The sequence below is a fragment of the Salmo salar genome, chromosome ssa18 (genome assembly GCF_905237065.1).
Source record: "Salmo salar chromosome ssa18, Ssal_v3.1, whole genome shotgun sequence".
Classification (NCBI taxonomy): Eukaryota; Metazoa; Chordata; class Actinopteri; order Salmoniformes; family Salmonidae; genus Salmo; species Salmo salar.
Genome location: NC_059459.1, coordinates 73,408,982 through 73,459,654, shown reverse-complemented (window position 1 = coordinate 73,459,654; position 50,673 = coordinate 73,408,982). Strand labels below are relative to the sequence as shown.

Below are 50,673 nucleotides of genomic sequence, written 5' to 3'. Positions count from 1 at the left end.
CTTGGGACCAGAAATCCCCTCACAAATAGTAAACAAACAAACATTTGACCAACTGGGGACATTTTGTTAGTTCCGACGAGGTCAAAGGCTATTTCTAGGGGGTTTAGGGTTAAGGTTAGAATTAGTGTTAGAATTACATTCAGAGTAAGGGTCAGAAGCTAGGGTTAGTTTTAGGGTTAGGAGCTAGGGTTAGGTTTAGGTTTAGGGTTTTGGATTAAGGATAGGGTTAGGGTAAGTGTAGGGGTTAGGGAAAATAGGATTTTGAATGGGACAGAATTGTGTGTCCCCTCAAGGTTAGCTGTACAAGACTGCGTGTGTGTGTGTGTGTGTGTGTGTGTGTGTGTGTGTGTGTGTGTGTGTGTGTGTGTGTGTGTGTTGTAACTTTAACTTAATCTCAGAAATAATTGCTCCAAAATGTTTATGTTACCGTTTCAGATAAGGGTTTGAGGGATGTTTATGTTGGAAGTCACCACGATATTTCAACCTCATAAATTGCATGTAGACTTCAGTAATTCATTTCTTGGAGACCAATCAAACCACTTCTGACCTACTGGTGAATCCAAGATGGCAGACTTGTTGAAATTCATCATTTCCTCCTTGGGAAGGACATGGACAGGACCTATGAATTAGAAGTGCTTGGCAGTGCAAACAGTCTAGACACATGTCTCTATTGTGGATGACCATTTGCACCTGAATGTGTGTGTTTGGTCAGATTATTTTTTGCCATATTTCTTTAAGTTTGACCATCTTCAGCCTACAGATGTAGGATCTTAATTTGATCACTATTTTGTTGCTGAGAATTTTCCTGCAGCGCAGTTAATGCAGATGAGCTTGATGATTTACATAAATTCAAAGAAAAAGCTTACTAACACAAGGTCATGTTAACAGTAGTATTCCACTTCTCATGTAGCATCAACAATGTAGAAAATAGCAAAAAAATTAAGAAAAACCCTGGAATGAGTAGGTGTGTCCAGACTGTTGAATGGTACTGTATGTAGCTGTGGTTGTCTTGTCTGGGCCAGCTGTGTTTTCTCCTTTATGTCTCCCTGCTTTATTTCTATGTCTGTACCATCACTCATTCTCTCCTTCCCTCCCTCTGGCCGTTCTCCCTCTCTTGTATGTCTGTGCCGTCAATCTCTTTTTTCAGTTTTCTCCTTCCCTCGCTGTCTTCTGTTTTATAGCTGTCACTCTTTCTGTCTCCCTCTCTTCTTTCTGTCACTCTTTCTCTCCTTTCTTCTTCATCTCCTTCTTTTCCTCCCTCTATATCTGTACCATCTCTCTTTCCCACTTTCCTTCGATGTCTCACCCTTTCTCTAGGTTCACTTGCAGCGTCTCTATGCGTTACATTCCAGACATTCATTCTAGAACCCCAGGAGAATCTAGGAGGCCAAATTCTAGCGCTTTGTTTTCAGGAGACACAAGTTCATCCCAATGAATTATGAACCAAACATCATAACTCAATCCAAACTGCCAGGTCATTTAAAGTGTCCCTGTGTCTATTACTGTACTGTCAGCAATATATACAGATGCAATAATGGTGTTACCTTAAAGCATGCTGAGCATACATCAGCCAAGACACCAATGTCTTATTTTATAGCTAAATGAATGGTTTAGAGCTAAATGGATGGTTTATAGCTAAATGGATGGTTTATAACTAAATGGATAGTTTATAGTTAAATGGATGGTTTATAGCTAAATGGATGGTTTATAGCTAAATGGATGGTTTATAGCTAAATGGATGGTTTATAACCAAATGGATGGTTTATAACTAAATGGATGGTTTATAACTAAATGGATGGTTTATAACTAAATGGATGGTTTATAGCTAAATGGATGGTTTATAACTAAATGGATGGTTTATAGCTAAATGGATGGTTTATAACCAAATGGATGGTTTATAACTAAATGGATGGTTTATAACTAAATGGATGGTTTATAGCTAAATGGATGGTTTATAGCTAAATGGATGGTTTATAACCAAATGGATGGTTTATAACTAAATGGATGGTTTATAACTAAATGGATGGTTTATAGCTAAATGGATGGTTTATAACTAAATGGATGGTTTATAACTAAATGGATGGTTTATAGCTAAATGGATGGTTTATAACTAAATGGATGGTTTATAGCTAAATGGATGGTTTATACCTAAGTGGATGGTTTATATCTAAATGGATGGTTTATAGCTAAGTGGATAGTTTATAGTTAAATGGATGGTTTATAGCTAAATGGATGGTTTATAACTAAATGGATGGTTTATACCTAAGTGGATGGTTTATATCTAAATGGATGGTTTATAGCTAAGTGGATGGTTTATAGCTAAATGGATGGTTTATAGCTAAGTGGATGGTTTATAACTAAATGGATGGTTTATAGCTAAGTGGATGGTTTATAGCTAAATGGATGGTTTATAGCTAAATGGATGGTTTATAGCTAAATGGATGGTTTATAACTAAATGGATGGTTTATAGCTAAATGGATGGTTTATACCTAAATGGATGGTTTATAGCTAAGTGGATGGTTTATAGCTAAGTGGATGGTTTATAACTAAATGGATGGTTTATAGCTAAATGGATGGTTTATAGCTAAATGGATGGTTTATAACTAAATGGATGGTTTTTAACTAAAAGGATGGTTTATAGCTAAATGGATGGTTTATAACTAAATGGATGGTTTATAGCTAAATGGATGGTTTATAGCTAAATGGATGGTTTATAGCTAAGTGGATGGTTTATAACTAAATGGATGGTTTATAACTAAATGGATGGTTTATAGCTAAATGGATGGTTTATAGCTAAATGGATGGTTTATAGCTAAGTGGATGGTTTATAGCTAAATGGATGGTTTATAGCTAAATGGATGGTTTATAACTGAATGGATGGTTTATAGCTAAGTGGATGGTTTATAACTAAATGGATGGTTTATAGCTAAATGGATGGTTTATAGCTAAATGGATGGTTTATAACTAAATGGATGGTTCATAGCTAAATGGATGGTTTATAGCTAAATGGATGGTCTGTTTTACAGGGTTTAAAGCTCATAGCTGCTGAGGATAAAGGCGAATTGCAGTCAGAATGGGAGCAAAGGTGAATATCTATATTGGTTTGAGATTGCACCGGTGGTTTGTGTTTAGGATACTCCTTTAAAACACATGTGGTCTGAAACAGAGAAGGAATGGAGGCACCAGCTGTATCTAGAGAGAGAGAGAGAGAGAGAGTGAGACTGGAAAAGAGGAAGAATATTGTAACCTCTTCAGTTGCGGTTACTCAAAGCTTAGGATCCACATTCAACTGTGGACCTATTTCAGAGAACCAGACCATACCCGTAACATGCATTATTTCTGATGTCCAAATGATCCATATGTATGCCATAAGAGATCTTATTGAACTTTGATGAACCATTAGTATGCATTAAATGACATAAAACTTCATATTGCATTGGCAAAAACCAAAATCTCACGTTCGCTTTGTTATGGTTGGTTTGAGGCTACATAGACCTAAACACACGTGCACACACACACACACACACACACACACACACACACACACACACACACACACACACACCAATTGAACAGGAGATGCAACACTTCTACTGTGGGAAGGAGCTTTGGCCTCACATCTCTCCTCTCCAAAATACATTCTCTCCGATCCCATTTGGATAATGTCCATTGACTTGACTGATTTTCAAAAGCCAAACAAAATCAGTCCCATATTAGCAAGCTTTTCATTTTAACGTGACATTTCAAATGAAGTTTTCTGCCAACTTTTCCATCAGCATCATAAAAGATGACAGTATGAGAGTTCAGAGGATTATCATTTGTTGGGCAGATTATGAAATGAGAAGTGAAGTGATTTTGTTTATTAGACATGTGTGGTTTAGCGAGCCAAAGTCAACATTATGGTTCTTATCCGATTATAAAATGTTTCTGTCATAGTGTACATCCCCTAATGACACCCTATTCCATACATAGTGCACCATATGGGCCCTGGTCAAAAGTAGTAAACTATGTAGGGTATAGGGTGCCATTAGGGACACAAATATAGCATTTCATTTTACCTTTATTTAACTAGGAAAGTCAGTTAAGAACAAATTCTTATTTTCAATGACGGCCTATGAACAGTGGGTTAACTGACTTGTTCAGGGGTAGAACAACAGATTTTTACCTTGTCAGCTCGGGGATTTGATCTTGCAACCTTTCTTGCAACCATTACTAGTCCAACGCTCTAACCACTAGGCTACCTATCTAATGTAGTATTTATTATAGTATTTAATATAGCATTTAATATAGCATTTCATGTAGTATTTAATTTAGCATTTAATATAGCATTTAATATAGTATTTAAACAGGATGGGGCGAAACAAAATGGAGGAGAGAAACAGCTGTCAACCTTCACTTGACTCAGATTATATTCAAGTTATAGTTTAAGTAGCCTATTATCGTTGATGCTAAAACACCATCCTGCCTATCTGGCCATTGCCAATAAGTCTAACTAAGTTTTAACTAAGTTCAAATTCATTAAAGGGTACGAGACTCAAACTTTCTAAGTCGATGTTGCAAAAACCACGATCTAACCATCAGAGTAATATGAAAACCAGCTTTCCTTCGACACTGTCTTGGAATCTAATATCTTGGGTTTAGGAATGCTTCTGTAATGCTTTATTATATATCCATGACCGGGTGATACACTAAATCACATGGCTCCAACAGCCATGTTGGATTGATCAGTTACCCACACAGACTGAGGTTTGAGGTTTGGGCTGGGAAACTGGAGCCCGGTGGCCTCGCTGTCTGCCAAGAGCTACAGGAACTGGCCTGAAAGGCTAGTATTACTATGGCCTATATCTTATGTCGTTGTCATAACCACTGAGTAAATCTTCCAATGAACTAACTCAGCAAAACTTAAAGGGTGTGTTCATGAGGCTGAAACATTAGAGTGTTGGAAAGAGACATATAATTTATAGTGACAGACGTTAGATAATGAATATTATCTGTTCTACATTATGTATTTCTATCTGAACGTTTTTGTAGTGTTCCAACGTCAGAACTAGAATGATTTCTATAGCGATTCTATTTCTATGGTTCCAACCTTCTGAAGAAATCACAGGTTCCTCCTCTTTGATTGAGTCTTTCAAACTAAAGCAGGATGGAGAATAGATTGAGTTTATTTTTAATACCTTTTACCTAGAAATCATTTTCTGGAATCACAAAGCTGAAAACCAAACTTGTTCCTTGGCTGTAAGATTGCTTTCTCCTTGGAGGGGGATCTGTTCCTAGTTGTGCTAGGTTTTCATGTGTGTAATGTGGTCTGTGTGTAGCTTGTGTAGAGGAGTCAGGCGCAGGACAGCAGATATGAGTAAATAAACGTAATTTACTCAAAAATAGACAAATAAAATACAAAAAGGCGAGCCCACATAGCGGACTGTCTTACATACAAACAATTACTCACAAACAAACATGGGGGAACAGAGGGTTAAATAATGAACAAGTAATTGGGGAATTGAAACCAGCTGTGTAAGACAAAGACAAAACAAATGGAAAATGAAAAGTGGATCGGCGATGGCTAGAAGGCCGGCGACGTCGACTGCCGAATGCCGCCTGAACAAGGAGAGGGACCGACTTCGGCGGAAGTCGTGACAGTGTGTTAGGATGCAACATCCTATTGTTATGATGATAATATTTATTAAGGGTTTCAACAGAGTTGTGCCTGAGCAAGATGGATAAACCATTACCTAAGTATCTTATAGTCAATATTGACAGATGAAAACTAAACCCAGGTCAAAATCATTTCATTGTTTTATGAGATTCAAGAGCGATTTCACACTGAGAAGGGCCATCATGAGCACCCACTTGGATATATCCATCACGAGCACCTAATATATATCCATCACGAGCACCTTATAGGATATATCCATCACGAGCACCTAATAGAATATATCCATCACGAGCACCTAATAGGATATATCCATCACGAGCACCTAATAGGATATATCCATCACGAGCACCTAATAGGATATATCCATCACAAGCACTGTTACGTGTTACGTTTTTCTTGTTCCCCATTTTCCCCTGTTAGTGTGTTTGTCTTGGGCATTACAGGTGTACCGAGTTGCGGCTAACGATGGTGGGCGTGGCTGTAGCTGATTACAGAGAGGATATCTGTTTGCCGTGTGAGAAGAGAAGAAGAGAGAGGGGGAGAGAGAGAGGACACTTGTTTTTTTTGTTTGACTATTTGTGTTAATTTCTTTGTTTGTGTTTCAGCCTGTCCTCCTGAGGCGCTCCACCCTACCTAGGTCCTGGAGAAGGGAAAAGGTAGATCTGCCCATGGGTGTACATTCTCACGTAGATAACCCATTGTTTTATACACTAGGTTAGCCGGGCGGGTGTCACCCTTGTATTTTTCTTGGAACCAGGTAGGACAGTGGGTTAGGGTTTAGAATGTGTTAGGAAGGATTAGGTGTGTAGAAGAGGAGGGACCTTTTGTTTATTTTCATTACTTGGACCCCGATCCCAAACATTTCCCTTCTCTTACCTTCCCTTGTGGTTGTTTTGTTTCTTATTGATTATTTATGGGTGTTTTATATTATTTATTGAACTAATTCACTAAACATCCCCTGAGGGTTAAAATTTAGTTGTGGTCTGATTTATTTATCGCTCATTGCACCCCACATTTCTTCCCCTTTCATCCGTGTTACCTGGTGTGTTTAGGCCCAGGCATTTACGTCTCCTCCTCAGACGAGCTACACCCGAGGGGAGAACGTAATAAGCACCTAATAGGATATATCCATCACGAGCACCTAATAGGATATATCCATCACGAGCACCTAATAGGATATATCCATCACGAGCACCCAACTTGGATATAAGTTGCAATTGAAACTTGTTTAAATGTTATTTCTCTCATAGCAATATGCCAAGTTTATATACTAAGCTCACTTCAGTAGTAGTTGCATCAAGGATATTAACCAACAATTCACAGATTCTCTGGCAGACCAGAATATGGGTCAACTCTTCCATGGCAGTAAATCACATCTAAAACTCTTCCAGACTCTCCTTATCATCTCTCTCCTGTACAGTTTCCTTTCCAGACATCCTCCTTTAGGACATTAGACATACATGTATGACCGACCTGTGGCAAGACAAGTAAAACTGTAAGAATTTCTTTAGTGACCCCTAACTTAACATACATACAGTGCCTTCAGAAAGTATTCATACCCCTTGACTTATTCAAAATAAAATGTGTTACAGCCTGAATTCAAAATGGATTACGTTTAAAAAAGAATCTGAGCCATCTATACACAATACCCCATAATGAGATAAGTGAAAAAACATTTTTTTAGAAATGTTTTCAAATTGATTGAAAACGAGATACAGAAATATCTAAATTACATAAGTTTTCACAAAGGTGCTTCTTAAATACTTTGTAGAAGCATATTTGGCAGCGATTACAACAGTGAGTCTTTCTGGGTAAATCTCTAAGAGTTTCCCACCCCTGGATTGTGCAACATTTGCCCATTATTCTTTAAAAAATTCTTCAAGCTCTGTCAAATTGGTTGGTGATCATTGCTAGGTTGTCGTAACAAAAGGGGTTGAATACTTATTGACTCAAGACATTTGAGTGTGTGTGTGTGTGTGTGTGCGCAAGAGTGTTTGAGTGTGTGTGAGTAGCAGGCAGCCACAATACCCTGCTTGTACTAAACAAGGCCTGCAGCAGTAAACATTCCTGGCTTCCTCATCAGCCATCTCCAAGTGCAGCAGAACGTTGTCAAGGGAATCACACACACACGCACTCCTCATTGGGTCAATGCAATAACATCCAATGACCTAGATTCCATTAAAGATGTTCATTTATTTTTATAAAACATTTATTTGTAAAAAAAAAACAATCGCTCCCATTCACATAGCCTGTTGGTAAGGAATCTGGATATGTAAACATTCAATCTTAAGTTATGATGATTAATATATAACTCACTGCCTGTAAAGTAAGTTTATTTACTCATACAATAAGCACAAGTTGGTATTGTAAACTACTTATGAACAACTCATAACACCTTTATAAAGGGGACATTACTGTAAAGTGTTACCAACATGTCGGTTATAGTAGAAGACAGCAACAGATTCAATCAGACATCTGCTTACATTTTGGAGGCTGAAAAATTATGTATTTCTTTCAACTGACCATTTCTGACCAAAATGTGATCTTTCCTTCAACCTATAACTGACCAAATAACATTCACAGTTGCTTATGGAATAGTTCCAAACCGACAGCATTGGACACAGCTACTCGTATATACAGAAATTATTTATATTCTAACAGATTTAAAAGGCCATAAAAGCAATGTAACAATTGAAAAATCTATTATGCTAAAACTTGTCTTACCAATGATCGCTTGCATTCGGAGTAAGTGACTCTCAAAAAACAGCTCGTATGCTTTGACAAGGACATTTAGATGATACAAAACACATATATAACAATAAAAATCAAGTGTTTCATTTCACTGGGACTTTCAGTCCTAAATGCATTTGGACTCCAGAGTTCTGTGGAGATTTCCCAAACAAGGTTCAGTCAGTCTATCGTTTCCCCATCAAGGTTTCAACAAACAAACACAGTTTTTCTGTTTGTTGATCGTCTTCTCCTTAGATTTGAATGGTTAAAAAGTCACCCTTTAGGCATAGATCTAGGATCTTATTTTACCCTCCCAAATCCTATCATGAACCATTAGGGGGAGAAACAAACAACTGACCCTAGATCAATGTTTAGGGGCAACTATCAGTGTCTAGGTCTCTCAACCAGAGTGTTTGTTTGGTGGTCCATATACTTTTAATCAGTCTCCCGGATTCCACACCATGGTTGCCATGGTTACTGCGCGATGACGTCGTCGGGCTCGGCGTTGAACAGCAAGGGGCTTGTTCATGAGTGACACTAACGTTACAGAACGTTCCGATTTTTTATTTTATTTTTCATCTTGAATACACTCGTGGCCATTGTCGTCATGACTACTGCATAATGACATCAGGCTGGATGTTGAAGAGCAGGTCATCGTTGCCCCTCCTGACCTCCAGCAGCAGAGTCGTCTCCTCTGTGAGCGCCCCCTGTAGGTCAGCAGTGGTCAGCAGCGGACGGCCGTTCAGCTTCACGATGATGTCGCCGTCTCTGATTCCACCTCTGTGTGGAGAAAAGGGATTTCAAAATATATATATATTTTGACATGGTCTGTGGGTATTGCAAAGCATTTTGTTTTTAAATATAAATAACGATGCTCATTTATCGTGGCTTATTCATGAACGTTATTATAAAATGTAACTAAATCTTTTAACCCAATCAATGGTCATGTTATAGCAGTGTAGACCACCTACTTCTGTGCAGGAGAGTGAGGAACCACTTCATGAACGTAGATCCCACTAGTGACCTCTGGGAAGTCTGGGTTCTGCTGCTTCAGCTCCTCAACCAGGCTAGTCAGGACAGACAGGCAGACACACAGTAAAGTTAATTTTGGAAAAAGTAAAAATGTTTGTATTTATTGTAAGCTATAGAGATGTAATATATAGTTTAACACACATTTTAGTATTATGATTACGTGTTACAAAGACTTACGCTGAGGTGATGGTAAGCATCCTTATTCCAATAAACCGTTTCTTCAGTGATCTCACTTCTGTAAAAAAAAAAAAAATGAAAAAAATTATTTATACTCATCTGTTCTATTCTTCTTCCTTTTTCTGTTAAAATGTGATCACGCTGTCATGGTTCTACCTGTCACCAGAGGGCGGCAGAGACCGTCCTAGAGACATTAACGACACTCAGGTGGGTCCAATTTATTCATTATGATGTCCCTGTTAAAAGAGGTGTGTTTTCTGTTGTCCTTTGCAGAAACTTGAATTGTTTACTGTGTGTGGTTGTTTCCTGAGTGAGTTTGAGACGTAGTGTTTGTTGTTTTATTCAAGTGTACTGTGATCCTGCGGCTACCGTTTCTCAGTGAAGTATTATGTTTATCCTTAACCACTGATTCCTCGTATTGTCTCTTCTCTGCACCTGGGTCCAACCTTGCCACGTTACACATGCATAATGCTAATGTCTGTCTGTCTTTCCTGCTGTATGTATGGTGACGGGCCTTTCTCTACTTGTCCAATGATTTGTTAAGGAAGGGGAGGGGTGGGCCTACCTTTGCTCTGCTTGTCCATTGATTCGTTGAGGAAGCGTGTGATCCTATCAGAGGGGATGGCGAAGGAAATCCCAGCAGCCACCTTGAGAGTGTTGATGCCGATCACCTCTCCATCCTGGTGGCAGTCAGACAGATAATGTAACATTGTGTTATGAATAGAAACTGGATTGCTACGGTTACCGATCACCTCACCATCGTGGTGGCATCCTATACAGGGTTATTAGGCGTCAGCACTGGGCTGGCTTCATTTAATTACATAGAATATCAGAATGGGCATTGGAATCCTGGCAACGTGACTCACAAGATCAGTGAACGTTTTGTTACTAGCGTATTATATTTCTATGGCAACGGCTTCTTCACAAGATTATCACAGGGAAAATTGTGACTAATGTTATGTATGCTGATGTAACGCTTACCAAGTTAACGAGAGGTCCACCTGAATTTCCATACTGAGAAAAGATGGAAACAATGATTATTCAAACAACCAATGGGATGTGTCTCTGTGTGTATGATCATGGATGTCCTCTTTAAAATGTCACAGACAGCTAGACAGCCTATGAGTTGGTTATAAGTGGAGTGTGCTATACTTGCCCTTTAAATAAAGTTTAGATCAAGTTTAATTCAATGTCTCACGTTAATGATGGCGTCCGTCTGTACATAGCCCATGTCAGAGTCTCTGATGCCCAGCTCTTTGCCGTCCCTCTGGGCCGTGCTCACGATCCCCGTGGTAACCGTGTTCTGGAGCGCAAAGGGGCTGCCGATTGCAACCACAAACTCACCGGGTCGAAGGTCGGCCGAGTGGCCGAGCAACAGCACCGAGAGCTTTTTCTAAAGGGAGTAAAGAGAGAAGGTGGGAGAGGATGGGGCGATAGAGAGAGAGGGTGGGAGAGGGAGGGAGGGAGAGGAGGAGACAAAGGGGGAAGATGGAAAAGGAAAGGAGGAGAGAGACGGAGAGAAGAGTTAAGTAAAAACATATGCTCACGAGACGGATGGTGTAGCAGAGCGAAAGAGAGAGGGACTTGTGTAGGAATTCTTTAAAGGGAAACTTCAACATTTTTCAACTTCATATTCATCATGTCCAGCACCACCCCAACATCAACATATGTAAAAAAGATATGATACAGTGCCTTCAGGAAGTATTCACACCACACCCCTTGACTTTTTCCACATTTTGCTGTATAACAGACTGAATTTAAAATTGATTAAATTGAGATTGTGTCACCCGCCTACACACAATACCCCCTTATGTCAAAGTGGAATTATATTTTTAGAGATTTGTACAAATTAATTAAATTAATTGTTAATTGTTATGGCAAGCCTAAATAAGTTCAGGAGTAAGAATTTGCTTAACAAATCCCATAATAAGTTGCATGGACTTACACAATTGTTGAATGACTACCTCATCTCTGTACCTCACACATATAATTATCTGTAAGGTCCCTCAGTCGAGCAGTGAATTTTCAAATACAGATTCAACCACAAAGACCAGGGAGGTTTTCCAATGTCTCGCAAAGAAGGGCACCTATTGGTAGATAGTTAAAAAATAAAAAAGCAGACATTGAATATCCCGTTGAGAATGGTGAAGTTATTAACTACACTTTGGATGGTAAATCAATACACCCGATCTCTTGCCGGAGAGGAAGGAAACCGCTCAGGGATTTCACCATGAAGCCAATGGTGACAGGAGAAAACTGAGGATGGATCAACAACATTGTAGTTACTCCACTATTCTAACCTAAATGACAGAGTGAAAAGAAGGAAGCCTGAACAGAATAGAAATATTCCAAAACATGCATTCTGTTTGCAACAAGTCACTAAAGTAATACTGTAAAACGTGGCAAAGCAATTCACTTTTTGTCCTGAATACAAAGTGTTGTATTGGATTTGCCCCGAACATATTACTGAGAACCACTCTGCATATTTTCAAGCATAGTGGTGGCTACATCATGCAGCCACCACTATCATCTACATTAAGCAACTCCAGTGTAGATTTGGCCTTGTGTTTTAGGTTATTGTCCTGCTAAAAGGTGAATTCATCTCTCAGTGTCTGGTGGAAAGCAGACTGAACCAGGTTTTCTTTAGGACTTTGCCTGTGCTTAGCTCCAATAGATTCTTTTATCCTGAAAAACATGAACCTGAATATATAACCACCATAGTATTTGGACTGGTCCATTGTAAAAAGTCCAAAAGTCTTTAGGATACAGTGTTAGTCTTCCTCTAACCACAAATATTGGAGTCTTACCACAGACATATTGTTCACAAAGAATTATCAGGTAGAACAGACAACCAGCAGTAGACCGGACCTCCATGGGGTGAGATTTTTATATAAATCGAGCATTCAACAATACAGTGGTATAACTAATATATATTCCACTTCTCTCACCAGTGAGTTGACTTTTATGGTGGCGATGTCGGACTTCTTATCGATGTCCTTGATGGTCGCCTCGTAGATGTCACCACTGTGCATCTGGACCTTGAGCTGCTGATGACCTGACATAGGCGTGGTGCTGGAAACGACGTGGGCATTGGTCACTATCAGGCCCGTTTCTGACATCACAAAGCCTGAGCCGCTAGACAGGGGGACGTTCCGGCCGAACAGAGGGTGTCTGGGGGGTCAAGAGGTACACATAGAGCTAGAAATATAGACTTTCTAATGACAAGACGAGAGTTTACTGTGTCATGTGAAGTGCTATAGCCTATGATGAGAGATGACATATGATCTACACTGTTGTGATGAGGTTACTCCTAAGTTATATGTGATCATTTTGGTTCAACCATCATGCGCCCTCTTCAACATGAGTAAGACACATACTGACAACACCCACTGTAGTTGGATTTGAATATTGAAACAACGTTGCAAATGTTGGAGACTTTTTATAAATCTCCACTGTTGAAAACTAAATGTTATTCTAAAAAGAAATGTAAGAATGTCTAGATGCTTTTTATAGTGGAGATCCAAGTTTATAAATAGCCTGGCTGGGCTGATGAGACAGTGGATTGCCCAGTCAGATGGAACAGAGTAAATAGGCATTTTAACGTCATAGATTTAGCCGGTGGTAACTTGTGGAATAGACACCGGCTGGAAGGCGCTTTTAACCAATCAGCATGCTGGATTAGACACACCCGTTGTATAATGCAGTACAAACACACGTGTCTGCCTACACAAACACACTCGGCGTACCTGAGGAAGAGTTCGATGTGGACCACAGCCGGAGCGATCTTCTCCACCACGTCAGCTATGAAGTTAAACTTATACCTGGGACTGGTGGGGTGTGAAGTACCTATACTAGCGGGAAGAATTACTCATGTTAATAATAGAATCCAGTCACTCCTCCACACCATCACCACTCAAACGTCATATTTTCTAGCTGTTATCTGTTAGCTGCAACCTAATGTGCAGAAAACAGTAGGCTTCAAAGTGGTAACAGTAAGGGCCCAGAGTGGTCCCTAGTTAGGTCATGTGATCAGGAAAACGTCCTGGACAACAACATCAACAGTATCAAAACATATGAGGTCAACAAGTGCAGGTTCCTCTAAAACTTCCTTTGTGATGCCCTACACTACTTTATTCTTCCCTCCACCCATTCCTAAATGAAACCTCAGTACTTTGGTCTAAAAACAGCTGGGAGGTTTTGCCAGGCTGCACTCTTTCAGGGCCACGAAAGAGCCTTGGTGGCGTGTGTGGGGTGCGTGCAGCAGTTAACAAACGTTAATTACAGCGACTTATTTCCAGTACATGGCAGCCACGCCACCGGCTGGCGTTTTTGTTCTCCTCAGCTGACTGCGGTTTCCTGTGTGTGTGTCGGTGTGTGTGTCGGTGTGTGACCGCCTTGGCTTGTACATGTATACACAATCAGGCTACACAGCTGAGTTTAGAGTACAAACAGTCAGCAAACATACACTCTGTCCTGAAACTAGCCTGTGGCATAATAGTGACCTCAATATCAACTCCCAGATTTTATTCATATCATGCAGTTATACTAGGGCCAGGAGTTTTCCTGACTGGGGGATCGTCATCATGAAAAACACTATCACTAACCAGGGACCAGAGTGCCTAGTCAGGTCACATGGTCAGGGAAAAACATCTGACTCTAGATTTTAGAACTATTCTCATTCTAACCATTTGCAAATCCAATTTTTGGCTATGGTCATCATCGTAATCACTGGTAAACCGTTGGCTAAGGGAGTCTAGAATTAAACATCCAAGCAAAGTGGAATCTTAGAAGAAAATATTTCAGCACTAGGCTACAAATTGGTCCTCTACGGTTGGCTAACCAAGCATTAGAAAAACCAAACCAGTGGATGGCACAATCTTGGCAGTAACTGTGGAAAAACCAACTCTGCTATTAGTCTAGCCTGATTTCCCAGATTTCTTTGTGCTGTCTTGTCAATAACCATATGAGTTGGCAAGACAGTAAAACAAATCTGGGACCAGGCTGCTATTATCCTGTGTGGTGGCCAATAATGATACTGTATCTCATGATTTTCTGTGGGATAGAAGAATATATTGTAATTTCAGTGTTTATGTGCACACATGGATGTGTGCATACTGTAGATGCAATGCCAAGGTAAGGGTTTGAGAAGTCTGGAAAATGTGGGTTTGGAATGAAGAACAGTTTGAAGATACTAAACATGTACTTAGACTAAAGGCCAGCCCATCCTAATGATAATGGGGAGATCATTTAGCTTTAGGCCACTGTGGTAGCTGGTCCATCTGAAATAACTCAAGGATGACTTGAGGGCAAACACACACACGGTGTAAGTTGAATGGTGATGCTGATATAATATTAGACTGAGTGGGATATGCTGTAGACTGAGAAATGAGAGGCAATGGAGATCTGAGAATAGAAACTAAAATGTAAACAGTGATAACATTCTATTCCTAACTCAACAGGTAATGATCAGTTTAGTTAGGGAAACCTTGAGTAATTGGCCAATTCGTCAGGAGATTAAGAAAAAACGCCACCATCCATAATAATCTGCCTGTGTGAGGTCTCTACAAAGCCTTGATTCTAATTGGCTCATGGACCAATGAGCAGATTAGAATACAAATCTCATCATCAGTCATCCATATCCCTCTTATTAAACTCCATATAATTATGGGTTCAAATACTATTTGACATCTTTCCAATATCTTAAACGTTTGCTCTGCTCTCCCTGGAGTGCCCGATGGGCAAGGTTTGCAGTTTTGGGAATATTCTATTGGTTCCATTGCGCCAGGCAAGATCAATCAAGCCCAGCTTACATAGTTGAAATTATTTCAAATAGTCGTTGAACCCATGTATGGAGATTAGAACAATTCAATGGCAGTCAGTCACATGCTTTTAAGCCCCTGACACAGAATAATGACCTCTGATCAAAGTCGAGACAAATCGGATATGCCATAACTTTGTGTCTGCATGGGACTTCCTGCTTCCTGTAATGTCTCTGAAGGTACACAACCCAACTGTTTCCCTCATTAGTGAGAATGTACTGTATTATTCGGGTCAGGTCAACCAGAGACATCATACACTTAGTTGTTTTGAAAAGGGAATTGATGGCCAAATTCAATATAGTTTGATTAATTCTGTGTAAAAGACATGCAGGATATCTCTACCATATTACAATGGAGCCCCCTCAGTTTGCATGGGCTCTGTTGTCTATATTACACAGTACAACTTTGTTGATGTAGCCTGCATGTAAAGCGTGTTACACACCATCCAGAAGGAACTGTTTAGGTCGGAGATGGTATGAGGTCATGTTTTGATTCTAGAATGTCCCTCAGGAATGATTTGTAATGTGCTACATTCTTTTTTATAAAAAGAAATCCATTCAGAATGGAATGGGAACCAAGGTAACTGCCACCCCTGGGCAGGAAAATGCCTATAAATGGACACAGGAAATGCAAATAAAAGCTAGACAGGAAAACAAACAAACTCTGACAAGTGAAGTCATTCATTCAGTGGCTGGTCATTAGTTTTAATCATGTGAGACTAATCTATAGGAAGTCTGTCTGGGTGTAATGATGGAGATTCCCCTAGGCACAGATCAGTTCCCCCCCCCCCAATCCTAACCTAAACCATTAGGAAGGAAAACCACAAAACTGGCCTCAGATCAGTGTCTAGGGGAAACATTTGTCCTTTTGCAATGAGGGACATAAAGGACTTGTAAGGGTTGACTTTAGGGGTTAACTTTAACGATCCAGTCACCCAGACAGTCTGCTGGCTGCCTGTTCTGACAAAGGAGGGGCTCTTCCACTAGCCTACTTACAGTAAACTGCTCCTATATGGTGCACTACTTTTGAGCAGAGCCCTATGGGCCCTAACCAAATCTCAGCATTGAGTATGTAAAAAAAAAGTGCACTATATGGAAGAGGATGTCATTTGGGATGAACCCTGTAACTGCACTATGCAAACATCACCCATACCAATCCATCATCCACACTGCATAAAGTGCATCAAAGTAACTGTGAGTGCAAATCAAATCTGATTTGTCGCATGCGCGGGAATACAACAGTGATAGACTTTACCGTGAATTGCTTATTTACAAGCCCTTAACCAACATTGCAGTTCAAGAAATAGAGTTAAGAAAATATTTACTAAATAAATTAAACGGTAAAAAATTAAGTAACAGGCTATATACAGGCTATATAGAGGGGGTACCGGTACCGAGTCAATGTGCGGGGGTACAGGTTAGTCGAGGTAATTTGTACATGTAGTTAGGGGTAAAGTGACCATGTATAGATAATAAACAGCGAGTTTCTGCTAATATTGAATTGTATGTTTTGTATGTTGTTGTTGATTTTGTTTATTTTTAGACACAAATGACTTACCTTTGTTTTGGTTGATTTTGCATGGTCCCTTCTGGACCGAGTTGATGGCTGGCAGCCCCTGTTGCAGAGCCTTCCTACTCTGCGCCTTAAGCTGACACACGTTCCCATAGGTATTGCCATCACTGCCGCAGACTTTATGCCCCAATTTGCACTGGCAGAACCCCTTGGCGAGACGCTTGCCGGCCGGGTGCTTGCAGTCGAGTCCATCACCGCAGGGTAGGTCGTCTTTGCGCCCGCATGGGTCGCCTTCGCCCTGTGCGCATACCAGGCAGCAGTTGCATCGGTCTGGAACGTACCCCATCGGGCAGCTGGGGCTGGGGCAAGTGCTCACGTCGCAGCGCTCCGTGCACTTTGGTTTGGGCTCAGTACGGACGAAGTCCTCGACGCAGAAGAGAACGGTGGCAAACAGAAGGACCTGCATTGTTGGCGATCTGGTGGAGAAAATTAAACCAATAAAATAAAAATGATGTAAAGTATTTACATTAAGGTCATGTTCGTCACAAAACGGTTACTGGTCATTTGGGAAGATTGAACGACGCGCAACGTCTTTATGCATCACTTTCACGGGGCTGTTGAGACAAATTTACGCTTGCAGGACAGACATTGGTGTCTTCTTACGACTGAAAAGTTCTCCACTCATATGCATGTCCTGATTCAGATTAAATGGGTAACTTTATCCCAAAGATGCGCGTAATTGTGCGCCTAATCGATGCACTGTTTACAGCTGTAAGTTATTTGTAATGATCCCGGTGACGCCGAGTCTCCATTGAAATGAGTGTCAGTGCAGCAGTGCAGTGGCTTTTCTTTTCTCAGGTTTTTGGAAGATCCCATATCATTCGTTCGCATCTGGTCTGGCTCTGCCCCTCCGAAGCGCATAGCTGAGCAAAAGAGGTCTTTGATTTGAAAAAAACGCGCCCCCATGAGGCGGAGAGTAACTGACCCCATTGACACACACCTCATAACCATTAAGTTTTCATCAGATCGAGCATGAAAGTTGTCATCATACCTTGTGATGAATAACTTGAAAATGAACTTTGTCTGTACCTTGCCACTGTAGGCCAAAGCATAATTAATCACAATGCTCACTGGGCAATATTATGAATGTTGTTCTGAAGGCAGCTCTGCAGAGTGGTCGCTAGCTGGCACAGACACAAAATCAGAAACTCGGATAAAACCAAAAAGCACATTTTTGTTTTCATACATTTTCTTTTTTTACACTATAGCCAATTGTTACTTTGCAGCTGGCCCATCTAGCGGAAACCGCTCAGTTCTGCCTCCAGTGCAAGATTCATGACAATAAACGTGTCAAAATATTGACGTAAATAATTGGGTCTCTGTCAGTAAACATGGGTGTGGATGCACTCAGTAACTGAGTTGTCGCGTGGCAATTTGGTTTTTCCTTTTCAAAATATTAAGTCATCCATTCGTCTGGATGTGAGCAAGTGCACTCTGCGTCCTAAATGGCACCCTATTCCCTACACAATGCACTAGTGCACTATAAACGGAATCGGGTGCACTAATAGGTTGGCATTTGGGACGTAAAACATGTTTTTATAAGGACAATTTATTAAGATGACCAGCCGGTAGCAGCATAATGGTGGTTGTTTTTCGCACACACTCTCTCTCTCCAAGAGGAATGAGCATCAGGCTAGAGCCTAATACATGTTTGTTTAGGTGGAGAAGAGAGGAAATGGCACACTATTCCCTATATAGTGCACTAGGTTTGACCAGGGCCTGTAGGGAATAGCGTTCCATTTGGGACAGAACCAGATGTATTTCACCAGCCGCAGCTATGTTTATTTGAAAACTCAACGTCAATCACTCCTGGTACTTTTCGGAAACACTGGACCCCTTGTCCCAGTCACCAACTGAGCTGACCGTTAATGGGGGAAGCAGTACTTTATATGTGTTATTCTTGGGATTAAAAGATGGAATTGTTGCTGAAGTTGCGATATTACCACTTACTACAGAAAAGTAAGACTCAGCATTGCTCTTTCTCCGTAACTTTGTCAATAGTCAATGCTTTCCAGGCATGCTTTAAGTACAGAACTCCAGCGTAGCATGTTATTCATTTGGAAAGTGTTTGGTGCATACAGTGAGCTGCAAAAGTATTGGGACAGTGACACTTTCTGTTGTTGTTTTGGCTCTGTACTCCAGCACATTGGATTACATCAGGTTTGTGACTCTACAAACTTGTTGGATGCATTTGCTGTTTGTTTTGGTTGTGTTTCAGATTATAAAAATGAATGGTAAATAATGTATTGTGTCATTTTGGAGTCACTTTTATTGTATTGGGGGGGAGGAGGGGGGTGTATGATATTTATGCCTTTTAAATAAAACATATGATATTCTTATTTACAATAAAAGTGACTCCAAATTGACACAATACATTATTTACCATTCATTTCTATTGGGCACAAAATAATCTGAAACACAACCAAAACAAACAGCAAATGCATCAAACAAGTTAAAGTCACAGGCTTGATATAATCATTGGTTGCTAGGAATATGGGATCAAATACTACAGTTTTGACTACTTTATTAATGCACATAAACAGAGCATTCGGAAAGTATTCAGACCCCTTTACTTTTTCCTCATTTTGTTACATTACAGCCTTATTCTAAAATGGATTCAATTGTGGTTTTTCCTCATCAATCTACACACAACACCCCATAATGTCATCACAACACCCCATAATGACATCACAACACCCCATAATGACAAAGCAAAAACAAGTTTAGAAGTGAAGTATTCAGACCCTTTACTCAGTACTTTGTTGAAGCACTATTGGCAGCAATTACAGCCTTGAGTCTTTTTGGGTATGACACTACAAGCTTGACACACCTGTATTTGGAGAGTTTCTCCCATTCTTCTCTGCAGATCCTCTCAAGCTCTGTCAAGTTGGATGGGGAGCGTTGCTGCATAGCTATTTTCAGGTATCTCCAGAGATGTTTGATCGGGTTCAAGTCCGAGCTCTGGCTGGGCCACTCAAATACATTCAGAGACTTGTCCCGAAGCCACTCCTGCGTTGTCTTGGCTGTGTGCTTAGGGTTGTTGTCCTGTTGGAAGGTGAACCTTCACCCCAGTCTGAGTTCCTGAGCTCACTGGAGCAGGTTTTCATCTCTCTGTACTTCATTCTGTTCATCTTTCTCTCAAGCCTGACTAGTCTTCCAGTCCCCGCTGCTGAAAAACATCCCCACAGCATGATTCTTCCACCACCATGCTTCACTGTAGGGATGGTGCCAGGTTTCCTCCAGACATGACACTTGCCATTCAGGCCAAATAGTTCAATCTTGGTTTCATCAGACTAGAGAATCTTGTTTCTCATGGTCTGAGAGACTTTAGGTGCCTTTTGGCAAACTCCAAGCGGGCTGTCGTGCCATTTACTGAGGAGTGCCTTCCGTCTGGCCACTGTACCATAAAGGCCTGATTGGTGGAGTACTGCAGAGATGGTTGTCCTTCTGGAAGGTTCTCCCATCTCCACAGAGGAACTCAGATTGACTCAGAAGAAGTTTGGAACCACCAAGACTTCCTAGAGCTGGCCGCCCGGCTAAACTGAGCAATCGAGGGAGAAGGGCCTTGGTCAGGGAGGTGACCAAGAATCTGATGGTCACCACCAAGTCAGAACAGTATGTGAAATTAAGAAGGGGAAATAGACCAAATTATTAGGGTGAGGCACATGGGCTACTAACAGCTTACTACACACAACATACAATATAATAATGTATATTATAACCATCATATTGAAGTAAACTTGGAGTCATGAGATGATATGGTGTGTGGTCCTCCCACTATGACTCAGGAAACTGTGCAGTTTATTAGGCTACAGATGAAATAAGTTATGAACTTAACAGAGTGGGGAAAGTGGACGGTGATGAGCTTGATGCTCTTTTCCAATAAATATCAAGGGTCTTATTCCGGTGACTTGATGATCGGCGCTTGACTGCCGTTTGACAAATAAAAATATTCTCGCCCTTATCCATAACAATCTCATGATGTAGACTACCTGCACAGTCTACCTGCACAGACTACCTGCACAGCCTACCTGCACAGCCTACCTGAAAAGCCTACCTGCACGGGCTACCTGCACAGCCTACCAGCACAGCCTACCAGCACAGCCTACCAGCACAGCCTACCTGCACAGCATCTGCCACCTGTAGGCTAGAGTGCACGTGCCCAGACCAGAGGAGGCACATTTTCTATTCAACTCAACAGTTTCTGTGACAAAACTATCAGTAGAGTAATAAAAAGAAACATGCCAAGAAACACATTTGACTCTTTAGATTTTTATTCGTTACATGAAAACGAAAAAGTACATTTTGTGTGCACTACGTCATCACGCATTGATTTTTTATCTACAACACGTCCGTTGGGTGGAAACACCACTGATGGGAAAATGCGCATATTTTCTTTATGCGGATTGTTGAACATTCGTATGAAAATCTGTCACCGATTGGATGGAAAACTAGCTAATAATACAAAAAAAGGCATTGACGGCTCATCAGAGTGCTGACTTAGGATCAGTTTTGCCTTTTGGATCAGAATAAATACAACTGTATGGACAGATCCTAGATCAGCACTCCTACTATGAGACGCTTTGTGGATATGGGCCCAGGCGTGCAGTCCAAGTGGTCTTCACGCTCACAGAGCAATTCACTCCAGACTCCACTATAAACTGCAACAGCTGGACCTTCTCCATTATGTTCTCTGACTTTTTATTAGAGATATCTTTCATGATTCATTACTTTCACCATGACTTAACTAATTTCAGGTCATCAACTGAAGACAATTATAGATATTCAGTCATTGCTGTATGATTCTATTCTCTGATATTGTTCAGTAAGGCACAGAACACTGATTGGCAAATCACATTAACACATCACAGCAGTTCAAAATGTCAGAATTACATATTTAAACCGAACGAAGGCCTACAACGCCCAATTGGCACAATGTCCTCCAACACCCATAACCTCTCTAGCCTGAGTGCAAGTCTGTTTGTGCTATCATAGCAACTCCTTGTCACTCATTGTCATGTTTTGCTTGACAATGAGCATTGGAGTTGGTAAGAGCACAAACAGATCTGGGTCCAGGCTATAACCTCTCCCCTCTTCTCACTAACTTCAAACCAAGATGGCCGTTTGGCGGTTACTTATTTCTTGGTTCCTGGATGTTCACCCTGTTCATCTTGTACTGTGACATACTGCTGAAGATCTGGTCTGGCGAGAGGTTGATGCGTCGTACATTGAGGTCGGAGGCGAACGCTCGTGCTTTCTGGTAGAAGAAGAGGGACAGTTCCCGATCGACCAGGAAGTTGTGGTAGATGGTAGCCAATCGGGTGCAGAGCTGGAGCTGGGACTTCTTGTTGCCGATGTCCATGGCTGCAGCAAGTCCTAGGTGGTAGTACCCTGCGGCGTCGTACGGGTCCTAAGGGTCAAAGGTGATAAGTTAGGGGTTAGAGGTAAGGTTGGTTCGGGTCAGTGGATGAATCGTTGAAGCCGTTTTGGTTTGGTCCATGTAAATCAAGCGTTATATAGCCATAATGAAATGGACATTTCCTGTATGTTTTCGAGGGTTGGCATCAACTCCTTCTTGACACGGAATTTCTCCAAAGGAGTGCAATTCAAAATTTAACTTTTGGGATCAAATTTCAATTTCTTATAGATATGTATTTAAAACCTGAAAATACAACAAACTGCCCAGTCATGAATTCCATTGATTGAATGATTGATTGATTTGATTACCTTCAGATCATAGAATATAATGTCCCCCAGCGTCCGATACACCCTGACATAGTACAGGGTTTCCTCATCAAACTCCAGGGGCGTGGGGCAGAGGGAAAGGGCCTTCAGGTAGTAGTGTTCAGCCAGCTCAAATTGACCCAGACAGTGGTACAGAGTAGCCAGGCGGTGGAACGCCACACGCTCGTTCAGACGGTTTCCTATATGAAGTACAACCATGGTTTCATTAGTTAGTATTTCTTCACAGAAAGAGCTATAGTCAGGGTGCACTTGTTTTTACTTCCTGGCACGGATTCTGCTGATGGCGGCTTTTTGTTGTTGTTGTAATAACTGTGATGTGGTTGTTTTTTTCCTGCCAAACCTTGCTGGAATGCACTGACTGTAATTCACTCTGGATAAGAGCATCTGCTATACATAAATACATATTTCTATTGGAAAATACAAGCAAGGACTGGGTCTGTGCTAAGCGAGGTCTGACCTCTAGTGGCCATAGCTAGAACACCCAGGCTCTGTTGTGTGTCCTACCCAGTTTAACACTGATGTCCAGGGCGGTCTGGGCGTACTCAACAGCCTCTCCATACAGCTTCATCTGCAGCAGCAGCTCCACCAGCTTGTTAGACAGTCTCAGTCTGACCTCTGTACTGCTGGTTCTCACCGCGATGGGCAGGGCACGGTCCTAACACACACACACACACACACACACACACACACGGGTCACACACATACACAACCTCTGTCCTACCCCATAGAAGCAGTATGTGCGTCTGTGTCCTACCCCATAGAAGCAGACAGCCTTCTCTCTCTCCGTTGAGCTGTTGAAGAAGATGTCCCCTGCAGCCTCCAGCAGCTGTAGGATGAAGTGTGTGTCTCCCGTACTCACACCCACATCTTGGGCCACCTGGGAGGAAATACAAGAGGTAACGTGTCAATGTAACTCTGAGTGAATGCTGTCTGCACTGTGCTATAGAATAGGTTCTGACCTGTAAATAAAGGTCCACCAGTTCAGTCTGGCCCAGCAGGTGGTATATCTTCCCAGCCTGTAACCAGGCGTAAGCCTCCTTCTCCCTCCGGCCCAGGTCTATGAAGATACCCAGGCTACGCTTGGTGTAGTCCAGAGCAGACCGCCTAGCCCTGGACACAGAGATGGAAAGGATGGGAAATGCTATCATTTGCTACCAACTACATATATACAGACAGACAGACAGACAGACAGACAGACAGAGAGAGAGACAAACATAAGGACAGACCGACCTCTCTGTCCCCAGACTAAGGTATAGCTGGCTGATGGTCTCCAACACTTCCCCCTCCTGTCTCCTGTCTCCCCGGCTCACCAGCAGGGCCAGCTGATGTTCGTTGTAGATGATGCACTGGGCCTCATCCGGACACACTGCTCTGTAAAGGTGGCACAAGCGTCGCGTCACGCTCAACTGACCTGGGAGAGGGGAATACACCATGGAGAGTCGGATTAACAGCATCTTTTTGTTAGCCTACTGAGCTAAAGCCTCGACATTAGCCAGAGGAGCTACTTGATAAACATATTTGGGGCAGAAGTGATGAATCGGGTATACCGCAAATGAAATTAATTCCATATGTTCAGTATGTAGTAACTGGGTATTTAAAAAATCTAATCTTAAATAAATACATTATAGAACTGTAGAATGTATAACCGACATTCCATCCTGTGCATATTCTTTCCATGTCATTTTAGCAGGGAAATATACACGTATGAAAGATTCTGCATCTCGGTTTCTCCAACAAAAACTAACCACAGGCTCGAGAGTATTTCCTTTCCTTGGATCCAATACCAACGTTCTCAGAGGGTCCCCATACCTCCGAACGTTGATTCAGCTGATGGGCAGTGGCGAGAATAGTGTTTGAACCTGTATGTGAGCCATGTGTTCTGTAGCATTGTGGTGACACTAAGACATGATGGTTTCAACAAAAAAACAAATGAACGTACTGTCTGAGTGGTTTGATTTGATAGCCATGAGTAGAGCCCATTCATAGTAGATCTTTCCTCTGTCCAGGTGTCTCTGGTTCACATAATACTGTCCCAGCTCCAACAGCACTGTGGTAAAGTTCACCTTGAATAACAAAAGATAACGACTAATGACAAATGTTATAATGTGTATTATATAGCTGTTATAAAGGCTTTATGAAAGCATTCATAATGACACCTACAGTAAATTGTAACGATAACAAATATTACATACATTTTTTACATAAAAATAAATATTATTATTATTATTATTATTATTATTATTATTAACAGTTGTCCTCCTAATAGGGATGTGTAAATTAAAATAAATGAATAAAGTTAACCTCATGTTCTTGTCCCTCCAGCGCTGACAACATCTCAACAGCTTCTGTTAGATGCTGCTCCGCTAACCTCTGATGATGAAGAGAAAGGACTGCTAATCTATCTGGAATCCTAATTAAAGTAGCAACATTTCACTAACTTTCCCCAAAATGAACTGGTTTTACGGGAAATCCCTGTTGGAATATTCATGGTTTCTTTCCAAACAGGATTTCTGGAAAAGCTGGGAATTTTGTAATCATAATTCATATATCAAATCAAATGTTATTTGTCACATGCGCCAAATACAACAGGTGTAGACTAAACCATGAAATGCTTACTTACGAGCCCATTCCAAACAATGCAGAGTTAAAACGTTTTAAAAAATTGCTAAATAAAAATGGAAATAGTAACACAATAAAATAACAATATATTTCTGATCATATACCTTAGCCCCAGCCTTCAGACACAATAACCCCAGGTTAGCTTCTGCTACTGCCCAGTTAGCCCTGTCCTCAAACTCCTCACACACATCAATGGCCGTCTGGTAGCTCTCTGCTGCCCTCCTCAGGTCCCCTGTGCTTCGCAAGGCTACACCCCTCATGTTGTGGACCAGTCCTTGAGATCAGATTGTACTTCATTAATCACTAAGGGGAAATTAGTTTGTCATACTTAAAGCAGTAGTAAATAAACTATACAAATACTCACATATTTTTTATAACAACACAAACAAGCATTACAAGATATCTACAAAATAAATACATATGTAGAGGTAAGTTCAACAGTATAGTATGTGCAAAATAACAACTTAAGTGTACCTTCCTGTGGGGTAGTGCAATGTTCTGGCATGGAGGCCAGCACTGAGTCGAGGATGTCTAGCGATACCTCTGGTTGGCTGTTACAGATGTGGAGCCATGCTAGCCACACAAGGGCGATGTTTCGTTCAGGAATGCTAGTGGTGCCCGATGATGATGACGGCGCACGATGATGGTCTATGAGAGTGTGCATGGAGCGTACGGCGTGACCTAGCATCCCATGTTCCTGAAACAGCTGGGATAGGCAGAGTGTTAGAGCCTGGCTTAGAGTGTGGTCACCAGTGCCACCGACTCCATCTAATCGCCCAGTGAAGGAGAGTGACTGGCTGAGATATGGAGCGACTTGAGCCGGAATGGCGACGTCCTGCTTCCGGATCCCATAGAGTCTGGCTGTGTTCTCCAGAACCAGCCCCATTCCATTCAGACAATCAGCTAGCCTAGCAGATGAATGCATCGTGGCTCTCCTGGCCGAGCTGACACAGAGGTGGGGGAGGGAGAGCTGGCTGTACAGCCTCCCCAGGCTGAGGTAGCCATGGCTGGGCACGACGCTCCGGACACCAGGGGGCTCCGCCAAGAGAACCAGAAGCCTCTCCAGGAAGGGAACGGTGTCCGCTGCCTCACCTCGCCTCCAGTGGAGCTTGGCCAAGAGGAAGCATGCTCTGGCTTCTGCCATCTTGTTGTGACTAAGCACCGCCTTCTTCAGGATAAACTTCAGAACTTCTGAGTCTTTCTCCACTGTCGAGACGCAGTAAGGGATGCCCATTAGCAGCGCAGCGATCCGCTCCGACAGAGCCAAGTATTTTTCTGTATTTTTCTGCATGAGATAGATCACTGCTAGGTTAGCGTAGATGCTAGCTAGCATTAGCATGTCCGTGAAGCCGTCTCGAGGGACGCTAAGGGCCTCCTCGAAGTAGACTCGAGCCTGGGAAAATTTTGATCGTCCTGCGCAGAGTTTCCCCAAAAGGAAACAGAGGCGGCTCTGGGACCAATGGAGTCGCTTCTTCCTGGCAGTTTCCCTGGCAACACCTAGATACGCCACCAATTTGTCAACATCGTCCAAGTGGCCAGTGAAAGTGGAGAGGAGCCGTTCCGGAGTTTGGCCATAGAGGGCGCCAAACTCTGGCTTGTAGTTGCTGCCACTCAGGAAGGATAGAAGAGGAAGGAATTTCTCCTGGTTGGTGGTGGTGCCTTCCTCAACTGGTTGGATGGTGAAGTGAGGCCCGCTGGGTAATGTAGTCTTAGAGGTCTCACTGTGGTCCTCCAGAGTTCCGTTTGTCGTCACAGTTGCATGAGGCACCTTCGATTTCATCTTCCCTTTTAGCAGAATCTCTTCAATCTTCCTCCTCAGTTCTGCTTGTTGGTGAGCGTCCATGTTGCCTTGGGAACCATCTGTAAGACATTAGATGAAGATCATTATTTATGATTTTGTTGACATGTGGGAAGAATCAGAAAAAGGGAATTATTTGAATGGTTTTCCAAGTTGAGATAAAATACTCAAACCCAATATTCCATAAGTACAAAGCAAACAATAAATACCCCTACTTTGAGTTGGTTCATTTGGAGAATCCGGTTGAGCAATCAGATCTGGAATGAAAGGAATAATGAATGAATCAATATCAAAACAGACCGTCTTTACACAGTAAGCAAGTCTAAGAGAGCAATGCAAAAATAAAAACAAGCTGTACTTGCTGGACTTGCTGTACTGTTCATCACCAAGAAAATGCCTAATTTCTCAATTTCTGTCTCACCAAGTTTGTAGACGTGTCCAACATCATTCTGGTTGATTTTTTTCAGCAAGGCGATTGTCTCCTCTTTAATCTGATCTTCTTTCAGGTTGAAAAACAACCTCTCTTCTTTCTCTAGGAAAATGTCAGACGCCCTAGAATGGAGTTAATAAAACAAAATGTCTACTAATTTCAGACAAGGTAGAATGATAACACTTCCTAAAAGGAACGTGAGGAGCTACTATGTGGGTTTGAACATAAAATTCAACATGGCTCTGAAAGCATTCTCCACAGTGTGCCTTTGTACAGTTACTGTAATACACCCATAGAGATAAACCAAGTGTACTATTATTGAGTTGCGCCCCTCTCCCTTCCGCTCAGAACAGCCTCAATTCGTCGGGGAACGGACTCTACAAGGTGTCGAAAGCACTCCACAGTGATGCTGGTCCATGTTGACTCCAATGCTTCCCACAGTTGTGTCAAGTTGGCTGGATGTCCTTTGGGTGGTGGACCATTCTTGATACACACAGGAAACTGTGGAAAACTACGTTTGAGTAGCTGATACCATCGAGCTGCATCGTTGCTGGCATACCAATCACCATGTAAGTGTTCTGTTTCATTCTATGAATATATCACTACTGTATACATGATGACGCAGTTAATCTGATGCAGTTAACCAGACGCAGTTAATCAATATATAACTCAGCAGAAGGACACACTTACTCACAAAGGCTATCGGCCGGTCTGACCAGTGTTGTCATCACCAATCCCACTTCTCCTGTCCTCTCCAGTCTGCCAGTGAACCACTCGAAGCACGACACCAACAGGCCCACAATGATGATGCGATCCCCCTGCTCCAGGCTCAGCTCGTCTGGCCCACCGGCGTCATACTCAACAGTGGCCACGCAGGAGCCAGTGGCTAGGATGGGGAGAGAGAGAGGTGGACAGGAGAGATTCATTAGAATTTTAAAGTCAGTTCAGACTCTAGAATTCCTCCACATAACTCTAATTCTATGAGAAAAAGGAACAGTGAAGCCCTTAGAATTAGGATTGTCAAGTGGAATTCAAACAGAGTTCTTCTTACCAAACTGGCAGGGGAAATCACATGCTGGCTTGCCACTGCCAACTAAGATGTTCTCCGCACATGATTTGAGGAACCATCTATAGGGCGAAAACAGGAACGAAATATGTGAATAAAAAGGTGAAATTAGAAAATTAGCAGTATGCTTCTTCTTCTGTATTGACTAAGAATGAAATAGCTAAGTATACACTAGGCAAAGTACTGACTGGTGGAAGGGGATGACGGGCTCCAGGGCTGGTTTGGGTTTGGTCCCCCGGGCTCCATCCCCCAGGGAGAGTACAGTCCACCCCGAGCCCAGGAACGGGGGCTCAAACAGGGCGATGTCCCCCTGCTCCAGGTAGAGGTCTCTCCCAGAGGTGGAGCTGTCGAACATCTGGGTGGAGCTGCAGCTGGCGAACAAGGAACCTGACAGAGGGGGAGATTTGTCATACTTTATTTGTAGGTATAACTAAATAACTAATCATTTGTAGCATTGTAACTAAGAGTAGAACATGTATAACATCTCATAACAGCATAACATGGATACTCAATGTTCATTTGATCTGTATGTGCTGACTTATCAAATTAAGTGCTTCTGTATATTCTGAATACACCAAACAGTGAATGTGGCTACCAAACGCTGTCAAAGTCAGATATTTTAATCTGTGAGTCACTGGGCGAGTTACCCTCTTGCATGAGGATGCCTTTGTACATGAGGTTGAGAGTCTCCTCTTGGATAGAGATCTCTATGGCAAAGTACTCCTGGTCCAGAGAACTCAACCAGAAGTCCTGGTCCAACAGCAGGTTCTCCATGCACTGACCCAGAAAGCCTGGGGAACAGAGGTCAAAGGTCTGATGTCAATATGTCAGAGGTCAGTCAGAAGTCCTGGTCTAGAAGTAGTTTATGTATTGATTTTACTCTGAGATATAAAATCAGTTACTTTTTTATTTCAGACCCGAACCTGTTCAGGCCCGGGTCGGGTCTCGGGTATATCGGGTCCACCCGAACCCGTGAAGACCTCTACTTTGTTTGGTATTTATTAGGATCCCCATTAGCTGCTGCAAAAGCATTAAATACTCTTCCTGGGGTCCACATGAAACATGACATAATACAGAACATTATTAGTCAAGGACTGAAATACATATATTTAAAACGTGACACATAGCCTATGTCATGACTGTCCTGTGAGGATCCAAATAGGTCAGATCAGCTTTGCAATAAAAATCATTTCAACCAGACCCCCTCTCACCCGCAGAGGGGGGAGGAGGGAACTGGTGGGGGTTAACACCTCTCACCCTGTTGTAAATCAAGGACAAAACATTCAGACATCCCTCTCTAAATTCCCTCAAGGAATGTACTTTGTTTTAAGAAGACTTTTCGTGTAACAAGTTCAAAAGCAACTACTAGAACAATATTTCTAACATAGAAGGTGGGGAATTGTCAGAGGCGACCTAAAATAACACTAATGTTTGTTTGGTTGTTATTTTGTGATGTCATTAAAAATATTATAAAGGAAATACTGTAACTTGGAAATTATAAATATGACATGTACAAAGTTTCCATCCTCTGCGTTGTGAATGCTATATGAAAAATGCTGAGTGTTTTTGTTAAGAGAGGGATGTGATTTTAGAAACTAAGAGGAAATTGTTTCTATAACTGTGCACAGTAAGTAGTCACCGTCCCCTTGATTGAGGCCAGAGAGTGTGTCAGCCTGACAGAACCGTCCCTTTTCAACAAACTGTATAAAATGACGGGTTAAGAATTAACATATTAGACCAGAGAGATGTAGATCTGCAGCTTAGGTATAAAAAGTGGTTTGAACTCTGAATCTCAACACAAGGTAGAGACAATAAAGTCACCTCCCGGAAAATCACTGGTACGGCTGATTAGCTGTCCGAAGTAAAGTTTCTAGAAAAGCTCATTTAAGTGGGACCATTGTATTACTCTGCCCATACCATCTCACTGGGAACTATCGACGCGGTTTCAAAGAAGCATCTTCCAGAGTGAATGGAAGTAGAATAAACTCTATAGTTCTGTTCAGGACTACACGACAAGTCACCGGATACCGGATGAGTGGAGAGTGGAGAGCAACCCATTTTGGACAATCAGAGCCTTACAAGCGCGCCGCGAAAAGGCCCCAAACCCCTTTCCAAGGCGACCCAGTTCAGAGAGATACATGGCGAACCAAGGCATGTTCATGTAAATACATACATGATTTCTTACTCCAAGCAGGTGTCAGTTCCTGTGCCGTCACCCGCTTGGAGTAAGAAATCAAGTGAGAGTAGTTTCTAAATGTACCAACATTAAGTGTCTCGTTCCCCCCCCCTCTCTCTCTCTATGTCTTTTGTAACAAGTAGCCCTATTGTTGTCAGTCCACCAGGGACCTGTTTTTAATATATTAAGTGTGTATGTTTATCCTGTGTTACCATTTAGTTAGCTAGTAAATAAATAATTAAACCAATTTGTGTAGTACTGAATCTTACCGAGTAAGGCTCGGGTTTTTGCAGATGCAAAGAGGTTACGACTGTTCAGAATGATGATATGATACAAGGTTATGATTAATAAGTTGACTGTTTATAGATGTGATAGGTAAAGACCTTTAGAGTTTAATTCGGGAGATGGTAACTCTTTAAATAACTGCTCTCGTGGTTCCCCAGATCCTAATGAGTTAATTGTTACATGATTCATTTGATCGGGTAACAACATAGTTAGTTGATTAGATATACAACAGTCTTCAGATTAATGTTAAAAGTCAAGTCACGACACCTACATATCAGTACATGCACACAATATCTAGGTCTAATACACAGTACAGTGCAAATTACAATACACTATATAAAAATGTCTGTCTCTTCACAGTCCCCTTTGTGCAGTAAGGTGTTCTTTTATCTGTTTTTTTAAACTGGTTTAATTGCTAGCTTGAGTTACCTGGGGTGGCAGAGAGTTCCATGTAGTCAAGCCTCTATTTAATACTGTGCGTTTCCCAGCCTCGGTTCTGGACCAGGGGACTGTGAAGATACTTCTGGTTGCTTGTTTTCTGTTGTACCGATGAGAGTCCGAACTGTGTGCCAACTGCTTGAACAGACAGTTCGGTACCTTCAACCCCTCACACAAAGACCAATAGTGATGCAGTCAACTTTGAGCCAGGAGAGACTGACATGCATGTTACTGACACTCGTTCTTTGCCACACATGACCACACAGCTGAGCAGTAGTCCAGGTGCGACAAAACTAGGGCCTGTAGGACCTGTCTGGTCAACTGAGATGTCAAGAAGGCAGAGCAACGCCCTATCATGGACAGACCTCTTCCCATTTTAGCAACCATTAAGTCCATATCTTTTGACCATGATAGCTTGCTATCTAGGGTTAGACCCAGCAGTTTAGTTTCCTCAAGTTGCTCAATAGCCACATTATTCAATAATAGATCCAGATGAGGTTTAGTGTTGAGCGAGTGATTTGTCCCAAAAACTATGCTTTTAGTTAGAGATATTTAGCACCAGCCTATTGCTAGTTACCCATTCTATAACTGACTGGATCTCTATGTTAAGTGTCTCAGTTATTTATTTTACCGTTGCAGGCGACATGTATACTGTTGAGTCGTCAGCGTACATAGACACACAGGCTTTATTCAAGGTCAGTGGAAGGTCATTTGTAAAAACAGAAAACAATAATGGCCCTAGCTGGCTGCCCTGCGGTACGCCACACTGAATTTGCATGAGAGAGGCTTCCAATAACGAAAAACCTCTGTGTTCTATTAGATAGGTAACTCAATCCATAATAAAGGCAGAGGATGCAAATCCACTGAAGTCTAACAAAACAACTCTCACAATCTTTTTACTATCAATTTCTTTCAGCCAATCATCAGGTGTCAGTGCTGAGCATGTTGAGTGCCCTTTGTTTTCTGTAAAATAACTTGATCAAACAACTTTTCCCCAGAAGTTTGCTAAGCACTTGTAACAGGCTGATTGGTCACTGATTTGAACCATTTAAACATATTTTTTAAATGTATTTAACTAGTCAGTTAAGAACTAATTGTTATTTACAAAGACGGCCTACCCCGGCCAAAGCCGGACGATGCTGGGCCAATTGTGCGCCGCCCTATGGGACTCCCAATCACGGCCGGATGTGATACAGCCTGGATTCGAACCAGTGACTATAGTGACACCTCTTGCACTGAGATGCAGTGCCTTAGACCGCTGCGCCACTCGGGAGGCCATTAAAGGGTGCTCTACTATATTTGGGTAGAATTGACCTCAGACCCCTCCATGTCTGAGGGCATACAGCATCTTCAAAGCTTAAATTGAAGATGTGGCAAACAGGAGTCACAATGTATTCCGCTACGAACCGCAACAATTGACCATCCAGGTTGTCGGTACCAGGTGATTTGTCCTGATCTATAGATAGCAACAATTTTTTCACCTCTTCCACAACCACTTTGTGGAACTCGAAACTACAGTGCTTGTCTTTCATTTTTTGGTCCATTATGCATGAATATGAAAATTCAGCATTTATTGTTTGCATGTCATACCTAAGTTTGCTAATCTTGTCAAAAACAAAGTTATTAAAGTGGTTGGCAATATCATTATGAACATGCCATCTGCCTCAATGAAAGATGGAGCCGAGTTTGCGTTCTTGCCTATAAATTGTATTTAAAGTAATCCAAGGCTTTTAATTATCATTCATCTTTCTTCCATAGTATAGTTTCTTCTTCTTTTTGTTTAGTTTAGTTACGTGACTTGTCAATATACTGTATGTTTGCCAGTCTGCTGTGTTGTCAGATTGATTTGCTATTACCTTTGCCTCATCCCTCTCTGCCATACAGTTTCTCAATTCATAATCTATCCATGGGGATTTGACAGATCTAACAGTCAGTTTGTTGATGGGCGCATGCCTATCAGTAACCGGAAGAAGCAGTTTCATAAATGCTTCAAGTGCTGCATCCAGATGTTCCTCATTACACACATCTGACCAACAAATAATTATTCACATCTTCGACACAGGAATCATTGCAAAACCCCTTGTATGATCGTTTATACAAATGTTTAGGTCCAGTCTTTGGAACTTTAGTTTTTCTAGATATGGCTATTATATAATGATCACTACATCTGATGGGTGTGGATACGGCTTTAGAGCAGATTTATGCAACATTAGTAAAGATCTGATCAATACACATGCATGATTAAGTTCCTGTTCTGTTAGTAAATACCCTGGTAGGTTGACTAATGACTTGAACCAGATTGCAGGCACTGGTTACATTTTGGAGCTTATTTTTGAGTGGGCAGCTTGATGACAACCAGTCAATATTTAGGTCACCCAGAAAATAGACCTTTCTGTTGATATCACATAAATTATCCAACATTTCACACATATAGTCCAAATACTGACTTTTAACACTTGGTGGTCTATAGCAACTTCCTACAAGGATAGGCTTTAGGTGAGGCAGATGAACCTGTAACCATATTACTTCAACATCACCTGACATGAGATCCTCTCTCAGCCTTACAGGAATATGACTCTGGATATACAGTGCATTCGGAAAGTATTCAGACCCCTTGACTTTTTACTCATTTTGTTACATTACAGCCTTATTTTACAATTGATTTAATAGTTCCCCCCCCCTCATCAATCTACACACAATACCTGATGATGACAAAGCAAAACCAGGTTTAGACATTTTTGCAAATGTATAAATTTTTTTTTTTTTAAGTATTCAGACCCTTTACTCAGTACTTTGTTAAAGCAACTTTGACAGCGATTACAGCCTCGAGTCTTCTTGGGTATGACGTTACAAGCTTGGCACACCTGTATTTGGGGAGTTTCTTCCATTCTTCTCTGCAGATCCTCTCAAGCTCTATCAGGTTGGATGGGGAGCATCGCTGCACAGCTATTTTCAGGTCTCTCCAGAGATGTTCGATTTGGTTCAAGTCCGGGCTCTGGCTGGGCCACTCAAGGACATTCAGAGACTTGTCCCAAAGCCACTCCTGTGGTGTCTTGGCTGTGTGCTTAGGGTCGTTGTCCTGTTGGAAGGTGAACCTTCACCCCAGTCGGAGGTCCTGAGCACTCTGGAGCAGGTTTTCATCAAGGATCTTTCTGTACTTTGCTCCGTTCATCTTTCCCTCGATCCTGACTAGTCTCCCAGTCCCTGCCGCTGAAGAAACATCCCCACAGCATGATGCTGCCACCACAATGCTTCACCGTAGGGAGGGTGCCAGGTTTCCTCAAGACGTGACGCTTGGCATTCAGGCCAAAGTGTTCAATCTTGGTTTCATCAGGCCAAATAATCTTGTTTCTCATGGTCTGAGTGTCTTTAGGTGCCTTTTCCAAGCGGGTTGGGATGGTTGTCCTTCTGGAAAGTTCTCCCATCTCCAAAGAGGAGCTGTGGGGCTCTGTCAGAGTGACCATAGGGTTCTTGGTCACCTCCCTGACCAAGGCCCTTCTCCACGATTGCTCAGTTTGGCTGGGCGGCCAGCTCTAGGAAGAATCTTGGTGGTTCCAAACTTCTTCTATTTAAGAATGATGAGGCCACTGTGTTCTTGCGGACCTTCAATGCTGCAGAACTTTTTTGTACCCTTCCCCAGATAACGACACAATCCTGTCTTGGAGCTCATGGCTTGGTTTTTGCTCTGACATGCACTGTCAACTGTGGGACCTTATATAGACAGGTGTGTGCCTTTCCAAATCATGCCCAATCAATTGAATTTACCACAGGTGGACTCCAATCAAGTTGTAGAAACATCCCAAGGATGATCAATGGAAACAGGATGCACCTGAGCTCAATTGAGTCTCATAGCAAAGGGTCTGAATACTTATGTAAATGTAATATTTCAGTTCTTTTTTTTAATACATTTGCAAAACTTTCTAAAAACCTGTTTTTGCTTTGTCATTGTGGGGTATTGTGTGTAGATTGATTATGAAAAAAACAATTTAATCAATTTTAGAATAAGGCTGTAACGTAACAAAATGTGGAAAAAGTCAAGGGGTCTGAATACTTTCCGAATGCACTGTACATGGCAACACCTCCATATGCATTTCTATCTTTCCTATATATTCTATAACCATGTATGTTAAGTTAGGATTCAGAACTTGCGTGTCATTAATGTAAATAAAACCCCCATACTATATCTAGAACTTCTTATACTAGACGACATTACCCATTGTGTAATACGTGGTGAACCTCCATATCTCTTCAAATGTTTTGAATGTGACAAATATGGCATTTTCTTCACAGCTGATGGAAACAAGCCGAGCTGATAGTTCCTAAAAGTACAGGAGAACAGAGAAGAGTTCTAAATGTACATGATTTCTCACAAACTACTGTATAAAGCAATGTAATCTGTTAATAAGGTACTAACTCAATAAGAACAAACACAACATGATAAGACAACCACTTGTGATATGACCATACATAATGCATTCCTTCAATTCACTACAACTTTACACACTTGCGATAATTCCACAAAAGCTGTGACAAAGCATTGACAAAATGGGGTGTGACTGTGCTGAGCACAGTATTATAGCAAATGCATTTTAGCAGCATATATAGATTACAGGAGTACATATAGATTACAGCTGTACATAAAGATTACATGAAAATTACATAGGTTAACGTTTATTGTCCTGAATCTTTCCCTGGAGGCAGAACTGAGTGATTTCCACTAAATGGGCCAACGGCAAAGTCAAAATTGTCTATATCGTAGTTCATGAAAACAAAAATGATATTTTTGGTCTTAATTTAAGGTTAGGGTTAATATCAGATTTTATGACTTTGTGGCTGTGCTAGCTACTGACCACTCTGCAGCGATGCCTCCAGGTCAAGATTTATGACAATAAATGCCAACCTGCGACAAGACTAACCTGGATACATAAAGGTTAATAGAGTGTTATACCATGAAGAGAGCGTTGACCTCTATGCTGTCGGCCTCCAGGAGGCGGAGTTTCCCCCGCAGCACTTCCTGTGACCCCTCGTCTGCAGGAAGCTTGTCCGGCCCCTCCACCATGGCCAACAGCATGGGCAGCGCTGCAAACACGCAAGGACACATTAAAATCAGCATTACAGTCTATGACAAGCTGAGTATGGGCAATCCTTCTCTAGTTAATGTTTTGTAGGAGAGAAGAGGCGATAGAGATACTCTGGTGACTTCGTAAGAAAACAATAATGCTGTTTCTCAAAACACCATGTAGAAGTAATTAACTTCCACATTCCACAGTTCTAGTGCATGATGTCCAAAAGCAGTTCAAAAGTGTAGTTTGAGGTTTGTCATAGTTAAAGACTAACAACGACTCAGAACAACAATGATGTCAATATCCTGACAGGTACAGTACTAATACTGTATCCTCAACTTTGCTTTACTTCCTGTTTCTTTATTAACCAACGTCCATTTTGGACACAATCATCTCACCCCTTACAGAAAAACCACATGATTTCACATGTGGGAAATCACACGATTTCACATGTGAAATTGAATGTGAAACCATGTGTTTTTGGAACACTTGATCACGTTTTCACATGTGTAGTTCCATGTGATCACGTTGCTTTACATGTTGTCTCGTGTTGTCATATTAACTTCACATACGATCACGTGATCACATGAAAATGTGTATTTTTGGAACACTTAATGTGTGTCCACATGAAATTCATGTTGTTTTTCAGTAAGGGACTGGTCTGGTGACACTGTGATTGACAGTGAATGACCCACAGAGATTAATCAATGACTTCAAAGTGGCTTTCTCAGGCTCTCTCAGGTACAAGGTACAAGAATCATAGTTCAAATTCACTGTCAAATACATGATTTTTCTTTAATGAGAAGTGAATTTCCAGCCTGGTCCCAGATCTGTTTGTGCCGTCTTGCCATCTCCTATGGTCACTGTCACACCAAATGTAACAATAACCATAGGAGTTAGCAAGACAGCACAAACCGATCTGGGATCAGGCTAGTGAATTAAGTTTAATAGCATACAGGCTACTGCTTTTGTGAGACAAGAGAAGAAAGAGTGCAGAACACACTATAACTGCAGTAAGTTGTTTATGGGTACACTAAAAACCATAGTAGGAATATACAAAATATAAAAACTGTTTCCTACTGAACAAACATGAAACTCGTAACTTATATGATTGTAATATGACACAATGTCACCTCGCCTTTTTAATGGTTGACTTTGAGTCTGCAGTCATAGCGTGGGTCAAACCACTACAGCAGTGCTCAGTGTGTTGCTCTCAACCTAGCCTGGTCCCAGATCTGTCTCCATTGTTGTCATTGTAAAACCAATGACATTGAGTGACAGGGAGTTGGCATGATAGCACAAACAGGCTGGCACTCAGGCTACTCTCGACCCCTATGTTGATACTGGAAGCATGAGGCTGTATGAAATAGCATGATGGTTCATACCAGAATGAGTCATTCAAAACCCACAGTTGCATCTTAGAGCTCATAATGGCAAGAGAGAGAGTTAAAACCATAAACCATAACTTTACTCCAACTACCACAGCCAAACCCCAAACTCTCTCCCCTTCTTTTGGAAATACTGTGGTTGGAACCTTCATGAAATTCCATTCTGTTAAATTCTGAGTTTCCACAATGAGAATGAAGTGTCTGATATAGTACATGCATTGGATGATTGAAAATGGAAATCCCCCTTTCACTGAAAGGTGTCATATTTCTGGGTCTGTTTTAATAGTGTCTCAGGGTATGATCTAGGATCAGTTAAGCCTTGTTGATCATAATGAATAAGATTCTAGATCAGCCCTGTAGAGTAGAGACACAGTTATTAGTTAGTCACCTGCTGGGAAGCCGTCTTCGGATGTGCCTGCTCCTCTGGAGCTGGAGCGCTCTGCAATATACAGACATGTTCCTTTAATACTGAACACAGTATGTATGCTACTTTGATCGATTGTAAGAAGTAGGTAAACAATGCCTAAAAGTTCTTTATGGGCCTTTTGGCCAGCGGTTGACATGTCTTTTATGTGTTTATTATGACAAGAGCAGGAAAACATATGATCCCTAGTCCTCTACCCATGTTTCCTGTGTGTGCTATCACTTTTTTTCTCTCTCTCTCACACACACACACACACACACACACACACACACACACACACACACACACACACACACACACACACACACACACACACACACACACACACACACACACACACACACAGAGAGAGAGAGAAAGGGAGACAGGAGGAATCTGTCAAGTTCTGATTTCATAACAGTGTTCCCAACTAAACAAGAAGGAAGAATTGAGAGAAAGGGGGCAGGGTCACAAAACAGACCACCATAGATAGAACTGAAACAATGATCAAGTTGTCAAATAACCCTCATTTAAACTGAGCTTGTATGACTAGCACAGACAGTGTCACCAGCAAAGCACCCCTACACAATAACACCTCCTCCTCCATGCTTTACGGTGGGAAATACACATGCCGAGATAATCCGTTCACCCACACCGCGTCTCACAAAGACACGGCAGTTGCAACCAAAAATCTCAAATTTGGACTCCAGACCAAAGGACAAATTTCCACCTGTCTAATGTCCATTGCTCGTGTTTCTTGGCCCAAACAAGTCTCTTCTTTTTATTGGTGTCATTTAGTAGTGGTTTCTTTGCAGCAATTCAACTATGAAGGCCTGATTCACACAGTCTCTTCTGAACAGTGGATGTTGAAATGTGTCTGTTACTTGAACTCTGTGAAGCATTTATTTTGGCTGCAATTTCTGAGGCTGGTAACTCTAATTAACTTTTCCTCTGCAGCAGAGGTAACTCTGGGTCTTCCTTTCCTGTGGCGGTCCTCATGAGAGACAGTTTCATCATAGTGCTTGATGGTTTTTGTGACCGCACTTGAAGGAACATTCAAAGTTCTAGAAATGTTCCGTATTGACTGACCTTCATGTCTTAAAGTAATTATGGACTGTCGTTTCTCTTTGCTTATTTGAGCTGTTCTTGACATAATATGGACTTAGCCATTTTAGTAAAAGACCATCTTCTGTATACCCCCCACCTTGTCACATCACAACTGATTGGGTCAAACACATTAAGAAGGAAAGAAATTCCACAAATTAACTTAAGAAAGCACACCTGTTAATTGAAATGCATTCCAGGTGACTACCTCATGAAGCTGGTTGAGAGAATGCCAAGAGCGTGCAAAGCTGTCATCAAGGCAAAGGGTGGCTATCTGAAGAATCTCAAATATAAAATAAATGTTGATTTGTTTAACACTTTTTTGGTTACTACATGATTCCATATGTGTTATTTCATAGTTTTGATGTCTTCACTATTATTCTACAATGTAGAAAATTTAAAAAATAAAGAAAAACCCTTGAAAGAGGTGTTCTAAAACTTGACTGGTAGTCCTAAAAACAATATCACTGTATGCTACTACTGCAGAGGCGGGTTGTAGATCTGTGTGTCATTTTAATGTCATTTATGGGTCAGTGACTCACCCATTTTTCTACTTCTGGTCCCTTTTTTTACTGGATCATGATTGTGGTCTTCTGCTGAGAGCTCTCTCCGGTAACGGCGAGTGCTAGTGTCCATACGGTTAACCACCGCCACCGGTTCCACCTCTTGTTCCGCGGTTGACATCATAAATCGAAGTATTTCCTACTTTTTCATGTTGTAACCCTACTTTAAACTCCCCGAGCGAAGCTGGATATCATGCGCATCTGCACCCTCCTCGCGCCGTGCGCACACTATCCATGGAGGACGTCACAAACGTTTACTATCACTGTCGAAGAGGGCGTGAGACGTTAAAACCCCTAACTTGGAGATGCCTTGTCGTAGAAGAATATCAATATGGTGTTATCACTTAATGGTCCATAGAAGCGTTACTTATTCCAAAGTCAGATCTTTGGTGAAAAATCGGTGATTGTCATCCGTTGTTTTGCGTACAGAGGATTTCCCAACTCCATCAGAATTGTCCTGTCCTGTGAAGTTTGGCACACGAGCCACTCCAGTGTGCCATCGGTGCGAAGAAAGTGCAGCTGCCTGCAGGGAACAGGTTAATAATCGCTGACTGAACAAATAAAGTTTCTTTCTTTTCTTAAATCCACCGCGCTGTTCTGTCAACAGAAGGAGTTCGCTGTTGTAAATATAGGCCATTGACTGTGGGAGAGTTTAACTGTTTTCTCAATTCTCAGATACAGTTTTCCAGAAGTTTGAGTGCTAAGTGTCGTATATAAAACTTTTCCACTTCTTTGACCTCATCGTGGCATTCATAATTCCTTGCTATTTCCTATTGAGAAATTTAAAATGCTACACGCACGTAGCGTGTACGTACAAGCACGCACAATTGCATAGGCCTGTTGATTAATGTAGTCTATTGCATCATTTGACCATTTCCACAGTCAGCTGCTGCGTACACTAAAATAAGTGTCCTTTGCCCAAGCTAACCTCAGTCACATCCTAGGAAGAGAGTCAGCGCTTCCCTTTCCTCCTCTCTATCAGCCTGGCCTGGAGTTAACACTTAGTCTCGGAGACCAGAGCCCTGTCTATCATGTCCAACTGAATGGAAAGAATGACTCACTATTTCCATTCGAATCTGTTAGAATAAATAAATAAACCTGGTTCCAAACCCTTTTTTTGCACTATGAAACACCTAAAAGGTGTTTGAACCCAGATTAGACAATAAGCAAACATAAAAGCACAGAATAATGGCTATTGAATAATATTTATTCAACGTCACACACTATAAATAAAAACCACGTAAACATACGTTTTTAAAATGACATTCGTAAGCACGTTTCTTTGGTGAAAAAGTCGAACATTAGGTTCTCTTTTCCTGGGAAATAAGCGACTGTCAAAATCGAATACATGATAGATATCAATTATGCAGTTAGGGTTCCTTGATAATGGCATTCTATTAAGTGTCCAAATTTCACGTTATTTCCCTGGAAACAGAACCAAATATTACACCGGAATGCATTTATCACCCAAAGACAATGCAATCATTTCAGAACTGAAACATTTATTTTAATAAGAAGATGTGTCTGAGTTACAATGACATCCAAACGTTTCCATTATAATTATTTTGGGGAATTTATTGCCATAACGATTGTTTTTATAAAGGTTTATTTGTTTAAATGTTACTTTTTTCTCTAATTTACAAGCCTAATTTTGCATAGGTCCCAATTCCCCATGGACCCTGATCAAAAGTAGTGCACTATATAGGGAATAGGGTGCCATTTCTCTAATCTAAAGTAGAGCAGTATGTAGAGAATAGGGTGCCATTTGGGACACACCCTTTACTTCTGCCTGTCTTCCCTCCACAGGTATTTAGTATCCAGGAGCATGACCAGGAGTCTGACGGGGCCCAATGCCTCTACTCCGTACCCAATGACCCTGAGGCGAACCTGGGCGGCACCTCCAGAGTCCCGACCACCTCCATGCTCTTCCTCCATCACGTTTCCATCCTGCAGGACCTCACTGAGGCACCAGACGACCAGGGCTCCCAGGCTTACCAGTGTGGCTTGTGTTGGCTGCCCCTCCCCAGCCTTGCTGCCCACCAAGCCCACCTCCTGGTCAGCTGGACGTACAGCACAGGCTGCAACCGTCTCTACAGTGACATGATCAGACTGAATCCGTCTTCTCCTCCTCCATTGGTATCTGAGGAGCCATCGCCATCCTCACCCAGCCCAGTCCACAATGACCAGTGGGACCAGGAGGCTGATAGGGCCCGTCGTGACCTTGAGGCCAAACTGGGATCGAGGCGTGGCGGGTACACTGACCACCTCCAGGCCCACTTCGTCTGCCAGGTCTGTGTGTTTTGTGAAAATAAGCACATGACACATTTCTGTTCTTTACTGTAACATATGGACAATAAAGTTGTATTGTATTGTATTGAAGGTCTCCAATGAGGGCTCTCAGGGCTACCAGGGCTCTGAGGGCTACCAGGGCTACCAGGGCTCTGAGTGCTCTGAGGGCTCTGAGGGCTACCAGGTCTGTCAGGGCTACCAGGTCTCTGAGGGCTACCAGGTCTGTCAGGGCTACCAGGTCTCTGAGGGCTGCCAGGGCTCTAAGGGCTACCAGGGCTCTGAGGGCTACCAGGGCTCTGAGGGTTACCAGGGCTCTAAGGGCTACCAGGGCTCTAAGGGCTACCAGGGCTCTAAGGGCTACCAGGGCTCTAAGGGCTACCAGGGCTCTAAGGGCTACCAGGGCTCTGAGGGCTCAGGGCTACCAGTGTGCCCTGTGTCAGCTGCCCTTTTTTGGTTCTGGTGTGTTTTGCAGTTCGCTTTTGACTTGGTAAATACTTAAGCATAAATATTGTCTATGCAGGGTTGGGGTCAATTCCATTTCAATTCAGGAAGCAAACTAAAATTCCAATTCTGTTTCCAATTTTTTTTCTCATAGAAGGCAATGAGGTAAATTGGAATTGATCGGAATTTCTGTTTATTTCCTGTATTGACTGAATTAAAAAGGAATTGACCCCAACCTTGCATCTACACTAGGTAAATACCAACTGAATGAGGACTGTCAAATAAAAGGTTACCACACAGCCTATTCATGTGAATCCTATCTTACGTTTTTATTCATCAATTCATTTGCTCTGCATTTGATGAATTGAAATACAATTTCAATTAAACATCATTCATCTTTCTGCCTTTGATTTTGTTCACTGCTTCACTAAATAAATGAGTTGTATCTGTCACACACACACACACACACACACACACACACACACACACACACACACACACACACACGTTGTGACTGACAGTCTGTGCGTGCGTGTGTGTATGACAGAGCCACAGTCAATCACACTCTGTCACGCGTGTTGTTTGGTTATCTGACCTAGACACATTTAGCCAGGTAATCACATGGTAATACTCTCTGACGGATGGACGGAGGGAGGGAGGGAGGGAGGGATGAAGGAGAGGAGAGCAAGAGGACCCAATCCTGTCATTCACATTACTGAAGGAGAAAGACTGCAGCTCTCTATCTCCTTTTTTTTTCGTTAGTTTTTGGTTTTGTACCGACCAGCTAAAGGTAAGGACAACGCAGATCAATTATCTGTTTGTATTCTTTGCACAAAATAGAAGGTGAGATTGGTTGATGACCTATGCCTTTACTGTGTATCCTTAAAGTAGGTGACACCTCTTTTTCCTCAGTGTGATTGGCTGGGATTTGCATAGAAATCATGTTTTTTTGTGAGTGTCTGACAACTGAGTAACTTTCCACATTTTTCTCCAGGATGTCTAAGACCCCATCCACCACGTCTGCAGCCTCTGTAACCTCGGCAACGTCTGCAGCCTCTGTAACCTCGGCAACGTCTGCAGCCTCTACAGACAGGTAAGATCAATGTCTACATCTGAGACAGGAGAATTCACAGCAGGGAAAGACAGTGGCAATGTTGTGCAACAATAAAGTTATTGAGAGACATTGGCCCCGTACACACTGATATGTTACCTGAGGTTGACACAGCGGTTGTTATACACCTGATGTTTTTGGTGATGCCCCAAATTAAACAACAATATCTAGTGGTGGCTTCACCACGATACTTGGATCGTTTTTTTTGGTTTTGTTGTTGCAGAAAATATCTCTGTTTTTATCACAACTGTTGTACCAAATGCGTTTTACATCAGTTGTAAAACTTTAATGTGTACGCGGGGCCATTGAGTGATGACCTTTTTTCTATGCATTCACCCAATGGGGATTATGTTAAGTCAAGGTGGCAAGATGGGAAGTAAGTATCCTTGCACCAGCGTTGGCATGTGTGAGCAAGAATGGCGCATAGAACGGCCATCTCCTGTTTCTGTAATGTGAGACAGCTTGATGAACAAGTACACCACCTGGAGTGGACATGACTCTAGTCTATCTCCTGTTTCTGTAGTGTGAGGCAGCTTGATGAACAAGTACACCACCTAGAGTGGACATGACTCTAGTCTATCTCCTGTTTCTGTAGTGTGAGACAGCTTGATGAACAAGTACACCACCTAGAGTGGACATGACTCTAGTCTATCTCCTGTTTCTGTAGTGTGAGACAGCTTGATGAACAAGTACAGCACCTGGAGTGGACATGACTCTAGTCTATTGCAGAGCATTACCCCCAATCTAGCTGCTTAATGCTGAGTGCCAAGCAGAGACGCATTAGCTCCCATTTTTACAGTCTTTTAGTGTTACTCCCAACCTTCCAATCTCAGGGTCGGACACTCTAACCACAAGGCCACTGAGTCGGTAAGATAGCGCTTGTCAATGTCTCTAATATGAACCCCTGTTGTCTCTTAACTCCTAGCAAAGGTGGTAAATCCTCCCAGAAGTCCTCGGGTTCGGAGTCGGCTCCCAAGAAGGTGTCTAAGAAAGAGCAGAAGAGACAGGACATGGAGAAGATACACACCACCCTGCTCTGCAGCGTGTTTGGAGCGGTATACACACACACACCATAACAGCTACTTTACCCTTTGACCCCTAACCCATAATCCTGACCTATAACCCCACACCACTTAGTGAGCGACATGCTGGGCTAACAGCAGTCTGGTGTTTGGTGGGGAGTGAAAATTCAGGGAAGCTGCTATTTTAGCTGAGCTTCTGATCTTTGCATGCCGATGTGTGTGAGTGCGTGCCTGCTTATCTGCCAGCATGCTACATCCGTGCCTGCCTGCGTGTACGACTGTGTGTGTGTGTGTGTGTGTGTGTGTGTGTGTGTGTGTGTGTGTGTGTGTGTGGGGAGGGGGGAGGTAGTAATGATCCTTTAAGTTACACACACAGAGCAGTTATCCTCTCACCATTCATTAGGATTAAGGCTAGAAGATGCTGGAAGAGCATCGAACAAAAGGGGAAAGTTATACGGTTGTTAAAATAATGTTTAGACCAATTGATGTGTGCATGTTTGCTGTTTTATGAACAATTGCTGTTGTCTTACTTTGAAATGTTTCTTGACATTGTGAAACTTAACCCGGGACATCGATTAAGGAAAGAATAATTCAAATCAGAACTTAAACTAGATCGTATTGAGCATGCAGTGTGAGCGAATAGGCTGTGCGTATCAACACAACCCGTCACACACGTGTGAACGAGGTTGAATGTTTTCCCAGAGAAACAGGATGGAACTCTTAATGATTTAATCCACCATGAGAAGGAAACGTCCTTAACTGTACCTGTCCCCAATCCCTCACTAATTTACCTCACTACAGTACCAGAATGACCTCCTCTTACACAACAGTCTAAATCTGAAATTTCCTGTCCTAAACTTCCAGCCATAAGCATCTGTTTTTGTCCCAACGTCTTCAAGGTTGCCCCTATCCACATTATAGTACATGGGGATCTTCTGCAAGTCATGCGCTATAATATTACACAAAATGTAAGCCGGGTTTAGTATTGTCAGACAGTGTTGTCTCTCCCTCACTAAAACACCTCTCCCCTGCTGTCTTCCTTTAGGAGAGAGAGTTGGCTCAAGCTGAGTTGGATGGTGAGTCTTCTTAGCACAGTGATGTTGCATATACAGTAGAATGCTTTATTTCAAGTTGGTTGACCAGTAGCACCACTCATTACATTGAGCTCGTATTACTCAAGTTAGGATTCAGCCAGACATTATATTTGTAAAAGGGGGGTAGCTTTGAGTCATCCATAGAAATAGCATGACTAGAATGGACAAAACGCTCCTCAGACCACGGAACTTTGACAGTACTACTGTCAGGGGTAGACTCAATATGGCCGTCAGCCCAGCCATCACAGAATGTTGACTTAAATGGGAATGTTCTTTCTAGTAATCGACTTCCATGGTGTCATCATCACCTTCTGACCTCTAACATTTGACGTTTGGGGCAGAGCTGGACTTTGCCTTCAAGGAGTTTGACTACGACTGCGACGGCTACCTGAACTACAAGGACGTGGCAGAGTGCATGAGGACCATGGGCTACATGCCCACTGAGATGGAGCTTCTGGAAATAGTACAACAGATTAAGATGAGGAGTGAGTGTCTTATAACTATTATATACCTGTTACAGACCTGTTATAACCTGTTACAAATCTGTTACAGACCTGCTATAACCTGTTACAGACCTGTTATAACCTGTTACAAACCTGTTATAACCTGTTACAGACCTGCTATAACCTGTTACAGACCTGTTATAGACCGGTTATAACCTGTTATAGACCTGTTACAGATCTGTTACAGACCTGTTACAGATCTGTTGTAACCTGTTACAGACCTGTTACAGACCTGTTATAGACCCATTACAGACCTGTTACAGACCTGTTATAGACCTTTTACAGACCTGTTTTAACCTGTTAGACCTGTTACAGACCTGTTACATACCCGTTACAGACCTGTTACAGACCTGTTTTAACCTGTTACAGACCTGTTACAGACCTGTTATATACCCGTTACAGACCTGTTACAGACCTGTTACAGATCTGTTGTAACCTGTTACAGATCTGTTGTAACCTGTTACAGACCTGTTATAACCTGTTACAGACCTGTTATAACCTGTTACAGACCAGTTATAGACCTGTTACAAACCTGTTATAGACCTGTTACAGACATGCTATAACCTGTTACAGACCTGTTATAACCTGTTATAGACCTGTTATAACATGTTACAGACATGGCATAACCTGTTATAGACCTGTTATAAATCTGTTACAGACCCGTTACAGACCCGTTATAGACCTGTTACAGACTTGTTATAACCTGTTACAGACCTGTTATAACCTGTTATAGACCTGTTACAGACCTGTTATAGACCTGTTACAGACCTGTTATAGCCTGTTAGACTTGTTATAACCTGCTACAGACCTGTTATAACCTGTTACAGACCTGTTACAGACCTGTTATAGACCTGTTACAGACCTGTTATAGCCTGTTATAGACCTTTTATAACCTGTTCTAACCTGTTATAGTTCTGCTGGAGATCAAGATGAGGATTGTGTGATAATATGACTGCTGAAGAGGGAGAAAGAGGGAGAGGAGAACAGATACAGACTCATGTCAATGTAGTGACATTACAACTGACAGAAACTGTTTCTCTATCTCATTGACTGAGGTTATTGACCCCACTAAACCCTCCTGTCCTGACTGTTGATTGGTGTGTTGGTCCAGTCCCTATCTGTGTCCTGATTGTTGATTGGTATGTTTCTCTGCAGTGGGCGGTCTGATGGACTTTGATGACTTCTGTGAGCTAATGGGTCCCAGGATAATGGGGGAGACTGTTGACATGCTGGGGCTGAAGGAGCTCAGATCAGCCTTCTCTCAGGTAAGAGATTGAGATTGGAACCAAAGGAAACTACAAATAAAAACACAGGCATTATAACTCAAACTTTCATCTTCTAGCGTTTACATCCTTGCATGATTGAGCTGACCTACTCTTCCTCAAATTCAGATTCAGCCCTCAACCAATATTAACTCACCTGTTTACTTAATCACCCCCATCCTCTCGTCCTCAACATCCTCTCCTCACCTCTCCCCTCACTTCTCCTCACCTCTCCTCACCCCTCCTCACCTCGTCTCACCCCTCTCCTCTCCCATCCTCACCTCTCCCCTCTCAGTTTGACCAAGACTGTGATGGGAAAATCAGTCAGGATGAGATGAAGGAAGCGGTGAAGTGTTTTCTGGGGGAGAAACTGAAGAAAGGAGAGCTGGAAGATATCCTCAAGGAGATTGACATCAACGGAGATGGAAGCGTCGACTTTGACGGTGAGGAGATAATTGTGCACACACACACACGTGGAGGAAATACTCAAAAACATTCAGGATACACACACAAAAGTACGATCACTTACAGTTCCAGTCAAAAGTTTGGATACACTTATTCATTCAAGGGTTTTTCTTTATTTTTACTATTTTCTATATTGTAGAATAATAGTGAAGACATCAAAACTATGAAATAACAAATATGGAATCATGTAGTAACCAAAAAAGTGTTAAATAAATCCAAATATATTTTAGATTTTAGATTCTTCAAAGTAGCCACCCTTTGCCTTGATGACAGCTTTTCACACTCTTGGCATTCTCTCAACCAGCTTCACCTGGAATGCTTTTCCAACAGTCTGCTGAGCACTTGTTGGCTGCTTTTCCTTCACTCTGTGGTCCAACTCATCCCAAACCATCTCGTTTGGGTTGAGGCCGAGTGATTGTGGAGGCCAGGTCATCTGATGCAGCACTCCATCACTCTCCTTCTTGGTCAAATAGCCCTTACATAGCGTGGTTTGTTGCGTCATTGTCCTGTCGAAAAACAAAGGATAGTCCCACAAAGCGCAAACCGAATGGGATGGTGTATCGCTGCAGAATGCTGCGGTAGCCATGTTGGTTAAGTGTGCCTTGAAATCTAAATAAATCACAGTGTCACCAGCAAAGCACCCTCACACCATCAGACCTCCTCCACCTTGCTTCATGGTGGGAACCACACATGCGGAGAATATCCGTTCACCTACTCTGCGTCTCACAAAGACACGGCGGTTGGAACCAAAAATCTCAAATTTGGACTCATCAGACCAGATTTCCACCTGTCTAATGTCTATTGCCCGTGTTTCTTGGCCCAAGCAAGTCTTCTTCTTATTTGTGTCCTTTAGTAGTGGTTTCTTTGCAGCAATTCGACTATGAAGGCCTGATTCACACAGTCTCCTCTGAACAGTTGTTGTTGAAATGTGTCTGTTACTTGAACTCTGTGAAGCATTTATTTGGGCTGCAATTTCTGGGGCTAGTAACTCTAATGAACTTATCCTCTGCAGCAGAGGTAAGTCTGGGTCTTCCTTCCCTGTGGCGTTCCTCATGAGAGCCAGTTTTATCATAGCGCTTGATGGTTTTTACGACTGCACTTGGAAGAAACTTTCAAAGTTCTTGAAGTTGTCCGGATTGACTGACCTTCATGTCTTAAAGTAATGATGGACTGTCATTTCTCTTTGCTTATTTGAGCTGTTCTTGCCATAATATGGACTTTTACCAAATAGGGCTATCTTCTGTATACCCCCCTACCTTGTCACAATACAACTGATTGGCTCAAACACATGACGAAGGAAAGAAATTCCACAAATTAACTTTTAAGAAGGCACACCTGTTAATTGAAGTGCATTCCAGGTGACTACCCCATGAAGCTGGTTGAGAGAATGCCAAGAGTGTGCAAAGCTGTCGTCAAGGTGCAGGGTGGCTACTTTGAAGAATCTCAAATATATGTTGATTTGTTTAATACTTTTTTTGGTAACTACATGATTCCATATGTGTTATTTCCTAGTTTTGATGTCTTCACTATTATTCTACAATGTATAAAATAGTAAAAAGAAAGAAAACCCATGGATTGAGTAGGTGTCCAAACCTTTGACTGGTACACACACACAAAATTCTGTAACGCAGTGGTGGCCAAACATGTTGTGGCCTTTCTAATTTCCCTCTCTTGCCTCCCAGAGTTCGTCATGATTCTGTCCATTCGATAAGCGCTGGAAGACCTGAGAGGACGCTATCGTTTTAATGAATCTTGTTAGACTAAGACGAGATAACATTGTGTGTACATCTGTGTGTACTACTACAAATGTACTACTGTTTAAAAGTTTGGGGTCACTTAGAAATGTCCTTGTTTTTGAAAGAAAAGCAATTTTTGTTGCCCATTAAAATAACATGAAATTGAGCAGAAATAGAGTGTAGACATTGTTGATGTTGTAAATGACTATTGTAGCTGGAAACGGCTGATTTTTAATGGAATATCTACATAGGTGTACAAAGGCCCACTATCAGCAACCATCACTCCTGTGTTCCAATGGCACATTGTGTTAGCTAATCCAAGTTTATAATTTTAAAAGGATAATTAGAAAACCCTTTTGTAATTATGTTAGCACAGCTGAACACTGTTGTGCTGATTAAAGAAGCAATACAACTGGCCTTCTTTAGACTAGTTGAGTATCTGGAGCGTCAGCATTTGTGGGTTCAATTACAGGCTCAGAATGGCTAGAAAAAGAACTTTCTTTTGAAACTCGTCAGTCTATTCTTGTTCTGAGATATGAACGCCATTTCATGCAAGAAATTTCCAAGAAACTGAAGATCTCGTACAACGCTGTGTACTAGTTCCTTCACAGAACAGCGCAAACTGTCTCTAACCAGAATAGAAAGAGGAGTGGGAGGCCCCGGTGCACAACTGAGCAAGAGGACA

General features: G+C 42.0%; 3 protein-coding genes across 6 annotated transcripts; 1 reads left to right on the top strand and 2 right to left on the bottom strand.

Moving 5' to 3' along the window:
* Nucleotides 1-7,830: 7,830 nt before the first annotated feature.
* LOC106577909 (serine protease HTRA3) lies at nt 7,831-17,823 on the bottom strand. Of its 2 annotated transcripts, none has more exons than XM_014156347.2 (9): nt 16,973-17,823; nt 13,343-13,442; nt 12,545-12,767; nt 10,795-10,989; nt 10,578-10,610; nt 10,162-10,276; nt 9,597-9,654; nt 9,359-9,454; nt 7,831-9,167 (listed from the first exon to the last, which is right to left on the bottom strand). In XM_014156347.2, the coding sequence occupies exons 1-9, from the start codon at nt 17,391-17,393 to the stop codon at nt 8,999-9,001; spliced, it is 1,410 nt and encodes a 469-aa protein (XP_014011822.1). In that variant the 5' UTR covers nt 17,394-17,823; the 3' UTR covers nt 7,831-8,998. The 2 variants fall into 2 exon arrangements, with proteins under 2 accessions (XP_014011822.1, XP_014011823.1); XM_014156348.2 differs by having other exon boundaries at nt 13,343-13,447; nt 16,973-17,277.
* Nucleotides 17,824-21,239: 3,416 nt separating this feature from the next.
* LOC106577910 (SH3 domain and tetratricopeptide repeat-containing protein 1) lies at nt 21,240-40,324 on the bottom strand. 2 transcript variants are annotated; one of them, XM_045701512.1, is made up of 20 exons: nt 40,045-40,324; nt 38,384-38,434; nt 36,493-36,623; nt 35,758-35,863; nt 29,293-29,436; nt 28,834-29,032; nt 28,631-28,707; nt 28,270-28,465; nt 27,571-27,701; nt 27,359-27,406; nt 25,826-27,211; nt 25,456-25,625; nt 25,034-25,102; nt 24,672-24,795; nt 23,963-24,143; nt 23,692-23,842; nt 23,487-23,609; nt 23,237-23,387; nt 22,715-22,911; nt 21,240-22,397 (listed from the first exon to the last, which is right to left on the bottom strand). In XM_045701512.1, exons 1-20 carry the CDS (start codon nt 40,187-40,189, stop codon nt 22,119-22,121), a joined length of 4,059 nt encoding a protein of 1,352 aa, XP_045557468.1. In that variant the 5' UTR covers nt 40,190-40,324; the 3' UTR covers nt 21,240-22,118. The 2 variants fall into 2 exon arrangements, with proteins under 2 accessions (XP_045557468.1, XP_014011825.1); XM_014156350.2 differs by having other exon boundaries at nt 27,365-27,406.
* A 32-nt stretch (nt 40,325-40,356) lies between these two features.
* On the top strand, nt 40,357-50,318 carry LOC106577922 (calcium-binding protein 2). Of its 2 annotated transcripts, XM_045701525.1 has the most exons (9): nt 40,357-40,601; nt 41,872-42,354; nt 43,790-43,888; nt 44,832-44,961; nt 45,974-46,004; nt 46,364-46,507; nt 47,681-47,790; nt 48,083-48,230; nt 49,935-50,318. In XM_045701525.1, the coding sequence occupies exons 2-9, from the start codon at nt 42,245-42,247 to the stop codon at nt 49,961-49,963; spliced, it is 801 nt and encodes a 266-aa protein (XP_045557481.1). In that variant the 5' UTR covers nt 40,357-40,601; nt 41,872-42,244; the 3' UTR covers nt 49,964-50,318. The 2 variants fall into 2 exon arrangements, with proteins under 2 accessions (XP_045557481.1, XP_014011859.1); XM_014156384.2 differs by lacking the exons at nt 40,357-40,601; nt 41,872-42,354 and adding an exon at nt 43,470-43,585 and having other exon boundaries at nt 49,935-50,314.
* The last annotated feature ends 355 nt before the right edge of the window (nt 50,319-50,673 follow it).

What these genes read in the sequence shown, in the direction of transcription:
- LOC106577909 (XM_014156347.2), bottom strand. Translation starts at nt 17,393, where the DNA reads ATGCAGGTCCTTCTGTTTGCCACCGTTCTCTTCTGCGTCGAGGACTTC. An exon ending in CAAAATCAACCAAAACAAAG is followed by an intron (nt 13,443 to 16,972) that starts GTAAGTCATTTG and finishes CCGCTAGTATAG; the next exon opens with GTACTTCACACCCCACCAGT. An exon ending in CCATAAAAGTCAACTCACTG is followed by an intron (nt 10,990 to 12,544) that starts GTGAGAGAAGTG and finishes TACTCCCTTTAG; the next exon opens with AAAAAGCTCTCGGTGCTGTT.
- LOC106577922 (XM_045701525.1), top strand. Translation starts at nt 42,245, where the DNA reads ATGACCAGTGGGACCAGGAGGCTGATAGGGCCCGTCGTGACCTTGAGG. An exon ending in TCTGCAGCGTGTTTGGAGCG is followed by an intron (nt 44,962 to 45,973) that starts GTATACACACAC and finishes GTCTTCCTTTAG; the next exon opens with GAGAGAGAGTTGGCTCAAGC. An exon ending in TGGAAGCGTCGACTTTGACG is followed by an intron (nt 48,231 to 49,934) that starts GTGAGGAGATAA and finishes CTTGCCTCCCAG; the next exon opens with AGTTCGTCATGATTCTGTCC.
- LOC106577910 (XM_045701512.1), bottom strand. Translation starts at nt 40,189, where the DNA reads ATGATGTCAACCGCGGAACAAGAGGTGGAACCGGTGGCGGTGGTTAAC. An exon ending in AGGCTGTCTGCTTCTATGGG is followed by an intron (nt 23,388 to 23,486) that starts GTAGGACACAGA and finishes TGTGTGTGTTAG; the next exon opens with GACCGTGCCCTGCCCATCGC. An exon ending in GGACATCAGTGTTAAACTGG is followed by an intron (nt 22,912 to 23,236) that starts GTAGGACACACA and finishes TACTTCATATAG; the next exon opens with GAAACCGTCTGAACGAGCGT.